Source organism: Rutidosis leptorrhynchoides, chromosome 7, assembly GCF_046630445.1.
Source record: "Rutidosis leptorrhynchoides isolate AG116_Rl617_1_P2 chromosome 7, CSIRO_AGI_Rlap_v1, whole genome shotgun sequence".
NCBI classification, from domain to species: domain Eukaryota; kingdom Viridiplantae; phylum Streptophyta; class Magnoliopsida; order Asterales; family Asteraceae; genus Rutidosis; species Rutidosis leptorrhynchoides.
This window is the reverse complement of record NC_092339.1, coordinates 285,537,029-285,609,117: the sequence shown is the minus strand read 5'-3', so window position 1 is coordinate 285,609,117 and position 72,089 is coordinate 285,537,029.

Sequence of the window (72,089 nt, the reverse complement as noted above, 5' to 3'; positions counted from 1 at the left end):
GCGGTAGTACGATATGGAGCCTATTTAGATTAGTTAGTTTTTAAGAGACCCTTTTGACTAAGACTAGCTTTGTCAAAAGTTACTAGTTTACTATAGTTAGGTTAGATAAAATTAGCTTAATTTAGATTAATTAAAAAGGTTAAAAAGGACTTCCTTATTAGTGAACCTTTAGGATGGTTTAAACTACTTTGACCGCTAAGAATTCTTTCGACACATCCTTTCTTCTATCCGATATCATACATTGTACCCATCCGACGAGATCCACACTTACCTGCCGATAGTTCGATGATGGACGCACGCATCACTCTCACTGACATCACCAAACCCTCGTTAGAAGGACGAGTAGGACCGATATTCTATCCATAGTTTAACGGAGCATCTTTTGTGCTTAAGCATAGCATCATACAACTCATTCAGAACCATTATCTATTCCATGGCTTACAAAATGACGATCCCAACTCTCACTTAGATAGATTCCACTCCTTATCCAACTCATATGAGTAAAATGGTGTTGAACAAGATATAGTTCGTCTGTATCTGTTCCCCTATTCCTTAACTCTTCATGCAAAAACCTGGTTCGAGAGGTTAGAACCCAACTCTATCACCTCATGTGAGGAAATGGCAACAACTTTCTTAATCAAGTACTTTCACCCATCAAAACAAATCAGACTTAGGAATGATATCGTAAACTTTCCACAAGCCTACGATGAATCACTCTACACTGCATGGGAAAGATTCAAACATTTGCTTCGAATATGCCCGAACCACCGTCTTGAGAGCTCTGTTCAAATTTTAACCTTCTACGAAGGTCTGAATCATAACAACAAGTCTACTCTTGATGTTGTTTCTCAAGGTAACTTCATGAACTTCATTGTTGATGAGGCCTGGAGATTGATCGAGGAGATGACTATGCACCATCACGATTGGAACACGGAAGAGCACATTTCATTAGTAACACCCGCTTTTCGGCTTCGATCCTATCGAAAATAAAACCATAAAATTTCTCTCGGGCCAAATATAAACCTCACAAAAGAAGTCTGAGAGCTAAAGAAAATCCCGCAACATGTGTCTCAAGTGCAATTATGCCAGAATTGTACTGACCAACATAAGTTATACGAGGCTGAATGTGAGGACTCTGTTGTCTACTCTAATAAGATGCTAGCTCATCTGCACAACCAACCTACCAAAACCCACTACCCCATCAGAGACCAGTCCAGACGATATCCTATTGTGAATCATCAACATGATCACAGCAAGACAAGACGGCCCAAACTTAGTCATGACTAATCACTTGAGTAGTCTTGAAAATCAAATAAGCTAGCTAGATCAATGTCTCGATTCCCTAGGTTGTCCTAAAAGTGAGTCAAAGGTGGCACATAGCCAACCTTCAGTTTCTTCTAAGGAGAAGAAACTAACCAATACCCGTTCGGTAGTGGTAATTGAGTCTTCACCTAAACCAGATGGGAAAACACCCATTCCTTTCCGGGGCTGCCTCAAGCAAAGACATAATAAGATGAAATCTTTCAAGCATGATGGTAAATTATTAGACACCGTGTCTAAAAATACTCATAGTAAGAAGTATATTAGGAAACTTCTATCAACCACGGATAAGGTACCTGAAGTACCCAGAGTCCAGCTGAACGCGGATTGTTCAGCAATTCTCTTAAATACTCTTCCTGAAAAACTAGGGGAAACCAGATGATTTACCTTTCCTTGTTCTATCTACCAATCTGGTACTATCTATACTCTCGTTGACCTTGGTGCCAGCATCAATCTCATGCCCTACTCACTGTTCCAGAGACTCAAAATTGGTAACCTTAACCCTACTAAAATGAGCATCCAGCAAGGTGACTAATCCACTAGATATCCTAAGGAAATAGCTGAGAACGTCATGGTTAAGGTCGAAAAATTCCTTTTTCTGACCGACTTTGTGGTTATGGATTTTAAAGAAGATGTGAAAATCCCTATCATCTTAGGAAGGCCTTTCATGAATACAGCCAAAGCGGTCGTTGACGTTTATTCACGGACTATTACCTTAGGAGCTCGTGAAGAAGAGGTCACTTTCATGATCGATGAGTTTGTATATCCTTCTGATGCGAACGACGAAATAAATACCATCTCCACTAGGAAAGTCACATTCTATTCCGAATATGAAGAGAAGAAGATAGAAGTAAAAGACAAGAAGAATAACCACTCCACACCAACCGAATCTTCACTCCCACCTTATTTGATCTTTTAATGACTGGAAAGGATTTCTTCTAGAAGAACTATCTGAACCAATTATACTTGAATCTCCAGACCAGAGTGACGAGGAGGTGGATGAAGAAATAGAAATGGAAAGCCCGGATAAGAAGAAAGAAATGGAGGATTCTAGCACCGAAGTAGTTATTAATGTTGTTACCGTATTGGAGATGTCAATGGACATCGTCCCACCTCCATTCTTAGAGTAAAACATTACGACCAACCTGAAGTCACAAAGAATAAAGACGGGTTTTGCGTCAGGTCTGTAGTGACCCGAAGTTTTCCATGTTTATATATATTAATTGAGATTGATATTTACATGATTAAATGTTTCCAACATGTTAAGCAATCAAACTTGTTAAGACTTGATTAATTGAAATATGTTTCATATAGACAATTGACCACCCAAGTTGACCGGTGATTCACGAACGTTAAAACTTGTAAAAACTATATGATGACATATATATGGATATATATATATAGTTAACATGATACTATGATAAGTAAACATATCATTAAGTATATAAACAATGAACTACATATGTAAAAACAAGACTACTAACTTAATGAATTTTAAACGAGACATATATGTAACGATTATCGTTGTAAAGACATTTAATGTATATATATCATATTAAGAGATATTCATACATGATAATATCATGATAATATAATAATTTAAAATCTCATTTGATGTTATAAACATTGGGTTAACAACATTTAACAAGATCGTTAACCTAAAGGTTTCAAAACAACACTTACATGTAATGACTACCGATGACTTAACGACTCAGTTAAAATGTATATACATGTAGTGTTTTAATATGTATTTATACACTTTTGAAAGACTTCAATACACTTATCAAAATACTTCTACTTAACAAAAATGCTTACAATTACATCCTCGTTCAGTTTCATCAACAATTCTACTCGTATGCACCCGTATTCGTACTCGTACAATACACAGCTTTTAGATGTATGTACTATTGGTATATACACTCCAATGATCAGCTCTTAGCAGCCCATGTGAGTCACCTAACACATGTGGGAACCATCATTTGGCAACTAGCATGAAATATCTCATAAAATTACAAAAATATGAGTAATCATTCATGACTTATTTACATGAAAACAAAATTACATATCCTTTATATCTAATCCATACACCAACGACCAAAAACACCTACAAACACTTTCATTCTTCAATTTTCTTCATCTAATTGATCTCTCTCAAGTTCTATCTTCAAGTTCTAAGTGTTCTTCATATATTCTACAAGTTCTAGTTACATAAAATCAAGAATACTTTCAAGTTTGCTAGCTCACTTCCAATCTTGTAAGGTGATCATCCAACCTCAAGAAATCTTTGTTTCTTACAGTAGGTTATCATTCTAATACAAGGTAATAATCATATTCAAACTTTGGTTCAATTTCTATAACTATAACAATCTTATTTCAAGTGATGATCTTACTTGAATTTGTTTTCGTGTCATGATTCTGCTTCAAGAACTTCGAGCCATCCAAGGATCCGTTGAAGCTAGATCCATTTTTCTCTTTTCCAGTAGGTTTATCCAAGGAACTTAAGGTAGTAATGATGTTCATAACATCATTCGATTCATACATATAAAGCTATCTTATTCGAAGGTTTAAATTTGTAATCACTAGAACATAGTTTAGTTAATTCTAAACTTGTTCGCAAACAAAAGTTAATCCTTCTAACTTGAATTTTAAAATCAACTAAACACATGTTCTATATCTATATGATATGCTAACTTAATGATTTAAAACCTGGAAACACGAAAAATACCGTAAAACCGGATTTACGCCGTCGTAGTAACACCGCGGGCTGTTTTGGGTTAGTTAATTAAAAACTATGATAAACTTTGATTTAAAAGTTGTTATTCTGAGAAAATGATTTTTATTATGAACATGAAACTATATCCAAAAATTATGGTTAAACTCAAAGTGGAAGTATGTTTTCTAAAATGGTCATCTAGACGTCGTTCTTTCGACTGAAATGACTACCTTTACAAAAATGACTTGTAACTTATTTTTCTGACTATAAACCTATACTTTTTCTGTTTAGATTCATAAAATAGAGTTCAATATGAAACCATAGCAATTTGATTCACTCAAAACGGATTTAAAATGAAGAAGTTATGGGTAAAACAAGATTGGATAATTTTTCTCATTTTAGCTACGTGAAAATTGGTAACAAATCTATTCCAACCATAACTTAATCAACTTGTATTGTATATTATGTAATCTTGAGATACCATAGACACGTATACAATGTTTCAACCTATCATGTCGACACATCTATATATATTTCGAAACAACCATAGACACTCTATATGTGAATGTTGGAGTTAGCTATACAGGGTTGAGGTTGATTCCAAAATATTTATAGTTTGAGTTGTGATCAATACTGAGATACGTATACACTGGGTCGTGGATTGATTCAAGATAATATTTATCGATTTATTTCTGTACATCTAACTGTGGACAACTAGTTGTAGGTTACTAACGAGGACAGATGACTTAATAAACTTAAAACATCAAAATATATTAAAAGTGTTGTAAATATATTTTGAACATACTTTGATATATATGTATATATTGTTATAGGTTCGTGAATCAACCAGTGGCCAAGTCTTACTTCCCGACGAAGTAAAAATCTGTGAAAGTGAGTTATAGTCCCACTTTTAAAATCTAATATTTTTAGGATGAGAATACATGCAGGTTTTATAAATGATTTACAAAATAGACACAAGTACGTGAAACTACATTCTATGGTTGAATTATCGAAATCGAATATGCCCCTTTTTATTAAGTCTGGTAATCTAAGAATTAGGGAACAGACACCCTAATTGACGCGAATCCTAAAGATAGATCTATTGGGTCTAACAAACCCCATCCAAAGTACCGGATGCTTTAGTACTTCAAAATTTATATCATATCCGAAGGGTGTCCCGGAATGATGGGGATATTCTTATATATGCATCTTGTTAATGTCGGTTACCAGGTGTTCACCATATGAATGATTTTTATCTCTATGTATGGGATGTGTATTGAAATATGAAATCTTGTGGTCTATTATTATGATTTGATATATATAGGTTAAACCTATAACTCACCAACATTTTTGTTGACGTTTTAAGCATGTTTATTCTCAGGTGATTATTAAGAGCTTCCGCTGTCGCATACTTAAATAAGGACGAGATTTGGAGTCCATGCTTGTATGATATTGTGTAAAAACTGCTTTCAAGAAACTTATTTTGTTGTAACATATTTGTATTGTAAACCATTATGTAATGGTCGTGTGTAAACAGGATATTTTAGATTATCATTATTTGATAATCTACGTAAAGCTTTTTAAAACCTTTATCTATGAAATAAAGGTTATGGTTTGTTTTAAAATGAATGCAGTCTTTGAAAAACGTCTCATATAGAGGTAAAAACCTCGCAACGAAATCAATTAATATGGAACGTTTTTAATCAATAAGAACGGGACATTTCAGTTGGTATCAGAGCGTTGGTCTTAGAGAACCAGAATTTTGCATTAGTGTGTCTTATCGAGTTTGTTAGGATGCATTAGTGAGTCTAGACTTCGACCGTGTTTTCTTTAAAAATGATTGCTTAACATTTTTGTTGGAAACTATATATTTTTAACATATGAATATTATGTGATATATTAATCTCTTAACGTGTTTGATATTATGTGATAGATGTCTACCTCTAGAACAAGTCCCATTGACTCACCTAATAATAATGAAGAGTCAAATGTAAATTGGAATGATTCGTGGACTGATTCACAAGTTCCCGAAGAGGAACCGGAAGAAGAGTCGGAACCGGAAGAAGAGTCGGAACCGGAAGAAGAATCGGAACTGGAAGAAGAAATAGAACCGATGGGGGAAATAATAAAACGGTTAAGTAAAAGAGAATCCTCAACCAACCGACCAAAGTTAATTATGGTCAATGGTGTTTCCGCCAAGGAAGCAAAATATTGGGAGGATTACCAATTCTCCGATGAATCGGATTCCGACGAGAATTCCGATGATGTTATAGAAATTACCCCAAATGAATTTAAAAAGGCAAAAGAAAATAATAAGGGAAAGGGCATAAAAATAGAGAAATCTAATTCCAACCCCGATGAACTTTATATGTATCGTCAACCCCCGAAGTCCTTAAGTTGTAACAATGACCCGGGAACCTCTAAACCACCAGGTTTTTCTAAACCAATGTGGACAACGACGGCTCGTATTAGGGGAACATCATATATCCCTAGAAACTTGGCAAAACGAACCAAAACCGAACAAGAAGAAACGAGCGAGTTGGAATAAGATAGTTGTATTCGTGTGGTGTAATATATCTAATATAGTGTGCTTATGCTTTATGATATATGTAAAAATTTCTTGTATTAATAAGTATTTTTGTTATGAATCTAACTCTTGTCTATTTTACAGTATAAAAACACAAAATGGATAGACAACCCAATATTTTAAGAGACCTACCCGGAGACATGATTGATGAAATCTTGTCTAGAGTCGGTCAGAATTCTGCGGCACAACTATTTAAGGCGAGATCAGTTTGTAAGACATTCGAAGAAAGTTCCAAGAATGCCTTGGTTTATAAAAGGCTTTCGTTCGAAAGATGGGGGATATCACATTGGGAAATCCATAAGTTACGATGTGTTTACTTTGACGCATATATTGCGGGGAACCCAAATGCTATTTTACGCAATGGGTTAAGAAATTATTTTGACTCAAAATATCCGAATATTGGACTTCGTGATTTAGAAAAAGCAGCTAACATGCAACATAAAGAAGCATGTTATGCTTACGGATTAGTAATGTTCGCTTCTCACCAAAGTGAGAACAAGAACATTGGGCTACAACTATTAAACAAAACGTTCCCACAAGTGACGGAGTCGGTAATTGGGGTAAGAAATGAGGTTTTTAGATTGTTACGGGACTGTTGGACATTACGTAACCCTCGTCCCTTTGACGACGGTACAACACGCTGTCTTATCAATGGCCATAACGGTTATGTTCCACAAGACCAAGGATGGGAAGTAATCCTAGTAAAACCGGAATGCATGACTTGTTTCTGGATGTATGAATTACGTGTCTTTATTGCTTTTGCTGAACGACTTGTGTACTAGCTAGAATTATCTTAACAACCATCTTGTATCAAATTTATTGTGTGCTATATTTCATGCTATATGTAAAATAAGCGGTATTGTATGTTTGTAAAATATTATGTAAAAGTTTGAACGCGAAATATTATTATAATCAGTTTTTCATATAGAATTGTAGTAGTTGAATTGTATATTAGCTACTAAGTATGAACTTAACGGGTAGGTACTACCCAAATTTAAACTTATAAAACGCTAATATGAAGAAAAAGCTTTTATAAATGAGTTCATATTATGCTACGAAATACTATTAACTACTCTTAATATTATGTATAATTAACTTGTTCCATTTGACTATTTTGAAGGAAATGGCACCGACTACTCGACACACCGTGAATATGAATGAAGAGGAATTCCGTACTTTTCTAGCTTCAAACATAGCCGCAGTACAGGCTGCGCTACATACCAACAATAACCTTGGATCTAGCAGTACAGGAAATCGTGTAGGATGCACCTACAAAGAATTCACTGCCTGCAAACCTTTGGAATTTGATGGAACCGAAGGACCGATCGGATTGAAACGGTGGACCGAGAAGGTCGAATCGGTGTTTGCCATAAGTAAGTGTACTGAAGAGGACAAAGTGAAGTACGCTACGCATACCTTCACAGGTTCTGCGTTAACATGGTGGAATACCTATCTAGAGCAAGTGGGACAAGACGATGCGTACGCACTACCGTGGTCAGCATTCAAGCACTTGATGAACGAGAAGTACCGTCCCAGAACCGAGGTCAATAAGCTCAAGACAGAACTTAGAGGGTTACGAACCTAAGGATTTGATATTACCACGTACGAAAGACGATTCACAGAATTGTGCCTATTGTGTCCGGGAGCATTCGAAGATGAGGAAGAGAAGATTGACGTGTTTGTGAAAGGATTACCGGAAAGAATCCAAGAAGATATAAGTTCACACGAGCCCGCCTCCATACAACAGGCATGTAGAATGGCTCACAAACTCGTGAACCAGATTGAAGAAAGAATTAAAGAACAGACTGCTGAAGAGGCCAATGTGAAGCAAGTCAAAAGAAAGTGGGAGGAAAACGGTGATAAGAATCACCAATACAACAACAACAGCAATTACAACAATAATCGCAACAATTATCCCAACAATCGCAACATCAATCGCAACTACAACAAACGGCCCAACAACAACAACAACAACAACAACAACAACAGCAACTACAACAATCATCCCAACAACAATAATAACCGCAACAACAACAACAACAATCAGAAGCAGCTATGCCAAAGGTGTGAAAAGAATCACTCGGGGTTCTGCACCAAATTTTGCAACAAGTGTAAAAGAAATGGTCATAGCGCGGCGAAGTGTGAGGTCTACGGACCAGGGGTTAATAGAACGAAAGGAACAAATGGTGTCGGAACGAGTAATGGCGGAGCAAGTAGTGTCGGAGCAAGTTATGCCAATGTAGTTTGTTATAAATGTGGAAAACCTGGCCACATTATTAGAAATTGCCCGAACCAGGAGAACACGAATGGACAAGGCCGCGGAAGAGTTTTCAATATTAATGCGGCAGAGGCACACGAAGACCCGGAGCTTGTTACGGGTACGTTTCTTATTGACAATAAATCTGCTTACGTTTTATTTGATTCGGGTGCAGATAGAAGCTATATGAGTAGAGATTTTTGTGCTAAATTAAGTTGTCCATTGACGCCTTTGGATAGTAAATTTTTACTCGAATTAGCAAATGGTAAATTAATTTCAGCAGATAATATATGTCGGAATCGAGAAATTAAACTGGTTAGTGAAACATTTAAGATTGATTTGATACCAGTAGAGTTAGGGAGTTTTGATGTGATAATCGGTATGGACTGGTTGAAAGAAGTGAAAGCAGAGATCGTCTGTTACAAAAATGCAATTTGCATTATACGAGAAAAAGGAAAACCCTTAATGGTGTACGGAGAAAAGGGCAACACGAAGCTACATCTTATTAGTAATTTGAAGGCACAAAAACTAATAAGAAAAGGTTGCTATGCTATTCTAGCACACGTCGAGAAAGTACAAACTGAAGAAAAGAGCATCAATGATGTTCCCATTGCAAAAGAATTTCCCGATGTATTTCCGAAAGAATTACCGTGATTACCCCCACATCGATCCGTTGAATTTCAAATAGATCTTGTACCAGGAGCTGCACCAATAGCTCGTGCTCCTTACAGACTCGCACCCAGCGAGATGAAAGAACTGCAAAGCCAATTACAAGAACTTTTAGAGCGTGGTTTCATTCGACCAAGCACATCACCGTGGGGAGCTCCTGTTTTGTTTGTCAAGAAGAAAGATGGTACATTCAGATTGTGTATCGACTACCGAGAGTTGAACAAACTTACCATCAAGAACCGCTACCCACTACCGAGAATTGACGACTTATTTGATCAACTACAAGGCTCGTCTGTTTATTCAAAGATTGACTTACGTTCCGGGTATCATCAAATGCGGGTGAAAGAAGATGATATTCCAAAGACTGCTTTCAGAACACGTTACGGTCATTACGAGTTTATGGTCATGCCGTTTGGTTTAACTAATGCACCAGCTGTGTTCATGGACCTTATGAACCGAGTGTGTGGACCATACCTTGACAAGTTTGTCATTGTTTTCATTGATGACATACTTATTTACTCAAAGAATGATCAAGAACACGGTGAACATTTGAGAAAGGTGTTAGAAGTATTGAGGAAGGAAGAATTGTACGCTAAGTTTTCAAAGTGTGCATTTTGGTTGGAAGAAGTTCAATTCCTCGGTCACATAGTGAACAAAGAAGGTATTAAGGTGGATCCGGCAAAGATAGAAACTGTTGAAAAGTGGGAAACCCCAAAAACTCCAAAACACATACGCCAGTTTTTAGGACTAGCTGGTTACTACAGAAGGTTCATCCAAGACTTTTCCAGAATAGCAAAACCCTTGACTGCATTAACGCATAAAGGGAAGAAATTTGAATGGAATGATGAACAAGAGAAAGCGTTTCAGTTATTGAAGAAAAAGCTAACTACGGCACCTATATTGTCATTGCCTGAAGGGAATGATGATTTTGTGATTTATTGTGACGCATCAAAGCAAGGTCTCGGTTGTGTATTAATGCAACGAACGAAGGTGATTGCTTATGCGTCTAGACAATTGAAGATTCACGAACAAAATTATACGACGCATGATTTGGAATTAGGCGCGGTTGTTTTTGCATTAAAGACTTGGAGGCACTACTTATATGGGGTCAAAAGTATTATATATACCGACCACAAAAGTCTTCAACACATATTTAATCAGAAACAACTGAATATGAGGCAGCGTAGGTGGATTGAATTATTGAATGATTACGACTTTGAGATTCGTTACCACCCGGGGAAGGCAAATGTGGTAGCCGATGCCTTGAGCAGGAAGGACAGAGAACCCATTCGAGTAAAATCTATGAATATAATGATTCATAATAACCTTACTACTCAAATAAAGGAGGCGCAACAAGGAGTTTTAAAAGAGGGAAATTTAAAGGATGAAATACCCAAAGGATCGGAGAAGCATCTTAATATTCGGGAAGACGGAACCCGGTATAGGGCTGAAAGGATTTGGGTACCAAAATTTGGAGATATGAGAGAAATGGTACTTAGAGAAGCTCATAAAACCAGATACTCAATACATCCTGGAACGGGGAAGATGTACAAGGATCTCAAGAAACATTTTTGGTGGCCGGGTATGAAAGCCGATGTTGCTAAATATGTAAGAGAATGTTTGACGTGTTCTAAGGTCAAAGCTGAGCATCAGAAACCATCAGGTCTACTTCAACAACCCGAAATCCCAGAATGGAAATGGGAAAACATTACCATGGATTTCATCACTAAATTGCCAAGGACTGCAAGTGGTTTTGATACTATTTGGGTAATAGTTGATCGTCTCACCAAATCAGCACACTTCCTGCCAATAAGAGAAGATGACAAGATGGAGAAGTTAGCACGACTGTATTTGAAGGAAGTCGTCTCCAGACATGGAATACCAATCTCTATTATCTCTGATAGGGATGGCAGATTTATTTCAAGATTCTGGCAGACATTACAACAAGCATTAGGAACTCGTCTAGACATGAGTACTGCCTATCATCCACAAACTGATGGGCAAAGCGAAAGGACGATACAAACGCTTGAAGACATGCTACGAGCATGTGTTATTGATTTCGGAAACAGTTGAGATCGACATCTACCATTAGCAGAATTTTCCTACAACAACAGCTACCATTCAAGCATTGAGATGGCGCCGTTTGAAGCACTTTATGGTAGAAAGTGCAGGTCTCCGATTTGTTGGAGTGAAGTGGGGGATAGACAGATTACGGGTCCGGAGATTATACAAGAAACTACCGAGAAGATCATCCAAATTCAACAACGGTTGAAAACCGCCCAAAGTCGGCAAAAGAGCTACGCTGACATTAAAAGAAAAGATATAGAATTTGAAATTGAAGAGATGGTCATGCTTAAAGTTGCACCTTGGAAAGGCGTTGTTCGATTTGGTAAACGAGGGAAATTAAATCCAAGGTATATTGGACCATTCAAGATTATTGATCGTGTCGGACCAGTAGCTTACCGACTTGAGTTACCTCAACAACTCGCGGCTGTACATAACATTTTCCACGTCTCGAATTTGAAGAAATGTTTTGCTAAAGAAGATCTCACTATTCCGTTAGATGAAATCCAAATCAACGAAAAACTTCAATTCATCGAAGAACCCGTCGAAATAATGGATCGTGAGGTTAAAAGACTTAAGCAAAACAAGATACCAATTGTTAAGGTTCGATGGAATGCTCGTAGAGGACTCGAGTTCACCTGGGAGTGTGAAGATCAGATGAAGAAGAAATACCCGCATCTATTTCCAGAAGATTCGTCAACAACTTCAACAGCTTAAAATTTCGGGACGAAATTTATTTAACGGGTAGGTACTGTAGTGACCCGAACTTTTCCATGTTTATATATATTAATTGAGATTGATATTTACATGATTAAATGTTTCCAACATGTTAAGCAATCAAACTTGTTAAGACTTGATTAATTGAAATAAGTTTCATATAGACAATTGACCACCCAAGTTGACCGGTGATTCACGAACGTTAAAACTTGTAAAAACTATATGATGACATATATATGGATATATATATATATATATAGTTAACATGACACTATGATAAGTAAACATATCATTAAGTATATTAACAATGAACTACATATGTAAAAACAAGACTACTAACTTAATGAATTTTAAACGAGACATATATGTAACGATTATCGTTGTAAAGACATTTAATGTATATATATCATATTAAGAGATATTCATACATGATAATATCATGATAATATAATAATTTAAAATCTCATTTGATGTTATAAACATTGGGTTAACAACATTTAACAAGATCGTTAACCTAAAGGTTTCAAAACAACACTTACATGTAACGACTAACGATGACTTAACGACTCAGTTAAAATGTATATACATGTAGTGTTTTAATATGTATTTATACACTTTTTAAAGACTTCAATACACTTATCAAAATACTTCTACTTAACAAAAATGCTTACAATTACATCCTCGTTCAGTTTCATCAACAATTCTACTCGTATGCACCTGTATTCGTACTCGTACAATACACAACTTTTACATGTATGTACTATTGGTATATACACTCCAATGATCAGCTCTTAGCAGCCCATGTGAGTCACCTAACACATGTGGGAACCATCATTTGGAAACTAGCATGAAATATCTCATAAAATTACAAAAATATGAGTAATCATTCATGACTTATTTACATGAAAACAAAATTACATATCCTTTATATCTAATCCATACACCAACGACCAAAAACACCTACAAACACTTTCATTCTTCAATTTTCTTCATCTAATTGATCTCTCTCAAGTTCTATCTTCAAGTTCTAAGTGTTCTTCATATATTCTACAAGTTCTAGTTACATAAAATCAAGAATACTTTCAAGTTTGCTAGCTCACTTCCAATCTTGTAAGGAGATCATCCAACCTCAAGAAATCTTTGTTTCTTACAGTAGGTTATTATTCTAATACAAGGTAATAATCATGTTCAAACTTTGGTTCAATTTCTATAACTATAACAATCTTATTTCAAGTGATGATCTTACTTGAACTTGTTTTCGTGTCATGATTCTGCTTCAAGAACTTCGAGCCATCCAAGGATCCGTTGAAGCTAGATCCATTTTTCTCTTTTCCAGTAGGTTTATCCAAGGAACTTAAGGTAGTAATGATGTTCATAACATCATTCGATTCATACATATAAAGCTATCTTATTCGAAGGTTTAAATTTGTAATCACTAGAACATAGTTTAGTTAATTCTAAACTTGTTCGCAAACAAAAGTTAATCCTTCTAACTTGACTTTTAAAATCAACTAAACACATGTTCTATATCTATATGATATGCTAACTTAATGATTTAAAACCTGGAAACACGAAAAACACCGTAAAACCGGATTTACGCCGTCGTAGTAACACCGCGGGCTGTTTTGGGTTAGTTAATTAAAAACTATGATAAACTTTGATTTAAAAGTTGTTCTTCTGTGAAAATGATTTTTATTATGAACATGAAACTATATCCAAAAATTATGGTTATACTCAAAGTGGAAGTATGTTTTCTAAAATGGTCATCTAGACGTCGTTCTTTCGACTGAAATGACTACCTTTACAAAAACGACTTGTAACTTATTTTTACGACAATAAACCTATACTTTTTATGTTTAGATTCATAAAATAGAGTTCAATATGAAACCATAGCAATTTGATTCACTCAAAACGGATTTAAAATGAAGAAGTTATGGGTAAAACAAGATTGGATAATTTTTCTCATTTTAGCTACGTGAAAATTGGTAACAAATCTATTCCAACCATAACTTAATCAACTTGTATTGTATATTATGTAATCTTGAGATACCATAGACACGTATACAATGTTTCGACCTATCATGTCAACACATCTATATATATTTCAGAACAACCATAGACACTCTATATGTGAATGTTGGAGTTAGCTATACAGGGTTGAGGTTGATTCCAAAATATATATAGTTTGAGTTGTGATCAATACTGAGATACGTATACACTGGGTCGTGGATTGATTCAAGATAATATTTATCGATTTATTTCTGTACATCTAACTGTGGACAACTAGTTGTAGGTTACTAACGAGGACAGCTGACATAATAAACTTAAAACATCAAAATATATTAAAAGTGTTGTAAATATATTTTGAACATACTTTGATATATATGTATATATTGTTATAGGTTCGTGAATCAACCAGTGGCCAAGTCTTACTTCCCGACGAAGTAAAAATCTGTGAAAGTGAGTTATAGTCCCACTTTTAAAATCTAATATTTTTGGGATGAGAATACATGCAGGTTTTATAAATGATTTACAAAATAGACACAAGTACGTGAAACTACATTCTATGGTTGAATTATCGAAATCGAATATGCCCCTTTTTATTAAGTCTGGTAATCTAAGAATTAGGGAACAGACACCCTAATTGACGCGAATCCTAAAGATAGATCTATTGGGTCTAACAAACCCCATCCAAAGTACCGGATGCTTTAGTACTTCGAAATTTATATCATATCCGAAGGGTGTCCCGGAATGATGGGGATATTCTTATATATGCATCTTGTTAATGTCGGTTACCAGGTGTTCACCATATGAATGATTTTTATCTCTATGTATGGGATGTGTATTGAAATATGAAATCTTGTGGTCTATTATTATGATTTGATATATATAGGTTAAACCTATAACTCACCAACATTTTTGTTGACGTTTTAAGCATGTTTATTCTCAGGTGATTATTAAGAGCTTCCGCTGTCGCATACTTAAATAAGGACGAGATTTGGAGTCCATGCTTGTATGATATTGTGTAAAAACTGCATTCAAGAAACTTATTTTGTTGTAACATATTTGTATTGTAAACCATTATGTAATGGTCGTGTGTAAACAGGATATTTTAGATTATCATTATTTGATAATCTACGTAAAGCTTTTTAAAACCTTTATCTATGAAATAAAGGTTATGGTTTGTTTTAAAATGAATGCAGTCTTTGAAAAACGTCTCATATAGAGGTCAAAACCTCGCAACGAAATCAATTAATATGGAACGTTTTTAATCAATAAGAACGGGACATTTCAAGGTCAACCCTATAAACCATCACTCAAATACATAATGACATACACATCATGAAGTGATAAGGACCCCTTTGACCATCCCGTTCCAATAAAGAAGGTAAAAAAAGTTGATAGCTTTGTTATACCTCAAGTTAAACAAAGCATTCACTTCAAACCACCTTATCCTCTCATTGGACATACCTTATTCTATGTCCGCTTCAATCCTTTCGGTATGTTCCAATATTACCTCTTGTGTCTACTAATGAATAGAAGGGAGCCGCCTACATTTCCTGAGAAATAAGGCTAGAGTCGGGCTCGTGACTCGAACAAAAACAAGAGCTTCTCGGGAGGCAACTCATGTGTTTATTTTTCTATAGCTTTAGTAGTTGTTAGACTAGGATAATTAGGTTAATTGAATTAGTGAAAAGTGAAACTTAAAATAAAACTTTCAACGTTTCTTAGGACGAATTCACTTCTCCTACTTGTCTTGGGCTTAAGTGAATTAATTACATTATTTCAAAAGTCTCAAAAATTAAAGGAAGACAACACTTTAAGTGTGAGATTAAGCTTTTTAGTCATACATTGATTTGTTGAATTTTCAAATACCTAACTTTGAAACTCTAAAGTTTTCAAATAACTTTTTCATCAAAATGCAAATCAGTGAGTCTATGGCCTAAAGCATAATCACCTGTCTAGGTTTGATCTTTTCCATTTTTACAAGTTATAGACTGTTATTGATGCCTGAGGTGGAGACTCTTTGAATAATGATGAAATGACAAGGAAAGCTGTGGATTATTTCATTGCAAGTTATTGGTGGATGTTGTATGGAGGATGAGAACGCCCTAATAAGCTCGAGTACACTTCAAGAAGACCGATTCGAATCCAGCAGAAGATGGTTCCGACTCAGTCTACCTTCAAATCTTCAGCTCACAGTCGCACCTAAGGGGAGTAATTCATTTCTTTCTATTCGTTTATTTATTTTGTTTCATTATATCCTTAAACTATACCCTATCCTAAGCTTATCACTAACTGTGGGATTCCAACCCAAAATTGAGCTTAGATATATTTTCCGACATATTCAAACTCTAAGTGTGGGATTTTAGTTCCCTAAAATCTAAGAATGAACATTAGGGACAATGTTCCTCTAAGAGTGGGATAGCGGTGTAGTACACCGTAAATAGCTACGGATGCTCGAAAAATGTTCTTAACTTAAAATTTTACTAAGCTTTTCAAGTATATCTACTATTTAGATTCTTTTTCCTCAACGTAAATTTTTCAAAATTTTTTTGGCTAAAAGATACTTTCTGAAAAAGTACTTTCGAAAATCAAGCGTCTTTGTTCTAAAATTAAGACAAATGAGGACAGAAATTTTCTTAAGGATGAACCAATTCTCTATAAGAGCATTGCATGAATAGGCATTATTGACCCAATATAATTGTTATGAGGCACCCCAAAAATGGCCCAACAAGCATTCATTTTTAATGCTTTACTATCTTTTCCGTTGAGAGTGCCGATGTTAGCATTTAGAGTTAGAACTTGATATTGACATACATTTCGAGGCCAATGGTTAGTAAGCGCCATACGAGGTGTAGGTGCGATAATCCTTCTGAAATCATTCTGAATATAGAAGACAAAAACCATCCCTTTACGTTTCCACTCCACGCATTTAAACCGACCAACTCACGCCAAAGAGTTGATGAATCAGAAAATACTTACCCCAAATTCACTATCAAATACATAACCCTTTCCACCCTCTTTCCTTTCTCATTTCCAAAATCTAGAAATTCAAAGAGATAGATCGACCAAGTTTACTTCAAACACTTGTCGAAAAATTCCGAAATTCCGGACTGTTTTTGATAGGTCAAAAAGACCTATTTCAGGTGAAGTACCTCTCTCTCTGGGGACAAGAAGAAATAGAAAAAAGATGGGATATGCAAAAAAAAAAAAACCAAAAAAAAAAAACAAAACAAAAAAAACAAAAAAAGTTGAGCAAAGTCTTAAAAATAAAGAAGAGAAAGTCTTAAAATAAAAGCATAGATCCCTTAAGAAAATTAAGATTGTGATCCAGGAGGATTGCAGAAAATAAGCAAAGTCTTCGCTGAAAATCAGCACCCTCTAAAAATCTCTTCAACAAAAATAGAGTACAATCTTTCGTAGAAAAAGTATATCCTCATGAAACCGAAATCTATCGATTCTCTATAAATTTCAATGATTCGAAAATCACCCCTTTCGCCATATCAAAACCTTCTCCGCAAACCAACCTTTAAACCCGCTCTTCCTCTTGAAAGAATGATTAGGGAGAAGGTCAGTGTCGTCCTTATCTAATCGGTGGAGATTTGATTCTTGGTCAAGCCTATGATAATACTTGCAACATGAATGGCTATGAGCGAATTTATTTCATAGATTGATAGGGAACCCCAAATACTTGAGTGATTTGAGTGACCCGTGTAAGGAAGCCAATGTCATGTAACCTCCCCTCATGCTTGCAGAGATAGTTTCTACCCCTTTTAGAAGACAATTTGTCTGATTTTGCTCTTATAATAAATAACAAGCCACTTGAATAATAGAACAGAACCCTCAAAAGCACCCTTAAACTCAAAATAAAAGAAAGGTTTACTTGAGGACAAGCAAAGTCTAAGTGTGAGATATTTCATATCGGCTAAAAAGTCACATTTTTACCCCCCATTTATGATAAATTAATTAACTTTATCATCCAAATAAGCATTTAGTTGCTTCATTTGGTAGATTATGTCATTACGAATGCTATATTTCAAGAATCACTAAAAACGGATGAAAAACGGGGAAAATGAGCAAAACCGGCTAAGACGATTAACTCGCGTGTAAATAACTTATGTTATAATTTTTGAAAAAGTTTATTTACTTAATCTCATGTTTTAGGATATTTAAATACGAATGTGTGGGTGCAAGAATCATCAGAAACGGAGCTAAAACGAAGATTCTAGAGCGAAAACGGTGAAAGAAAGGTTACGATCCAGCAAACGGCTTGGCATACGGCCTGCCATAAGGAAAAATGGCCTGCCAGCATACGGGCATAAAAAACGACTTCCCCTGGAAAACGGACTTGAAAAACGTCCTGCCGAAACGGCTTGCCAGTATGAAAAACGGACTGCCAGCCGTTTGCCAACCATTTTTCAGTAAAAAAATCCTACCTGCCGTCCTACCTGCCGTACCACTTGCTAGGGGGTTTTTAACAACTTATTTACAACTTGTCCACCAAGCATTTCCTATAAATGGGGGACTTCATCCTACCATTTCAATACACACCTTCTTCACTTCTCTATCTAAATATCTCTCTAGTGTCGCTCTCTAGTGATTAGTAGGAGATTAGTTTTCAATACTTTCTCTCTCTAGATTTTAGAGAGAGCAACGTACAGAGATTAGGAAAATAATTATCTCTTTATTGTCGCTCTCTAGTGATAACTAGGAGATTATTATGTAGTTAGTAGTAGAAGCTATCAAGCATTGTAACGCTATGGATATTACGAAGAAATACAAGTGTTATTCTGCCGACAGTATTCGGTGATATACTAAGGTGTTAAGAAAGGTCGGATATTATATATCTATGGCTATGCTACTTTACTTTTGCACCCAAGGTATGCATTGCATCCAAGATGGGCTGCTTATATCCTTAAACCTGATAACGCGTCAGGAGTTGAGCATACTCCATCCGATCAGAATTTTGATAGCCTAGTTTCTCGTGACATGCTAATCTAGAAATCAATTAGTAGGGAATCTAGTGTTTACACCAAGGTATATCTATCCAATGAGTGTCTCACAGTCATTCTGACTCTACGTCATCTTAAATCATGGTGAACCACGTCTTCTCTGTCCTTATTTGTTGCATGCTAGCTAGCTTATATTAATTATATTTCTTTAATATTTTAAATACAATTATAAATCAAATCAACCCAAAATATTTCCTTTACATAATTTGATATTCCGGATAAAATGGTGTCTAGAATAAACCGGTTGCACTTGGTTGTTGGATTTTCCAAACAGTCGCCAATTTATTGGGACCAAAAGGATCCTGCCTCTCCACACAAGGTGTACCTGACCACTAGTCTTGGATACTAAATTATGTATGAACCCAATCTTAATTACTAAATTATCTGAATAAGCTCCGTTTCAAATTTGACCGCTCAAGGAACGACCCAAGGTCATATTTGCCCTTGCTAACCCATAGGAAGGAATAATAGATTCAGGCCTAGCATATATAAATTAAACAATCAGCTTCTTCTGTTGATATCATGAATTGCCGTTTTGCGACCTAACGATACCGCATAAATAAATCGTCCGATTCAAGCATATCAGTTTGCTATGTTGTGATTGCAGATTAGGTGGAAGTGTAAAAAACTACTTTCTGATGATTCAGATTTAGTGAATCCATTTTATGAACCTGGGAGGGTTTATCACAGACTCAACAAGGTTAAGGAGGAGCAGTCAATCTTTGAGGGTTATGATGCATTACCCTTTAAAATTGCTGATTCTTAGTTTATTGTTAAGGAAGAAGACATGGTTGATACAAATGATCAACCAATCTGGAACACGTGGCAGACAACACCACTAGCTTTGCTGGCACCTATTTGAAGAATGCCTATCGAGGATCCATCATTTGAGGTTAAATTTTAGTTTGTTCACATGCTGCGGGAGAATTTGTTTGACGGTAAAACTAACAGAAACCCGATTGAACACTTTGACCAGTTTGTAGAATTGTGTAATCTTTACAAGAATTATGGTGTTAGTCTAGATATCTTCAAGATGAGAACTATTACGTATTCACTGATAGGGGATGCAAGGGCTTGGTTGAAATCTCTTCAACCTGATTCCATCACAACCCTTAATCAGTTCCAGGATAAATTCATCACAAGATTCTTCATACCCGATAAAGTTGAGAGACTTAAATCTAAGATTAGTTTCTTTGTGTAGAGCATAATGAGTCGGTATTAGAATCATTGAAAAGGTTAAAGAGAATGTTGCAAAATTGACCACAACATGGGTTCATGTATAAGACTCCTCAGTAGGGGGAGTGTTCATGTATAAGACTCCAAATCAAGCTTATCAACTCTTGTAGGATATGTCCATTCATACTTTCAAATAGATGCCACCGAGGAATACTCTAGTGAGAAAAACCAGGGCTAGTGCTTATGAAAAGGATAATGGTAGTGGTGTGACTTTGGCTTCTTTTTCAAATTAGATGAAGAATTTTGGTAGGGAGTTCGAAACCTAAGCAAGATAGTGGTAGCGATTCAAGTGGGTTGCAAGAAGTGTGAGGGCCCGCATCTTACGAAAGATTGCAAAATAAATGATTGGCCCATGAGTTCGGTTGTACAGGAAAATTACATGGGAAATCAATATCAAGGGGGTAGTTCGGGTTATCAAAGAAATGGACCCCCGGGGTTCTACAAACATAATCAACCGCAACAAAATTACCAACAACCCTTGAATCAAAACCAATACCCACACCCAACCCAACACCAGGTCAAGAAGAAGTCGAATTTAGAGGAGTTAGTGAGGGGGTAAAAGATTAAGACTTTAGAGAATGAGGAGCTCATGAGGAAATAACTGCGGAACCAACAAGCCTCCATCCTTAATTTAGAGAGGGATTTGGGTCGAATGTCCCAACTTTTATCGGAGAGATCACCCGGGACTCTCCAATCAAATACCCAAGTCAATCCCAATAATGATATGACCCGAACTTAAAGTGTTAATGCTAGTACTTCTTAGAGTTCCATCTAGGTCACGATTTGGTTATTTCCATGCTTAATTAAACATTTATTAATGATATTTGTTGAAGATTGATGTGTTTGTATCGAGAGTGCTTTTTTAAGAGTTTATGGTGATTTTGTTGAGGTTTTAAGCTTGAATACTAGAAAAGTTGGTTCTGGTTTGAGTCGGGGATTGATATACACATTTGAGATTTTTTCCAGGCCAATTTGATTTTTGAAGCCTCGCTAACGTGAGTTTTACCTCGCTATCGCGAGGTACTATTCGAGCTTTTCTCGTGTCTTGAATAGAAGTGAATTCAATTTCGAACCACTAGTAATGCAATCGTGAGCTAGGTATGCATATAATTCTCTTGTTTGTAGGATGGTCAGCGAATTTTGGCGAATTTAGGCTTTCAAAGGCCAGTCTTCATCAATTTGAAAAGATATAAACATCAAGATTAAAGATTGAATTTATCCTTATGATTATTAACCATGGTACCATTTATTCTAGTGATATTATCATATTTTTCATCGTTTATGAATGTTTGATTGATTCATCCTTGAAGATGTTAGGGTAAAACTCTATAATGTTTGCTTAGACGTGATACTTTTATCGTTGGATTGTTTTATTATTTGGATTACAATCTTTAAATGATTACAAGTGTTGAATTAATTGTTTTGAGTAATCATTGTAATTAGGATACTACGTGAGTTTAATTCGGATGTAATCTGAATAGTTTAATTAAAACATAGTTTGATCTTTTAAAAATGGTTAATGTGAGTTAATGAAATTTTACAAATTAATTAAAGGTTTTCAAAATGCACAATTACCTTGTTTGGAAACGATCTCATAAAAGTAAACGTGGAAAAAAGCACTTTCTCTCTTTCCTAATGCGATTTACGCGGGAAAAAGGTTACGACCATTTTTGGCTAAATTGAGCTTCTCAGGTGAGATTCCGATCAATTAATCATCGATTAAGACTCTCAGCAACAACAATTTATCATTCATCATCTAGTTTAGTTGATTGAAGGCGTTAAGGATGGCTGATAATCGTAGGGCTACGACTCGTAAAATCAAAATACCTGAAAAGCTAAAAGATACAGTTCATGACCTATATAAAAGGAAATTTACTCACGGATCTAATGTTAAGGTTGTGATAGGAAATGATCTAAAGGATAAAGAGGTTTCCATAGCGAATAAGGCAGATGAGGTGATTAAAAACGATTTTTTCCCATTTTCTGTAAGTACGAATAATACTGTATCTAGTTTGAACACTAATATTGTGAATGTTGTTAATACGAATACTGTAATGAATACTACTCCTTTGCTGAAAAGGTTAATGAGAATCATGTCTCTTATACCGCGACTGTTGGAAATAACAGTAAAAGTGGTGATAGAAACTTGAATTTTATCCCTATTAATGTTGATACTGATGGTAATGAATATGTTATATTTGAAGAAGAATTGGTAATGGAAGGTAGTCAGAATTGGAATCTTACTGCTTGTGGTTACTTTGTGGGTTGTAATATGACCTACGGGGTCATGAGCTATAATCTGAGAAGAATGTGGAGCAAACTAGGGTAGAAAGACATTATTATGGATATAGTGAGATTTGTTACTTCAAATTTGATTCTGAAGAAGGTATGAATAAGGTTATTGATCAACGCCCATGGATGGTTAATGGGAACCATTAATTATGAATAAATGGAGCCCCGATGTTAAAGTTGAGAAGGTGAATCCTTGTAACCTCCCATTGTGGATCAAAATGTCAAGCTTACCTTTAGAAGCCTGGTGTACTAAAGGGATTAGCTCACTTGCTAGCAGGCTAGGGAAACCATTGGTGATGGATAATACAACTGCTACAATGTGTCATGAAGGTACTGGTAGAGCAGGGTATGCAAGGGTCCTAGTGGAAATTGAAGCTGCAAAAGGTTTTTTGGATACTATTGATGTACAATATATGGATAAATTGAACAATGTGAAGTTTGTTAAGCAAGTTAAGGTGGAATACACATGGAAACTCGAGCTTTACTCACACTGTGCATCTTTTGGACATGGTCCTAAGGAATGTAAAATAATGCCAAGAACATCTCAAGATTTAGAAAATAAAAAGGTGGAAGAATATGTTGACAAGGAAGGATTTGTGGAGATTAGAAATAAGAATTACAACAAAAATAAGAAGAAGGCTGTTGCAAGAAAGGAATTCATAGGAAAAGAGGTAGTGAAGATTCCAATCAAACAATGGAAACTCAATGAGCAGAATGATAAAGATTTTCAGTCAAGTGTTAATAAATATGCTATACTCTCAGATCAAGATGAGGAAATGAATGAGTTTGGGATGGATCTGAGACTGATAATTGAAAAAATCATTAAGAGTAAAAGAGTACCATCTAAAACAGAAGTTAAAAAGTGGAGTTATGATTTGAAGAAGTATTACCAGTTGCATGTCGAGAACTTAAAAGGGAAAGGTAGCACTTCAAATGATGGGTATGATGATGATGATGTTGAGGATGTATTTGTAGAGAATAATGCAGATCATATTGTGGATAATGAATTGGGGAGAGGTAACCCTAGTGTATTAATATGATGTTTGGTTTCTTTTGCATTACATGTGTTATAATGGAGTGAAAAATGGCTGGATGGAATATTAGAGGAATGTGTACAGAGGATAAACAAAAGGAAGTTAAAAAGCTGATTCAAGATGAAAAGCTGAGTATATGTGCTGTGTTAGAAACACATTTGAAGGCTGGCAATATTGAACATGCTAGCAATAATGCGTTTAGTGATTGGGAATGGATCTCTAATGTGAAGCATAGCCCTAATAGTTGTAGAATTATTCTGGGCTGGAATAACATGGTGGTTAAAGTGACCAAAACGCATGTTGATAAACAAAATATGTTTTATTTGTTTGAATTAAGAGATGAGCCTATTAGCTGGTATGGAACTATTGTTTATGCATGTAATAGTGGTAGAGAAAGGAAGAAACTATGGAAAGATCTTGGGGTACAGAGTATGGTTACAAAAAATAAACCATATGTGATAATAAGTGACTTCAATGTGACAAGAAAGCTTGATGAGCATTCAGCTGGGGGGTCATATCTTACTGAAGAAATGCAGGATTTTAATGATTTTCTAGCCGAGGTGGAAATTGATGACATTGGTAGCGCTAGTTTTCACTTCACATGATCAAAGTCTGTAAGGAATCCAAAGTGTGGTGTACTTAAAAAGCTAGACAGAATTCTTATTAATGATACATTTACCAGCAACTTTCCACAGGCCTATGGAGTTTTCTTGCCATACTTAATCTCAAATCACAGTCCTGCATTTTTGGGAATTAATAACGGTATTATGAGGGTCAAGAAGTCCTTTAGATGCATGAACTACATTGCTTATAAAGATAGTTATTTGGAGAATGTAAAAGAGGAATGCTCAAAAGATGTACATGGGTATGCTATGTATAAAGTGGTTAGAAAATTTAAGAATTTGAAAAGTGGTCTGAAAAACTTGATTTGGAGTGATGGAAGTTTACATGATAAAGTTGATTCATTGAAAAGAGAGTTGAAAGAGGCTCAAAAAGGTGTTGATGTAAATCCTTTTGACTTACACCTACAAGAAAAGGCTAAGAAAGCACTTGAGAATTATGAAAGTGCCAAAGTAGATGAGTTAAAGATTGCTGCAACAGAAAGCAAAGCTTGATTGACTTAAAGATGGAAATAAGAATACAAAATTTTTTCATAGTATTCTGAAGAGCAGAAAACCAAAGAGTTAGGTGGAGAGTATTTGTGATGAAAAGTGGAGTTAGATATTATGATGAGCAAGTTGCTGAGCAATGTGTGAAACAATTTAAGAAATTTAGGGGGAAAACAGATAAAGTGATGCCTTTAGATGATTTGGGTGATATGTTTACTAACAAGATTCCTGTAGCTATTGCTGAGAAAATGATCAAAGAGGTCTGATGATGATGAGATAACAGCTGCTATTTTTGATATTGATATGAACTAGGCATCAGGACCAGATGGGTATACATCTTGTTTTTTCATTAAAGCTTGGCCAATTATTGGATAGGATGTATGTGCAGCAGCAAAAGAATTCTTTTCAACAGGGAAATTACTTAGGGAATTGAACTCTACCCTAATTGCTCTTATTCCTAAAATTGCTACACCTAATAAGGTCTATGACCTTAGACCCGTTGCATGTTGCAATGTATTATATAAGTGTATTAGCAAATTTTTGACTGAGAGAATCAAAGAAGGGCTGGATCTGGTGGTTAATCATAATCAAACTGCTTTTATTTTAAGAAGAATTATTCAAGGCAACATAATGATCACTCGGGAGGTTTTAAAAGGTTGTAGTAGGGTTAATGGCCCCAAGAGATGTTCCATGAAAATTGATATTCAAAAAGCATATGACACTGTAAATTGAAAGTTTTTGGAGCGGATCTTGATTAAGTTTGGTTTCCATGAAGAAATGGTCAAGTGGATTATGGTATTTGTTACCTCAACCAATTTTTCAATATGTATAAAGGGTGGTATTCATGGATTTTTCAAGGGTGGAAGGGGTTGAAGACAAGGTGATCCAATATCACCTTATCTATTCACATTGGTCATGGAAGTTTTTAGTCCTATTATGGCAAAGAAAATAACCAATACTCCAAAATTTAGGTATCACCATGGTTGTAAAATGATGAAACTCTCTCATATAAGCTTTGTTGATGATTTACTTGTGCTATGTCATGGTGATGCAAAGTCTGTATCTATCTTGAAAGATGCTCTTGATTTTTTAGCAAAGTATCAGGTTTATACCCTAATTTGTGGAAGAGCACTATATTTTTTGGAAGTATAGACATGGTGATTAGACAAAGCATCCTGTAAGTTATGCCTTTTACCGTTGGAAGGTTGCTAGTGAGGTATCTTGGTATACCTTTAATTGCTAAAAAGTTAAGTGTGAATGATTGTAAGAGTTTAATTGATAAATTGAAGGAAAAAGTGAATAACTGGAGGAACAGGAAGCTATCCTATGGTGGAAGATTGTTATTGATCAATTCTGTGCTTAGTGCTATACATATCTATTGGGCTTTAGTGTTTATGTTACCTTCTACAGTGATTAAGGATATAGAAAAGGTCCTTAAAAGTTTTCTATGGTGTCAAGGGAATAATGTTAAGGGGAAAGCTAAAATTTCATGGAAGACTATTTGTTCACCAAAGGATCAAGTAGGTTTAGGTATATAGCCTATTAAGGAATGGAACCAGATTATATTATTGAACCAATTGTGGAAAATTATATAAAGGAAAGACTCTTTGTGGTACAAATGGGTGAACACTGTAAAGTTAAAGAACATGAATATATGGGATATATAAGTTGATAGCAAAGATAGCAGGATTTGGGCTTAATAATTAGGCCTAAGAGAAATCAAAGTTCATGTACATTTTGTTGTTGGCAATGGTGTAGATACTTCATTTTGGTATGATAAATGGGATGAGAAGGGACCTTTACACTCAATTATTCCTACAAGGGACAGATACAGTGTCAGAATTGGGGATGATATCTCTGTCCATACCTTCAAATAGTAGCATGGAGGTAGCTGGCCCGCGAAATTGAGTGCAAGATATCCTATTTTGAATCATGTTAAGATTCCTGAGCTGATAGACAAAAAAGATGAGGTAATGTGGGTCATGAATGATTCCGACAAAGTTGAGTGCTCCACTAGTCAGGTATGGAAGGATTTGAAGATAAACAACTATCTTAGGACCTTTGGCCTGATAGGACCCTCAAACCGCGCGTCACTACAAGAGCGGTCGTAATAGATAAAAAGTGTCCTAAGAGCCATATAGGCTTATATGGCCTCTTTTTTTAGTCTTATAAACTACATCGAAAGGGTCTTATCAGGTGACATATTAGGACACTTTATAATATTTTGAGACGCTCAAAAGGGTCCTTAAAACACTATATGACGCCTAAATTTGTATTGTTACAGCATATTAGGACCCCATAAAAGTGTTCTAATATTAAGATAAACTATGTTAGTACCAATAAAAGCATTCTAAAATAATTATAAACTATTTAAGTATCCAAAAAGGGTCTTATTATAAAAATATAGTAGGTTAGTGCCAAGGAAAAAGAAACCTAATATGAAGATAACTTACATTAGTACCAATATAAGGGTCTTAAGTTAATTTAGTACCACAAAAAGGGGTCCTAATATAACTAGATGTTAATTTAGTATCACAAAAAAGGGGTCCTAATATAACTAGATGTTAATTTAGTATCACAAAAAAGGATCCTAAGTATCACAAAAAGGGGTCCTAATATAAGTAGATGTTTGTTTAGTACCACAAAAAAGCATCCTAACAAGTCATAGGAGTTTCGAATATCCGGTTTGGATATTCGGGTCCATTTCGGGTTTTGGGCCGGGTTATGGTAATTGGGCCTTTCGAGCCCACTTTAGACAACTGGGCCTTTTAGGTCCGATTTAGCTAATTGGGCATGTCACCACGTTTAAGCTTACTGGGCCTTTTGTGCCTGGTAATGATATTTGTGCCTTACGGGCCCGATTTAGCCATTTGGACATTTCGGGCCTGCTTCAGCTATTTGGGCCTTTTAGGCCCGGTTCGGATCCAGTTTTCTTTTGATGCATCAATGTATTATTCATTACAATTACAATAATTTTAAAATTATAAAATTACAAAATAAATATCAAATTTCAAATATAAAACATAATATTGATCACCACATTACAATTACAATAATATTGTTTCAATCAATATAACATCACTAAAGGAAGATGTTTAACATCAACAGATCATTGTCTCAAACACACCAACACATACATTAACAGATTGTCTCAAACCCACAAACTCATAAAACAATAATGATATGCCCGAATCAGACGGTTTATTTATGCGGCGTCGTTACGTCGCAAAAACATCAATTCAGGATATCAACAGAAGAAGTTGATTGTTTAATTTATATAAACTGGGCCTAAATCTATTATTCCTTCCTATGGGTTAGCAAGGGCAAATATGACCTAGGGTCGTTCCTTGAGCGGTCGAATTTGAAACGGAGCTTATTTAGATAATTTAGTAATTAAGATTAGGTTTGTTCACAATTTAGTATCCAAGACTAGTGGCCGGGTACAACTTATGTGGAGCGGCAGGATCCTTTTGGTCCCAATAAATTGGCGACTGTTCAAAAAATACAACAACGAAGTCCAACCGGTTTATTCTAGATACCACTTTATCCGAAATATCAAATTGTGTAAAGGCTATAGTTGGGTTGATTTATAATTGTATTTAAAATATTAAAGCAATAGAATTAAAATAAGCTAGCTAGCATGCAACAACTAAGGACATAGAATACGTGGTTCACCATGATTTAAGATAACGTATTGTCGGGATGATTGTGAGACACTCATTGGATAGATATACCGTGGTGTAAACACTAGATTCCCTACTACTTGATTTCTCGATTAGCATATCACGAGGAACTAAGCCATCGTGATTCTTATCGGATGGACTATGCTCAACTCCCGACGCTTTATCCGGTTTAAGGATATAAGCGGCCCATCTTGGATGCAATGCATACCTTGGGTGCACGAATAAAGTAGCATAACCATATATATAATATCCAACCTTTCTTAACACCTTAGTGTATCACCCAAGTGAGTGGTTATGACTGTGTTTCGAATTCCTTTCTGACAATCGCTTGGTAAAATCTAAGGGTTTGTAGACAAATTAGAACCTCTGATAGTTCTCAGTCATCCTTAAAGATTTATAAGCTTGGTTTGTATTGTAGTGCATTAAATTCCCATTTATGATTTAACCAGCCCTTAGTTAAATCGACCCAATAAATCCCTTAGTTATCCACCATGTACTATACTTATAGTGGTTCCATAGCTTCTAACCTTGACCATGCTCAAGTGTTCCTATAGTACATCAACACTGTACTCTACTATTGGACAGTATTTTCTCGAGTCTTATACTCTTGACCAATGTCTTGATCTGGTCCTACGATAATTCCCCATGTGTATTTCCAATGGGTTCATACCTTGACCAAATTAGTAAAAATAGATAATTAATTACGTTATAATTGTCAACTTTATTAAAGGTTTTAATCACATTAATTGGTGGAAGGACGATAATAACGAGGTTTAATATCATAGACAGAAAGCGAGTACGAAACTATAATCATCCCTAACTAACATTATCAAATCATGGCAAACAATCAAGCAATTTGTGACGACCCGGGAATTTCTGACTAAATTTAAACTTGATCTTAACATGAAATTGACATGATGAGCAAAGTGTGTAATGCTGAAGTCTCAAAAACTTTGAACTGTGTTCATATTTACATTTGACCTCTGACTATTTTCGACGATTCACGACCAACTGTTTGTAACTAGATATGTTTATATATATATATATATATATATATATATATATATATATATATATATATATATATATATATATATATATATATATATATATATATATATATATATATATATATTGTGTGTATATTATAACTTGAAAACGTTAATAAAGTATTAAATGTATAATGTTATACTTTAAACTTATTTGGTTCAATATATATTTAAGATATTTATTTATGTAATAAAATATATTATTAAAACATATTTATCATATTTAAAGTCTATTGAAAATAAATAGTTCGAATATATATATATTTTTTAAAACGATTGTAACAACAGTTTGAACGTTACAAATATTCAATGTATGTAACCTAACCCCTTTGTGCGTAATATTAAAAGTTAAATTGTAGATGGGAAAACGATTGAAAGATACTGAGTAATTCACGGAACATGTGTGGTGGGCAAGTAAAAACACATCAATTCTATATCTTTACGTTTATAGTTATAATGTATGTTTATTTTTATTTATTTTTATTTTTTTCCTTCAATCAAGACAAAACAATATACCCTACTTCAACTTTTCTCCATTCATTTAACCACTTTACATCGACAACTACTACTATTTTTTTCTTACTTTTCCCAATCATATTAAGCATCCAAATACACCACAGTGATTAAATAATAATATCACTTCTATTAATCAAACCTACCATACTTGACTTCCACTTATATCCTCCCTTTAGTATTGCTTTTAACTTTCTTTCATTTCTTGTTGCTAATCGACAGAAGAAAGATCCAAGGGTGGGATCCATCAATTTGATTGCACAACAAAAATCAAATTCACCACCTTAGATTTCAGCATATGCGCAAGATTTTTATTGTTGTTTATCTTCTTTCAATTTCCCTTACACATTATTTTATTATTACTACTACCTTTCTATTTAGTGTCTCGATCAGAACCATTCCAATCAAAACCCACTTACTACTAAAAATTCATGATTTATTACTATTCGTCTGCTATTCAAATATTGAATTCATGAAATTTACTGTTTTAGTATTTTGTTTTCATCACACTAATTCTATATTATATACAAATGCATACACACATTAACCACAACTAAACGTTGATTGCTACTTGTTGCTAACTGCTCTGGTTCGATGCAAGAACCACCATACACAACCATCACCATGAGCCACCACCATTCACAACCGTCCACCACTACTTACACTTTCACGGTGAACAAAGGCTCCACCATGGATAACCACCAAACCACCATTACATGCTACTGTCTCTGCTGCCTTGTTATTTTTTTCTTTTAATCAAACAAGATAATGATGAAAGGTGACTGCACTCTACTACCTCTGTTTAATTTTTTTTTCCTTGATCGAACAATATCACTAAACAACCCAACCCATTTACTCATTTAACTACTACTGCATGAAAACTTGATACCTTGAACTCCATCATCACCTTCGGCCTTTATCACTAACCCAAACCAAACCCATACCGCCACCTTTATCATGCAAACAACCACCATACAATCACCAACATCAATCACCACCCAATATCATCATCGTAAGCCACTACAATGGCCACTTATTGTTTCTGTTTCAAACAGGTTATAAACCAAAACACCATACAACCCATCGAATACACTACAACTATCCTCCGTTTACAACTCAACTCAAAAACCACAAACACCACATTAAAAATCGTTGCTGTTTATATCTTCTAGTGCTATTATTTTTTTTTACAACTCAAGAACCACCTAAACCCGCTGTGTCTTTCTTAGTTGATCGAGTAAAACAAACCCAATTAACCATCCATCTGCAACTATTCCTGTTTCTATTCGATTGCAATCTAAAACCGAAAGTCACCCTTGATAACCATTTAACATCTACTGATACTTTTTATTGTTGTTTCTGTTTCTTCGACACCTGCTACTGCTGTCGTATACTTCTGCTACCGCTATTATACTGCAGCTACAGTTGCTACTTCTATTTTTTTCTGTTTTAAAACCACCGTGAACATCTATATGATCGAACCGTTGATGTTCCGGTCACCTGGTGCTGCTACTGTTGTCATAGGTATCTGGTTATGTTGAAGGAAGAAGAAGACGATGATGAATCTATGATTTCATGTGATGAGGTCATTAATAAAGAAGATGATGATAATTTTGTGATATTGATACATAAAATAAACGTAGTATGTGATGATGAATATTGAACACAATGATTATGTTATAATGATGATGACTGGTAGGGGATGCCACGAATGAAAGGGAAAAAGGTGAAGGAGACTGTAAATTTCCTGTACAACCTCTTGATTTTTTTTTTACGGATCCTAGATTGGACCGAAACACTTTTCTGTTGGGCCATGTTCCTTCCTCTGTTAGACTGCTTTGTTTTTTTTTTTTCATTCGGTCGAGCATTTCTGGAAACCCAACAGCCCACGAAATATTAGATTGACTTGTTTTATTTGTTGGGCCGAGAACTTGTTTTGTGTATTGGGCCGTGATCCATTTATTTACGGGTTAAAAGGAATTAAGGTGATAAACATTTCAGAAAGTAAGCAACAGAATGATGGTTAAGAATGTTGTGGGTTAAGCGAGAGGTTGAGGGTTCGAGCCCGGGCATGGGCAATTCTTTTTAAAACTTGTTTTAAAGGTAGTTTCCTTTTCTTATTCTTATTCTTATTATTATTATTATTATTATTATTATTATTATTATTATTATTATTATTATTATTATTATTATTATTATTATTATTATTATTATTATTATTATAATTATTATTATTATTATTATTATTATTATTATTATTATCATTAACATTAAAATTAACATTTTAATTAAAATTATTACTATCATTAGAATTATTATTATTTCTATCAATATTAATATTATGATAAGTATTAACATTTTTATTATCATTATAATTATTATTATTATTATTATTAGAATTATTATTATTATTATCTTTATTATTAAAACTAACGTTTTTATTATCATTAGTACTATTATTATTATTATTATTTTCATTAACATGATTTTTATATATAATTTTATTTACCTTATTTTTATTATCATTATTATTATCATTAATATTATTAGTATTACAGTATTATTATTACTACAAACATATAACATTATTTACATAAATATTTACATATAACAAATTTTTGATTTAACAATATAATACTAATTATATGGAGATATATATGTATTAGTATAACTAGATGTATAAATATTAATATACAAAATAAATATATATATATATATATATATATAACCTTTGAAATAACAAATATATTACTAAATTAAATAAGTAATATGTATAAACTAGTTTGATTATTATTACATGTTAATTATATGTGTTAATATATATACTTGATATAGGTTCGTGAATCCGAGGCCAATCTTGCATTGTTCAGTTCCGTCGTATGCATATTTTTACTACAAAATATCGTATTGTGAGTTCATTTGCTCCCTTTTACTCTTTACATTTTTTGGGTTGAGAATACATGTAAATGCTTTAGTAACTGTTTTACAATAATTATATGCATGAGTTTCATTATTCCCTTTTTAAATGCTTTTGCAATATATATTTTTGGGACTGAGAATACATGCGCTGTTTTTATAACTGTTTTACGAAATAGACACATGTAATTGAAACTACATTATATGGTTGAATGATCGAAATCGAATATGCCCCTTTTTATTAAGTCTGGTAATCTAAGAATTAGGGAACAGACATCCTAATTGACGCGAATTCTAAAGATAGATCTATCGGGCCCAACAAGCCCCATCCAAAGTACCGGATGCTTTAGTACTTCGAAATTTATATCATGTCCGAAGGAGGATCCCGGAATGATGGGGATATTCTTATATGTATATTGTGAATGTCGGTTACCAGGTGTTCAATCCATATGAATGATATTTTTGTCTCTATGTATGGGACGTATGTTTATGAGAAATGGAAATATGAAATCTTGTGGTCTATTAAAATTATGAAATGATTATTTGTGTTAAACTAATGAACTCACCAACCTTTTGGTTGACACTTGAAAGCATGTTTATTCTCAAGTACGAAAGAAATCTTCCGCTGTGCTCTTGCTCATCTTAGAGATATTAATTGGTGTCATTCATAACATATTTCAAAAGACGTTGCATTCGAGTCGTTGAGTTCATCAAGCTTATTATTAAATCAATTATAGTAAGATATGTTACAAAATGGTATACATGTCGTCAACTTTAGATGAAATGAAAGTTTGTCTTTTCAAAACGAATGCAATGTTGGTAAAATGTATCATACAGAGGTCAAGTACCTCGCGATGAAATCAATTGTTGTGAATCGTTTATAATCGATATGGACTTCGTCCGGATTGATTAGGACGGGTCGTTTCAGTTGGCATCAGAGTGGTGGTCTTAGCGAACCATGTCTGCATTAGTGTGTCTAACTGATATGTCGTTAGGATGCATTAGTGAGTCTGGACTTCGACCGTGTCTGCATGTCAAAAGTGTTGCTTATCATTTTGTGTCAAAAATTACCTGCTTATCATTCTTAGAGAATCACTTGCTTAACATTCTTAGTCTAGACACGTTTTACTGCATTGACTGCATGAATAGTGTATAGAGAAAATTCATATCTTAGCGTATCTGCTATTTCATATCTTAGCGTAATCGTTACTGTAACTTTGCCTGACAACTTCCGTAGATTCCCCCGTAACTTATGGGATTTTAGTATTACATATGCATATGTAAATTATGTATTGCAAGGTACTAATCTACGTCCTATAATTTATTTCTTATTGGAAAATCCTTTATCTGATCATACGAGATGAATCCTGCAACCAGTTCGAGTCCCTCAGATTCCAATAGCTATTCTGATAGTTATTCCGACAGCTATTCCGACATAGATGTTCACCTAAGCTCCGAAAACAGCGTCATCGGCATGAATCAACCAATCAGCCATTATCAATTCATCTGATGGGTTCGTAGTCGACTTAATTAATGGAAACAAGCAGAAGGTAATCCCTTTCACCAACCGAAATCACCTCTTGACAATGAACCTGAAGCGTTTACCGGCGAACCTGTTCGAGACACCATTTTCAGTCTCATTTCTAGGGTAACTCGACAAGATTATATTCTATCCATAATTCTGAACCTTATTCATTCGCTTGTTCCTACCGACAATCATCCCGGAATAATATAATAAGTCAACGAGCTTTGCGCCCGAGTTGTAGTTTTGGAAAATATGGTGCAAAATGTACCAGCTTCAACAACATCACCGGCACCAATAGTACCATCAGTAACAGCACCTGTACCATCAACAATCCATGCCTCAACATCTCATTCTGTACCTCGAGTATAATTATCGTTCCAAGAATCATTCTACATTATTTATCTTCGTTCGACATGGCAATTATGTAATCTTTAATATTTTAGAGATTATATACTCTTGTTCTAACGGTAAATCAAATGAGAATAATAGTATATTAACTCATTAAATCCATGATTACATCTGAAGAAAATATATATGTATATATATATTTTCATAAGGGTTGTAATTAAAAATTCTTTTGTACAAACTGTTAATGGTGAAAATATTTTAACGGATAGGTAATACCCGAGGAATATTTAGATTTCACATTAATAAGTTACATTGTACATTATTCGAATCTGATTCAACAGTCATTTACTATCCTACTTACAACCACCAACATACATATCCGTTCACTGCAGAATAATCATTTTCATTCAATTTCATATTTGGATTTTGATTTATCATAATCCAACAAGTGGCATAATGAAGAAAACATTTGACAAAATAAAATTTGTTAGAAACAAACAAATTAACTATGAGGAATTTTGTTAAGAATCCACACTAACTGATCCTAGCTAACTGTTCCTAGCTAACTATTAATTCCATAGTACATTTTAATTATCGCAATTTAATTATCGCAATTTATTTTATCGTAATTTTAATTCTCGCAATTTTATTTAACGTCATTTAATTTCTTTTATTTACTTTACACACTTTATTTGTCGTCATTTATTTTCTGTTATTTATTTTACGCACTTTAAATATCGGGACACGTATACAAGGTTTTGACATATCATATCGACGCATCTATATATATTATTTGGAATCACCATAGACACTCTATATGCAGTAATGATCAAGTTCTCTATACAGGGTTGAGGTTGCTTCTACAATAATATATATAATTTGAGTTGTGATCGAGTCTGAGACGTATACGAGTCACGACACGTATTAATTAATTCGAATATTATATATTAAACTATATATGAAGTATTGGACTGTCAACTGTGGACTATCGACTGTGGACTAATAACATTGGAAAATTAAAATGAATTAAAATATTAATTATAACATATGAAACTAAACAAATCTTCAAGTTTGCCACTTGATTTCGTCTTAAACCTCAATTGTATCTTCACGATTACATTCTGCGTTCAAACCTTTCATGATACTGAAGACACATCAATCGAGAGGATGAACCAACCACACTTCATCTACAGAAAGAAAGATTGATGCGTATAGTTATGCACCTGAAAACTCTCGGAAACTGAGTAAACGTTTAACACGTAGCTGTGCTAATTCCTTTAGCATTATTATTACCGAAAATAAATTTGCATCTGCTGTTCGAGATAGCCAGTTTTGTCACAGCTCCAGCAAGACAACTTCGACTTTTCGTACGAAACAACCTTATTATAACGTTGATATATACGCGTGCTCTTTTATTGTTATCAGGGAACCTTTCATATTCCACCATATTACCATCAGCGTTTAATCATCTAAAAACACAATTTTCCTGAAACCACCTCGGATTAATAACCGATGATTCAGATATCATAGCATTAAATGCAGAGGAAACAGAAAAATGGTAGATGGTCTAAACGACCAAAAGTTTGATGATAAAGAAAGGAGTGTTGGGAACGCTCGATAGAAAATTGGGTATTGAAAAATAGATTGAGCTATCTATGAAGGAGACCAAGGACAAATACAAGGACCAAATCCTATATGCAAAGGAATTCGGTAACTCTGGATCCGTTGAAATCTTTAGAGAATATGTTGCTCCGAAGTCATGTTAAAATCTTGCGGAAAATCTTTCTTCATCAATCATCGAACTTAGAAATTCCAAAATATCATCATCAATATCTTCGATATTTCAGAGGATATTTTCATAAATATTCTCATCTGAAATTATATACCTCCTCGTGCTTCCTGTGTATCATTTTATTGAAAACATTCAATAGAAAATTTAGTACCGAAAAGCAGATTATGCGAAACTAGGAAGAAAGCCTTGGACAAATCACAAAGAATAAGTTTGACTTCAAAGAATCCAAATGATTCAATGTCTATTAAAGTCTTTAGTGAATATCTTGCTCCTTACTCTAAACCCTTGCAGATAATAGTTTCTATCATCCTCTGATCTTAGATATCCCGAGATATTATGGAATTTTTCATTATAAATATCCTCCATATTTCTAGAGATATTTTTATAACTATTCTTACTATCAGTATTACTCTTCGCACTATCGGTATTACATCATATACAAACTGTTAGTTTCTGTATTCTGTAAACTTTCGAGTTTAAAATATGAATGTTATTGAAGTAATGTGGGGAACTGATGCATGAATTAGTATAATATAATGACACTTGATCAACGTGATTATATTACAGTAAGTCATACTGAGTTTCTAAATGGAACGTGATGATTCACATATCATAACTTCATCATGTGCCATGTTACTGATAATGCTAAAAACGAACATATATTTCATAGCATTATTCCCCAAGAAAGACAAGCTTTTAGTTGCAATTGTTCTATTTACAAGTGATATTCGTTTAAATATTAAAAGGTGAAGACAAAAGACAGATTCGACGAATTGAAGACGCAAACGACCAAAAAGCTCAAAAGTACAAAATACAATCAAAGAGGTTCCAATTATTGATAAGAAACATCTCGAAATTACAAGAGTACAAGATTCAAAACGCAAAGTACAAGATATAAAATAGTACACAAGGACGTTCGAAAATCCAGAACCGGGACCAGAGTCAACTCTCAACGCTCGACGCAACGGACTAAAAATTACAAGTTAACTATGTATATAAATATAATATAATATATAATTAATTATATTAATTATATATATATATATATTATATTTATAAAATAAATCGTCGGCAAACAAAGAGCCAAATGTGGGTGAGCTGTAAAAACGATCTCCGCGACTCGCGGAGTTTGAAGAAGAAAAGGGCCGCGAGTCGCGGAGCCCCAAATTTAGAAACTGCCTATAAAGCTCGCGCATTCTGATCGTAAAAATATAACATATATATCCATCCATCTATAAAAACGTAATATTTATATTTATAATTTATATTTTAATTTTAATTTTAATTTTAATCCTAATAATAAGGGTATGTTAGCGAATGTTGTAAGGGTGTAAGTCGAAATTCTGTCTGTGTAACGCTACGCTATTCTTAATCATTGTAAGTTATGTTCAACCTTTTTAATTTAATGTCTCGTAGCTAAGTTATTATTATGCTTATTTAATCCGAAGTAATCATGATGTTGGGCTAATTACTAAAATTGGGTAATTGGGCTTTGTACCATAATTGGGGTTTGGATAAAAGAACGACACTTGTGGAAATTAGACTATGGGCTATTAATGGGTTTTATATTAACTAAACAATACCTTGTTAATTTAATATACAAACTTATAATTCGACGTATTTATATATAACCACATACGCTTGACTGGGTACGGTGGGCGGGATATCTATAAATACCAATAATTATTCATTTTACCGGACACGGAACTGGATTAATAGTTAATAGACTTGTTGAAACAGGGGTGAATTACATTCAAGGGTAATTGGTGTAATTGTTAACAAAGTAGTAAAACCTTGGTTTACACGCAGTCGATAACCTGGTGTATTCATTAAACAAAGTATTAAAACCTTGTTACAATTCGAATCCCCAATTAGTTGGAATATTTGACTTCGAGAATAAGAAAAATTTGACGAAGGCTTTCGCTCTTTATATTTATGACTGATGGACTATTATGGACAAATCCGTATGGACATATTAAATAATCCAGGACAAAGGACAATTAACCCATGGGCATAAAACTAAAATCAACACGTCAAACATCATGATTACGGAAGTTTAAATAAGCATAATTCTTTTATTTCATATTTAATTTCCTTTATTTTATATTTAATTGCACTTCTAATTATCGCATTTTATTTTATTATTATTGTATTTAATTGCACTTTTAATTATCGTACTTTTTATTATCGCAAGTTTATTTTATCGCACTTTCATTTATCGCAATTTCATTATCGTTATTTACTTTACGCTTTAAATTAAGTCTTGTATTTATTTATTATTTTACATTTGGTTTTAACTGCGACTAAAGTTTTAAAATCGACAAACCGGTCATTAAACGGTAAAAACCCCCCTTTATAATAATAATATTACTTATATATATATTTGTATTTTTATAAAATAAAACTAATATAGCGTTAAGCTTTGTTTAAAAGATTCCCTGTGGACCGAACCGGACTTACTAAAAACTACACTACTGTACGATTAGGTACACTGCCTATAAGTGTTGTAGCAAGGTTTAAGTATATCCATTCAATAAATAAATAAATAACTTGTGGTAATTTGTAACGTATTTCGTATCAAAAATATATAGTATTTCATGTACACCTCGCATAACATCAAGTATTTTTGGCGCCGCTGCCGGGGAACTCTTAAACGCCGGAAGCGCAACGCTAATAATTATAAAAAAAAAAAATTTATTTTTAGTTTACTTTTATTAAAATTCACTTTTGTAAAAATACGTTTTTTATTATTCGAAAATATAAAAAGAAAACAAAAATTTATATATTTTTTTTATGATTTTGTCAAATATTTAAGTTTTATAAAGTTTCTTTATTTTTATTTTATAAAAATATAAGTTTTATTTAAATATTTTTATTTAAAAAAAAATTAATATATATATATAAAACTATTTTTAAGATATTTTTAAAATTATAAAGTAGTTCTATTTTTATTTTAGTTTTTAAATATAAGTTTTTATTATATAAATATTTTAGATTTTAAAACAGAAAACAGAAAAAAAAATAAAAAATAAAAACGCGTCGAATTTTAAACTGTACCTGAGTTGAAAATAGGAACCCCGCGACTCGCGGAGTTTGCAGCCTCGAATACCGCGACTCGCGGAGCAGCCCTGACACCCGTGACTGAAACCCTAATCTCGCATTTAATACGGAGTAATTAATTAATTATTATTATTTATACCCTAATTAGGGTATTATTAGTATAATATTTAGTTTTAATTTTCTTATTTTATTTAGTTTTAATTAGTTTAATATATTTAAAATTAATAGTTTTATAAAATAAATAATATAAAAATAATATATTTATAAAAATTGTACTTTTTACAACTTTTTGTATATTTTTATATTTTGTCCCTTTTTAATAGTTTTAGCGTAACTTTTTCGCTCGTATTTAGTTTTAATTCATAGTTTTTGCCATAGTTATTTTTTTATTTATAGATTTTTAGGCTTTGCCGTAAAATCCCTTAAGTGCTTTTCTTTAGACTAAGATTTAGGTACTTTAGAATTTTGCGACGCCTTTTTAAGTTTTAGTTTCTTTTTAAGTTATTGCCATTTGGGATATAGTTTTTCTTGTAAGCTTTAATATTTTTAGACACCTTTTACTATGTATCAATTATCATTCCAATTAGTAATCTCAATTTGCGATTATAATTTTAAGTTAGTGATAGTAATAAGGTTGGGTTAGTCGAGTGTTTTTAAGTTCTCTAAGTCACTCTTTTTCTTTTTTATTTTTATTTTTCGATCTTTTTCCGACACGCTCTTTTTCTTTCTTATTTCTCGCTATTCTAGTTTTTAGGACATAGATTTTTATTCTACTTCTTATCTAAATTTCTTAAAATTACGAAAATTTATTTTAAGTGGTTAAATTGATAGACATCAAAATTTTCTGGTTCGTAGTAATAGTTGGATTTGTACGTGGAATAGGTTATTGGAGCCAAACAGTCCTCAATTATATTGAGAACAAACGAATCCTGCCCCTCTGCTGCATCTTTTGGCTATTCGAAACGTGGGCAAAATCAAAAAAGTCTATTGATTGGATAACTTATATAATTTTTCTTTCCTTTTAAAAACTAATAGGATATTCAGTGAATGCACCGAGCAAGACGTTCACCACCTTTTGTACGTTCACCACCTGTAACTAGATCAAGACATTTAGCAAATATTACCGCCGTTGATTTTTCTTTAGAATCGTCATCCAGTCGACCAAGTACTCCAGTTCAAATTTCCGATAATCCATTTTTTGAACCCGACCTCACAATTGAGAATCCGGAGAATATTCAGGGACGATTCATAGATCCTGAACCACTAAATTTTCCTCCGGAACCACCAATCATTCAAATAGAGATTGTTGAGGAATGAACCATTAAATCAGAATCCTCTAGTGATTCCGATTCAACAAATTCAATTATGGAGAATCTGGAACCTTTAAGTATGGAAGACAGAAATGAGAGCTAAACGCACTGGCCAAGGTCACGCAATTACTCATCCAGACATTAATGCGCCAGATTATGAAATCAAAGGACAAATTCTACACATGGTGACTAATCAATGCCAATTTAGTGGTGCGCCGAAGGAAGATCCAAATGAACATCTACGTACCTTTAATAGGATCCGCACACTATTTAAAATCCGAGAAGTAGAGGATGAACAGATATATCTCATGTTATTTCCCTGGACTTTAAAGGGAGAAGCCAAAGATTGGTTGGAATCGTTACCTGAAGGGGCGATTGATACATGGGACGTTTTAGTTGAAAAATTTCTTAAACAATTCTTTCCTGCATCTAAAGCCGTAAGACTTCAAGGAGAAATTGTTACGTTCACACAGAAGCCAAATGAAACTCTATATGAGGCGTGGACAAGATTTGGAAAGTTATTAAGAGGATGTCCGCAACATGGTTTAGATACCTGTCAAATAGTACAAATATTCTACCAAGGATGCGACATCACTACAAGGAAGGACATAGATATAGCAGCTGGTGGTTCTATTATGAAGAAAACCGAAACTGATGCTTACAAAATTATTGATAACACTGCTTCCCACTCACATGAGTGGCACCAAGAAAAAGATATCGTTAGATCATCTAAAGCAGCTAGAGCCGATTCTAGCCATGACTTAGATTCCATTTCCGCAAAGATAGATGCTGTCGAGAGACGAATGGAAAAGATGACTAAAGATATTCACTCAATATGAATTAGTTATGAGCAGTGTGGAGGACCACATTTGACAAAAGATTGTCTCAGTATTGAACTAACAATGGAACAAAGAGAGAATATTTCATACATAAACCAAAGGCCTGGAAATAATTATCAGAATAATTATCAACCGCCAAGACCTATTTACAATCAAAACCAGAACTATAACCGAAATATTCCATACAACAACCAACAAGGTCCTAGCAATCAACAAGTGTCCAACAATAATTACAATCAGCAAAGACCTAATTTTCAAAACAAACCACCACAACAAACCGATGATAAAAAGCCGAATTTAGAAGATATGATGACGAAGCTAGTTGAAACTCAAACGCAGTTTTTCACATCTCTAAAACAAACTAATGAACAAAATGCTCAAGCATTTAGAAATCAACAAGCTTCTATTCAAAACTTGGAACAAGAAGTAAGTAACCTAGCAAGGTTAATAGGTGAAAGAAAACCGGGAAGTTTACCTAGTGATACAAATGCTAACCCCCGGAATGAAACAGCTAAAGCCATTACCACAAGAAGTGGTACAACACTTAAACCACCTGAAATACCTGTAACTTCTGATGAAGCTATTCCTACTCCACAAGAACCACAACCTGATCAAGATAAGGAAAAAGAACCGTTAGTTGAAAAGGTTAATGAAGATAACACAGTTAAGGCTAAACCTTATGTTAAACCATACCAACCACCACTTCCTTACCCGAGTAAAATGAAGAAAGAGAAACTTGAAGCCGAGCAATCTAAATTCTTGGATATGTTTAAACAGATAAATGTAAATCTTCCTTTTATTGATGTGATTTCAGGAATGCCTAGATATGCTAAATTTCTGAAAGATCTAATCTCAAATAGAAAGAAAATGGAAGAACTCTCGACTGTTACCATGAATGCTAATTGTTCAGCAGTGCTGTTGAATAAGATACCAGAAAAATTATCTGATCCAGAAAGTTTCACAATTCCATGTTTTCTGGGTAGTCTTAGTTCAATAGAAGTATTGGCAGACTTAGGTGCTAGTATAAATTTAATGCCGTATTCACTATACGCTAAACTAGACCTTGGAGAATTGAAACCAACTAGAATAAGTATACAACTAGCCGATCGATCAATAAAATATCCTAGAGGGATAATGAAGAACATGCTAGTTAAAGTTGGTACTTTAGTATTTCCAGTAGATTTTGTTGTTCTGGACATGGAAGAAGATTCTCAAGTTCCTCTCATATTAGGAAGACCACTCTTAAACACGGCTAAAGTAATGATAGACGTGTTTGGTAAGAAATTGACCCTAAGTATAGAGGACGAGAGTGTTACCTTTTCAGTTGATAGAGCAATGCAACAACCACAATCTGCAGATGATACATGTTATTATATTCAAACTATAGATGCACATGCAGAATTATTAGAAGAATTTCCAGAATTACAAGGAACAGGATAATGTTCTTTAGGAGAAGGAACTGAACAAATTGATGAAGCTGAAATGTTAGCTACACTTATAGCTAATGGATATAAACCAACAACAGAAGAAATTCAAATGCTAAAAGAAGAAGACAGATATCGATATAAATCATCGATAGAAGAACCACCGAAATTAGAGTTAAAGCCACTTCCAAACCATTTGGAATAAGCTTATTTACATGGTGAATCTGAATTACCTGTAATAATATCGTCTTCTCTTACTGAAAATGAGAAATCACAACTCATTTCTGTGTTGAAAGCTCATAAACCAGCCATTGCATGGAAGATTCATGATATTAAAGGAATAAGTCCTTCGTTTTGCACACATAAAATCCTTATGGAAGAAGGTCATAAAATGTATGTGCAACGCCAACGAAGACTAAATCCTAATATGCAAGATGTAGTTAAGAAAGAGATTATTAAACTGCTAGATGCAGGTTTAATTTATCCAATCTCTGATAGTCCATGGGTAAGCCCAGTTCAATGCGTGCCTAAGAAGGGTGGCATGACTGTCATTACAAATGAGAAAAATGAGCTTATTCCTACTAGGACTGTAACAGGATGGCGTGTATGTATTGATTATAGAAAATTAAATGACGCCACCAGAAAAGATCACTTTCCCTTACCTTTCATTGATCAAATGTTGGAAAGATTAGCCGGAAATAGTTACTATTATTTTCTAGATGGATTTTCCGGATATTTTCAAATTCCAATAGCACCCGAAGATCAAGAGAAAACCACATTCACGTGCCCTTATGGTACTTTTGCTTACAAACGCATGCCATTTGGACTTTGCAACGCCATTGCAACCTTTCAAAGGTGAATGATGGCGATTTTTCACGACATGATAGAAGAATGCATGGAAGTTTTCATGGATGACTTTTCAGTCTTCGGTGATACATTTGAATCATGTCTAGTTAATCTTGAACGAATGCTCCTTAGATGCGAACAATCAAACCTAGTTCTTAATTGGGAGAAATGCCATTTCATGGTTAAAGAAGGCATCGTTCTTGGTCATAAAATTTCGAAGGAAGGAATTGAAGTGGATAGAGCTAAAGTAGATGTAATTGCTCAACTTCCACATCCAACCAATGTTAGAGGAGTTAGGAGTTTTCTAGGGCATGCCGGTTTTTACCGACGTTTCATAAAAGATTTTTCTAAAATTGCCACTCCTATGAATAAACTCCTAGAAAAGGATGCTCCATTCATCTTTTCAGATGAATGTATCAAATCTTTTAATATTCTTAAAGAGAAACTCACTAATGCGCCGATCATGATAACACCAAATTGGAATCTACCGTTTGAATTAATGTGCGATGCAAGTGATTTTGCAATGGGAGCCGTTTTAGGACAAAGGATTGAAAAACGATTTCAACCTATATATTATGCCAGTAAGACGTTACAAGGAGTACAAACGAATTACACAACTACTGAAAAAGAACTCCTTGCTATTGTCTTTGCTTTTGACAAATTTCGATCATATCTCGTTCTAGCTAAAACGGTGGTCTATACCGACCATTCTGCTCTTAGATACCTATTTTCGAAACAAGATGCTAAACCAAGATTAATCCGTTGGATCTTACTCTTACAAGAGTTTGATATTGAAATCCGAGATAAAAGAGGAGCAGAAAATCTCGCCGCTGATCATCTTTCTCGTCTTGAAAATCCCGAATTAGAAGTTCTAAATGAATCGGCCATACAAGACAACTTTCCTGATGAATATCTATTGAAGATAGATTATAATGAAATTCCATGGTTTGCAGACTATGCAAACTACTTAGTTTGTGGATTCCTTGAAAAAGGATTATCGTACCAAAAATGAAAGAAATTCTTCAGTGATATAAAACACTATTTTTGGGAAGATTCACATCTGTTTAAAAGTTGTCCCGATGGAATAATACGCCGATGTGTATTTGGAGATGAAGCTAGTAAAATTTTAAACCATTGTCACACAGGACCAACAGGAGGGCATTATGGGCCTCAACTAACAGCAAGAAAAGTTTATGATGCTGGATTCTATTGGCCTACAATTTACAAAGACGCACACCTTCTTTGCAAATCCTGTGATGCTTGTCAAAGGGCCAGAAAAATAAGTCAACGTGATGAAATGCCACAAAATGTCATCCAAGTATGTGAAGTATTTGACATTTGGGGTATTGACTTTATGGGTCCATTTCCAAAATCTCATAATAATCTATATATTCTCGTAGCCATTGATTATGTATCTAAATGGGCGGAAGCACAAGCTCTCCCAACTAACGATGCAAGAGTTGTAGTCAACTTTTTAAAACGTCTTTTTGCAAGGTTTGGAACACCGAAAGCTTTAATAAGTGATCGGGGTACTCATTTATGTAATAATCAACTTGATAAAGTTCTCAAAAGATATGGAGTAACTCATAAAATCTCCACCGCATATCATCCACAAACAAGTGGACAAGTTGAAAATACCAACCGAGCTTTAAAACGTATTCTAGAAAAAACCGTAGGATCAAATCCGAAGGAATGGTCCATTAATTTGGAGGATGCACTCTGGGCTTTTAGTACAGCCTATAAAACTCCAATTGGAACCACACCTTTTAGACTTGTTTATGGAAAAGCATGTCATCTTCCAGTAGAAATTGAACACAAAGCATTTTGGGCTTTGAAGACATGTAATCTTGATATACATGAAGCTGGACGTCTACGATTAAGTCAACTAAATGAATTAGAAGAATTAAGACATGAAACATACGAAAATTCGTTAATCTATAAAGAAAGAACGAAGAAATGGCATGATAAAAGAATCAGAAGTTTAAAAGAATTTAAAGAAGGAGACAGAGTTCTTCTTTTCAATTCACGATTCAAGCTATTTCCTGGAAAATTGAAATCAAGATGGTCTGGACCATTCATAGTCAAAAGAGTTTTCCCATACGGAACGATAGAATTAATAAATTCAAATGGGATTGAATTTAAAGTTAATGGTCACAGAGTTAAACACTACATAGATAGTCCGATGGAATTCGACAATGAAATTAATCACAATTTCAATGCCACAGCTAACTAAGTGTGTGGAGAATCAAGTCTTTTAAGGATAATATGTATTTCTGTTAGAGTTAGATTGTCTGTTTTCGTGTAGTTCTCGAAAATGGAACTCGAATGGTCTTTCCCTAGCAGACCCTAAAGAACTAGTCTTCTCTCCCCATTCTGAATTTTTATTTTTTTAGGTTTTTACGATATGAAGACTGCCTGTGAACTAAACCATGGTCTAATGCTACACGCTTTGATCACTAAACGTAATAATGACACACTACCAAGTGAAATAGTATCAGTAATCAGAGAAAGATTGGACGGAGTAAGAAAAGAATCCAGATGCGAAGATAATAAGTTACAATTTGGTAAAGGAAAATCAAAATCCGCAGCGAAAAGAAGAGCACGACACCTAGAAAGATGTCACAAATGCGGAAAATGGTCACATGGAGGTAAATGTTCAAATAATCAAACCTATTCAAACACCGAATTTGTTACTTTATGCAGAGATGGACCGTTCATATGTTTAGAAGAAAAAACACTGAATGCTCGAGGTTACGCCTATGTAGCCATGTAAAACCAATTAAACCGACTATCTTATGAATGGGATAGATCATATAACTAAGAATACTATCTCACGGGTAAGTCTGTACAGTTTTTATTTTTATTTTTATTTTTAACCTTTTGATAATAAACGCTAATTTGTTCGCTATAAAGTATTAAATTGGTATTAAATAAAATTAGGTTTGGCGACCGAAATTATTGATATCATACAAAAATTTATTACATCACTGCGAAAATTTAACGTTTATTCTTAAGGTATAAATATCTTTAATCAATCAACCTAAAATATTTCAAAAATTTGTCATGAGTTAAATTAGGTCTTGGAACCGAAATTACTTTACCAAAAAGAGGGGCGCATATTTTTGATAATATTTGATTAATTAAAGTGGGATAAAAGCCAAAAAGATTTTTAATTTTATTTTTACCATGTTTTTAAAATTAATATATAAATCTTAAATTAATATTGTAAACTTTGTAAAATCAATATATTTAAAATTGTAAATATTTGAAAAATTAATATAAGTTTGATGTGAATTTATAATATGAATTTTTAAATTAAGTTTGGTGTGAATTTTTAATTTTTAAAATATGAATTTTTAATTTTATGCATTTCAAATTTTAAGTTTAGTATGAATTTTTAATATTAATTTTGAATTTTATGTATTTTTAATTTAAGTTAGTGTGAATTTAAAAACAAAAATTTACTTTATCTCATTAAGTTAAAAATATGATTTTTAAAATTCGTCGTAAGTTGAAGACTAGGTCGTTGAACCGAAATTGCTTTACCCGAGGGAGGGACGAGAACTTTTATTATCATTATTTTTAATCTTATTGAATTAAAGCATGCCAAAAACATTAAAAAACCCAAAAATCTTAGCTTTTAAAAACAATCGCTACAAAAAGACAAATTTTAAAATTTTGTCGAAGGACGGACTAGGACATCGATCCGAAACGACCTCGTCCTAAAACAAAGGAAAACAAAATTTTAAATTTATTTTATATATGTTTTATAAGTTAAGGCTTAAAAAAAATTAAAAAAATACAAACCCCGCGACTCGCGGAGTTTGTAAGCATCAAACACCACGACTCGCGGAGTTCCAAAAATACCGAAAAAAATAAAAGGGGCAGAACTGATCAGTCCACACACCACAAAAACAAAAACTGCGAAAATAACCCGAAATAACACCCGAAAATACACGAAAAAGACCTCCCAAATTCACAATTTTTCACCGTTAATCATCAAATCTTTTACTAAAATCATGTTGAGAAGGATGCTATCAAGGAATTACTCAAGAAAAACGGTAAATTTCTACACCTAAACACCATTTAATCCGAAAATTAGTGTTCTTGAGCAATTTTTTCCCCAATTTGATTTTGATGTTTTTAGTGTAATTATGCTTAAATTGTTAATGTATTATGCTTGTATAACCTAGATTGATGCTATTTAACATGATTAGAAGCCTTAAACTTCAAATTTTGAGTAATCTAGGGTTTGTGTTCTTGAGCAAATTTGGGGCTTTTTGATATAAACAGGTTATGGCCGATTTTTGTCATGAATTGTTGCTAAATTAAGTAGTGTAACATGTTTAGGTAGTTAAATGATCCAAACTTTGAGCCTAAACATGATTTTGAGAATTAAAGTGGACTTTTTCAAGTCTAAAATTCATGAACTTGATTTTTGAAAGATAATGCCATTTGAAACTTGTTTAATTGCTAGTGATGATTATTTTGACATGTTATTTGAGTTGAATGCTTATGAACTTGGCGAACATTTTCGTATATGCTTATTTGAAAAAGTGTAGATTTGATGAAAATATGAAAATGAGCTTAAGTTTGATATAAATTGATCATGTCATTGTAATTATTTTGATTGATGATTTTGCTGACACTAATGCATATTTGGATGCACAAAAATTGTGTTTGATGTGTTTTGCAGACTGAAAGGGGTGAATCTTCATCCCAAGCTCGCAATGCTCCTGCTGAGAATGCGAAACAACAAGAGGTGGATAACTACTACAAACAAGATATACCTCATCCAGTCATGACATTTTCTGATATGCACTTGGAAGATTTGCACCCGAACCTGAGATTTGACAGACTTTGGATAGATTATCCAAAATATCAAAGGGGTTTGCATACTCTTCATTCTAAAGCTGTTGAGGTACCTAGGGTCATAGAATGGGGACCATTAGAAGCTGTAGAATTGGCCGGGCCAATTAGGGAATTACTTGCACAGAGGTATGGTAATTCTACTTTTAACGATTGGGTACGGTTATTCAACATGCGTAGACCTGTATATAAAGTATGGTGTGAAGAATTGTTGTGTAGTATAGAATTAAATGATCGGGTAGCTAGTTTAACCGATCGATCTTTTATTAGATTTTTCTTAGGAGGTTTGATGTGCCACATGTCTTTACTAGACATGGCTCAGGCTTTACGTATATATACGCCTGAGGAGTTAGCATCTGCCGATTGTAGAGGGTTGATATTGAACGGTAGGAAGATAGATGAAAATTTTGATACGCATGGTGTATGGAGTCAAATGACTAGCCATCACCAATTTAAAGGGGGAAATTACTCTTATTTGGATATAGATAGAGCAGAGTTAAGAGTAATTCATAGGTTTTTAGCTAATTCGATTACACAAAGAGGTAAGAATAAGGAAAAGGTAAATGAACAGGATTTGTTTTACCATATGTGTATTCGAGACCCACAAAGTGCTGTAAGTATACCTTATTGTGTGGGTTATTATTTATCAGCTATGGTTAGGGGGATGAGACCGCATAGCATAATAGGAGGTGGTATATTTATTACTTTGATTGCTGAATATCTCGGTGTGGATATAAGTCGGGGGGGATTATTAGTTGAAGAACTAGAACCCCGCGATACAATAGGTTTAAATGTATACCATGGTGCGAAGGTTTTGAAGAGGCGAAATAACGCCGCAGTACAATACCATGGTAGACATCCACAGGTTGAGAGAAACTAACAGCAAGGTAATGTAGGAGGGGGAAATGAAATGGCAGAAATGCAAAGGTTTATAGCTTCACAAGAGTATGAAAATGCTAGACATAGAGCATTTGAAGATTGGCAAGTACATCAAAACCAAATCATAGCTTATTGCCAACATATAGGTAGAAACTATATTCCTACTCCATCGCCCATATTCCCTCCCTGGTCTATAGAGATTCAACCACCGTATCCTACGTATAACCCAGCCGAAGCATTTTATAGCACCTATGGTTATGCATGGAACCCCTACTGGTATCAGTATCATCCCTAGTCTACTTAGTTTTATTTATTTTGTAATTTGTAATGTTGATACGTTTAATACTTATTTAATATTGTAATAGTTTTTATAATTTTCTAACTTTTATTCTTAGATTTTAATAATTTTTGAATGTGGGGTAATATACCAAACTTCAAAAATATGTATATATGTATGCAATTTATCTTATGTACACAACAGGGTAAAACAACGCATTTTCAAAGACTGGCATTAAGTTCAGCAAAAGCAACTAATTTTGACGACAAGATGCAAAATATATGTGAAATAACAACAAGACGGAATGAACAAATGATATGCACCATTTATCATTCAGCAAACAAACGCCAATATATTTGGAAACTTTGGTAAAATTTAATCATTTTCACACAAATCACCCTCAATAATTTAAATTGCTACTGATTTCTTGCAAATGAGGGCATTGCAAGATCTTAAGTGTGGGAAGGGGTTAAATTCTTTCGGATTTTTAAAATTTTTATCTTAAACACTTGGTTACCATTAAAAAAAATACTAGTAAAGTAGTAGTTGTATTAGAATCTAGTGCTATCTGATAATAAAGAACAGCCCTAGTCTTATATACTGACTACCCAATTATAGTAAAAATTTTCAAAATTTTCAATTAAATGAACTTAAAATCATGTTTATACATATTTATGAATGATAAAACTAGGTTTTAACACCGAAATTATTGTTACCTCGGAAAGGACATAAATTGAGAAACAAACCAAAATGTTAAAATTCATTTAAAATGGAATAGAGGACAATAAAAAGGAAAATAAAAGCCAAGTGTGGGAAAATTCTCCAAGTTATTCAAAACATATGTCACATATTTTTGTACAAATAACTGAAAATACTTTTGCTTTGGACTAAACTAAACTATTTTACCCGATGAAAGAAAAGAAGAGATGGATCTACACGATGAATCAATTCCATCATTAAAAGGAAGTAAAGTCTTCCGAAAAAGAAACGCGCTTCTTGATTTAGGTCAGGAAGTTGTCGTCCAGACCAGCTGTAGGTTGACGAAAAACCTAGAAAAGTCATCACTAAAATCAGCAGGAAATCCACGGACCTCAGCATTAAACAGGGTCGCCAAGTGGTCAGATTTATCCTAACCATGAGGAGGATTTATCTCGTACAATGGGGGGCACCATGCAAATTAGCTGAATAAGACTAATGAATCAGATCCCCAGAAAGGATAATCTCCTTAAAAGATCAAAAATCAGCTTTTAAGCCTGATATTACTCAATCCTTGAGATTGACCTTAAAGATTGAGAATTACAAACTCATGAAATTCAATGATATCTAAACTCGAGCCTGAACGAGAAAATATTTTGATCAAAATTACAAACCAATTTGTTTTCTAAAAACCCATTTTCAATGCGTTCATTACCATTGAACGTAAAATCCTAGGAATTCATCTGGAATTCATTAGGTCACCTGAACTAAATCGAGTGTCAACCGTAAGAACGGTGGTTGCATAGTGGTCAAAGACAGGACCTTGTGCCAAACCTACAAATTATAAGGTTGAGCTTTACTATTGCTCCTACCAAGGATAGTAATTGCGTCCGACACGTTTATAGACCATAATCAAAAGCATGTCAGGGGACATTGCCTTAACAGTTGCTTGTTCAACGCTTTCCTTTACAACCGGACGGTAGTTTACCGAAAGGTAATATACGGGACAAGTAAACTGGACGTGTTACTTTCCAAATACAAGGTTAGCAAGTGGGTGACACAAAACCGCAAGTTTTGAGCTAAAATTTTCAAATTTGAAACCCACCAAACCCACAAAAATATTTTGCAAACACCGGTGAAGGGTTATTCCGGAAAACTTATCTAGGGTAAAAGCTAGATTTAATTTTAAAAAAATCAAATGTTTTCATAAAGATCCAATTTCCTTAATGGATCTAAATTTTTATAGTCATGTGGAACTGTAAACCATATCGTTACTACCATTGTTTATACCGCCGTATAGAAATCACTGATGTACAAAGTGTGAAGAATAAAGAAGTGATTCTAGTATTTCAAGACTATATTGCTTGAGGACAAGCAACGCTCAAGTGTGGGAATATTTGATAATGCTAAAAACCAACATATATTTCATAGCATTATTCCCCAAGAAAGACAAGCTTTTAGTTGCAATTGTTCTATTTACAAGTGATATTCGTTTAAATATTAAAAGGTGAAGACAAAAGACAGATTTGACGAATTGAAGACGCAAACGACCAAAAAGCTCAAAAGTACAAAATACAATCAAAGAGGTTCCAATTATTGATAAGAAACATCTCGAAATTACAAGAGTACAAGATTCAAAACGCAAAGTACAAGATATAAAATAGTACGCAAGGACGTTCGAAAATCCGAAACCGGGACCAGAGTCAACTCTCAACGCTCGACGCAACGGACTAAAAATTACAAGTTAACTATGTATATAAATATAATATAATATATAATTAATTATATTAATTATATATATATATATATTATATTTATAAAATAAATCGTCGGAAAACAAAGAGCCAAATGTGGGTGAGCTGTAAAAACGATCTCCGCGACTCGCGGAGTTTGAAGAAGAAAAGGGCCGCGAGTCGCGGAGCCCTAAATTTAGAAACTGCCTATAAAGCTCGCGCATTCTGATCGTAAAAATATAACATATATATCCATCCATCTATAAAAACGTAATATTTATATTTCTAATTTATATTTTAATTTTAATTTTAATTTTAATCCTAATAATAATGGTATGTTAGCGAATATTGTAAGGGTGTAAGTCGAAATTTTGTCTGTGTAACGCTACGCTATTCTTAATCATTGTAAGTTATGTTCAACCTTTTTAATTTAATGTCTCGTAGCTAAGTTATTATTATGCTTATTTAATCCGAAGTAATCATGATGTTGGGCTAATTACTAAAATTGGGTAATTGGGCTTTGTACCATAATTGGGGTTTGGATAAAAGAACGACACTTGTGGAAATTAGACTATGGGCTATTAATGGGTTTTATATTAACTAAACAATACCTTGTTAATTTAATATACAAACTTATAATTCGACGTATTTATATATAACCACATACGCTTGACTGGGTACGGTGGGCGGGATATCTATAAATACCAATAATTATTCATTTTACCGAACACGGAACTGGATTAATAGTTAATAGACTTGTTGAAACAGGGGTGAATTACATTCAAGGGTAATTGGTGTAATTGTTAACAAAGTAGTAAAACCTTGGTTTACACGCAGTCGATAACCTGGTGTATTCATTAAACAAAGTATTAAAACCTTGTTACAATTCGAATCCCCAATTAGTTAGAATATTTGACTTCGGGAATAAGAATAATTTGACGAAGGTTTTCGCTCTTTATATTTATGACTGATGGACTATTATGGACAAATCCGTATGGACATATTAAATAATCCAGGACAAAGGACAATTAATCCATGGGCATAAAACTAAAATCAACACGTCAAACATCATGATTACGGAAGTTTAAATAAGCATAATTCTTTTATTTCATATTTAATTTCCTTTATTTTATATTTAATTGCACTTCTAATTATCGCATTTTATTTTATTATTATTGTATTTAATTGCACTTTTAATTATCGTACTTTTTATTATCGCAAGTTTATTTTATCGCACTTTCATTTATCGCAATTTCATTATCGTTATTTACTTTACGCTTTAAATTAAGTCTTGTATTTTATTATTATTTTACATTTGGTTTTAACTGCGACTAAAGTTTTAAAATCGACAAACCGGTCATTAAACGGTAAAAACCCCCCTTTATAATAATAATATTACTTATATATATATTTGTATTTTTATAAAATAAAACTAATATAGCGTTAAGCTTTGTTTAAAAGATTCCCTGTGGACCGAACCGGACTTACCAAAAACTACACTACTGTACGATTAGGTACACTGCCTATAAGTGTTGTAGCAAGGTTTAAGTATATCCATTCAATAAATAAATAAATAACTTGTGTAATTTGTAACGTATTTCGTATCAAAAATATATAGTATTTCACGTACACCTCGCTTAACATCAGTTACATAACTCTTTCATCCTACTTAACTCCGGAACAAATCAAGAAAATGTATTCTTGATGGTTCTATCTTCCGTGATGCTGATAAATTTGAAAATCAAATCGTGCTATCACGTTCTTTCCTGCTTAGAACATTATAATCATTCGAGACTCTATATCTACAAATTCTGGACCATTAATCGCTTGACTTGAAGTCGGGAAGAGAAAATAAAAGCATAGAGCTTTGAAATATAAGGGAGAATATAAAGCCCGATAACAACACATAAATTACAAACCGTGTATATCAATGTTTATCGCAACATAAAGATACGGGAGAATTAAAAACATTATAATCCCGAGGGCGAAGTAGAAGAAAACAGATTCCTCTGGTGGAAGTTGGAAAAGGAGAATGATTCTTGAGATAATAAGGATGAGGACAAGGATCAGAACTGGATTAAGCATTTTCAGAATCTTTTGGATGTATGAAACAAGAAGGAAAATATAGGAATGGTGAGAATAATGGAACAGAAGAGTTTAATTTATAATGGAAATATCAGATAGAGTAATCAAAGCAGATCACCGCATTTAATTCGAGAGATCTTAATTTCCTTATTCGCCAAAGAATAAAATATTTTTGATTTCGAAGATTTTCTGTAAATCCCTTGAATTCCGGAATTCAACCAAGACAACATCAAAAACTAAGACGCACCTTATTTTCTAAATTCCACCGTGACTACGTCAAAAGTTAAATCTCTATCTAAATCTATTGTGACAGCTTCATTCGTACGTTTCACCTAATCGAATCATTTTATCTATTTTAGTCCATTCATCAACTCATAATTGTCATGAAAACATTTTTATTGTTAGCCATGACCACCTCACTCAAATTTCGGGACGAAATTTCTTTAACGGGTAGGTACTGTGACGACCCGGGAATTTTCGACTAAATTTAAACTTGATCTTAACATGAAATTGACATGATGAGCAAAGTGTGTAATGCTGAAGTCTCAAAAACTTTGAACTGTGTTCATATATACATTTGACCTCTGACTATTTTCGACGATTCACGAACAACTGTTTGTAACTAGATATGTTTATATATATATATATATATATATATATATATATATATATATATATATATATATATATTGTGTGTATATTATAACTTGAAAACGTTAATAAAGTATTAAATGTATAATGTTATACTTTAAACTTATTTGGTTCAATATATATTTAAGATATTTATTTATGTAATAAAATATATTATTAAAACATATTTATCATATTTAAAGTCTATTGAAAATAAATAGTTCGAATATATATATTTTTTAAAACGATTGTAACAACAGTTTGAACGTTACAAATGTTCAATGTATGTAACCTAACCCCTTTGTGCGTAATATTAAAAGTTAAATTGTAGATGGGAAAACGATTGAAAGATACTGAGTAATTCACGGAACATGTGTGGTGGGCAAGGAAAAACACATCAATTCTATATCTTTACGTTTATAGTTATAATGTATGTTTATTTATTTATTTTTTTTTCCTTCAATCAAGACAAAACAATATACCCTACTTCAACTTTTCTCCATTCATTTAACCACTTTACATCGACAACTACTACTATTTTTTTTCTTACTTATTCCCAATCATATTAAGCATCCAAATACACCACAATGATTAAATAATAATCTCACTTCTATTAATCAAACCTACCATACTTGACTTCCACTTATATCCTCCCTTTAGTATTGCTTTTAACTTTCTTTCATTTCTTGTTGCTAATCGACAGAAGAAAGATCTAAGGGTGGGATCCATCAATTTGATTCCAATTTGATTGCACAACAAAAATCAAATTCACCACCTTAGATTTCAGCATATGCGCAAGATTTTTATTGTTGTTTATATTCTTTCAATTTCCCTTACACATTATTTTATTATTACTACTACCTTTCTATTTAGTGTCTCGATCAGAACCATTCCAATCAAAACCCACTTACTACTAAAAATTCATGATTTATTACTATTCATCTGCTATTCAAATATTGAATTCATGAAATTTACTGTTTTAGTATTTTGTTTTCATCACACTAATTCTATATTATATACAAATGCATACACACATTAACCACAACTCAACGTTGATTGCTACTTGTTTCTAACTGCCCTGGTTCGATTCAAGAACCATCATACACAACCATCACCATGAGCCACCACCATTCACAACTGTCCACCACTACTTACACTTTCACGGTGAACAAAGGCTCCACCATGGATAACCACCAAACCACCATTACATGCTACTATCTCTGCTGCCTTGTTATTTTTTTCTTTTAATCAAACAAGATAATGATGAAAGGTGACTGCACTCTACTACCTCTGTTTAATTTTTTTTTCTTGATCGAACAATATCACTAAACAACCCAACCCATTTACTCATTTAACTACTAATGCGTGAAAACTTGATACCTTGAACTCCATCATCACCTTCGGCCTTTATCACTAACCCAAACCAAACCCATACCGCCACCTTTATCATGCAAACAACCACCATACAATCACCAACATCAATCACCACCCAATATCATCATCGTAAGCCACTACAATGGCCACTTATTGTTTCTGTTTCAAACAGGTTATAAACCAAAACACCATACAACCCATCGAATACACTACAACTATCCTCTGTTTACAACTCAACTCGAAAAACACAAACACCACATTAAAAATCGTTGTTGTTTATATCTTCTAGTGCTATTATTTTTTTTTTACAACTCAAGAACCACCTAAACCCGCGGTGTCTTTCTTAGTTGATCGAGTAAAACAAACCCAATTAACCATCCATCTGCAACTATTCCTGTTTCTATTCAATTGCAATCTAAAACCGAAAGTCACCCTTGATAACCATTTAACATCTACTGATACTTTTTATTGTTGTTTCTGTTTCTTCGACACCTGCTACTACTGTCGTATACTTCTGCTACCGCTATTATACTGCAGCTACAGTTGCTACTTCTATTTTTTTTCTGTTTTAAAACCACCGTGAACCTCTGTATGATCGAACCGTTGATGTTCCGGTCACCTGGTGCTGCTACTGTTGTCGTAGGTATCTGGTTATGTTGAAGGAAGAAGAAGACGATGATGAATCTATGATTTCATGTGATGAGGTCATTAATAATGAAGATGATGATAATTTTGTGATATTGATACATAAAATAAACGTAGTATGTGATGATGAATATTGAACACAATGATTATGTTATAATGATGATGACTGGTAGTGGATGCCACGAATGAAAGGGAAAATGGTGAAGGAGACTGTAAAATTCGATTTTCTGTACAGCCTCTTGATTTTTTTTTTTACGGATCCTAGATTGGACCGAAACCCTTTTCTGTTGGGCCATGTTCCTTCCTCTGTTGGACTGCAGTGTTTTTTTTTTTTTGTTTCATTCGGTCGAACATTTCTGGAAACCCAACAGCCCACGAAATATTAGATGGACTTGTTTTATTTGTTGGGCCGAGAACTTGTTTTTTGTATTGGGCCATGATCCATTTATTTACGGGTTAAAAGGAATTAAGGTGATAAACATTTTAGAAAGTAAGCAACAGAATGATGGTTAAGAATGTTGTGGGTTAAGCGAGAGGTTGAGGGTTCGAGCCCGGGCATGGGCAATTCTTTTTAAAACTTGTTTTAAAGGTAGTTTCCTTTTCTTATTATTATTATTATTATTGAAAGGACCCGTTCATATACATTATAAATGATTCACAATAGTTGATTACATCGCGAGGTATTTTGACCTCTATATGATACATTTTACAAACATTTCATTCGTTTTTAAAAGACAAACTTTCTTTACAACGAAAGTTGACGGAATGCACACCATTTCATAATACATCCAACTATAATTGACATAATAATAATCTTGATAACTCAATGACTCGAATGCAACGTCTTTCAAAATATGCCATGAATGACTCCAAGTAATATCCTTAAAATGAGCTAATGCACAGCGGAAGATTTCTTTAATACCTGAGAATAAACATGCTTTAAAGTGGCAACCAAAAGGTTGGTGAGTTCATAGGTTTATCATAATAATCATTTCAATATATTAATAGACCACAAGATTTCCGTTTATAAATATATGTACACTCGCAAGTGTATAAAAGTATTCTATAAGTTGTAGGCACCCGGTAACAAGCCTTAACGTTCATGTTTTACCCTCTGAAGTACACTAGATCAGGTGTGTTTAAAATAACCTCGAAGTACTAAAGCATCCCATAGTCAGGATGGGGTTTGTCAGGCCCAATAGATCTATCTTTAGGATTCGCGCCTACCGTACATAGACAAGTAGTTTAATGTTACCAAGCTAAGGGTATATTTCTGGTTTAAACCCACGTAGAATTAGTTTTAGTACTTGTGCCTATTTCGTAAAACATTTATAAAAACAGCGCATGTATTCTCAGTCCCAAAAATATATATAAAAGGGAGCAAATGAAACTCACCATACTGTATTTCGTAGTAAAAATACATATAACGTCATTTAACAAGTGCAAGGTTGGCCTCGGATTCACGAACCTATATTAATTATATATATTTATATGTTGGTCAATATTTGTCTAACAATTTTTGGTCAAGTCATAGTGTACCACAATCCTAATGCTCGAGACTAATATGCAAAAGTCAACTTGACCCAAAATGACTTCTAAAATTTATACGTGTTTATTATATAACTTAGCTATAGTCGTTTTATATATTTAAATATATTTATTAGATTTTATAATAATAAAAGTCATTTATTAATAAAAATTTATATTAACGTTTATATATGATAAAATATACTTTTATATATCTTAAGTAGTAAAATTTATAAAGTTCACTTAATATCGTAAAACTATAGTGGTAAGTATTATTAATGTAATTATATTACGCGTGGTGAAAAATATCTTTGTATCCCCTATTTATTTGATAAAATAATATTGATCATAATAATAATAAGTAAAAGTTGTATTATTTTGTAATAATAATTATTATTATTCTATAAAAAAATAACAATATTTATATTTACTAAAAATGTTATTAATAAAATGATAATACTAACATAATAGTAATAATGATATTTTATAATAACAATGATATTTCTATTAAAATAATAACGACGATAGTAATAATAATCATTTTAACAATAATACTAAAATTCAGTTGACTATAACTTCAAATCCGTTCATCGAAACCATTCGATATCTAAATGAAAAGTTCTTAATTTTTCGCTAGCTTTCCAATGACATGCATATCATATACCCTATCTCAGTAGCATATGTATCTAATTCAGGATTCAACAAACCTATCTAAGGACAATATCGAATGTACAAGCATGCATAATCCTATATACTCGAGCACTAGTCAGGGATACACTATTGATATATAAAAGTTAAGTTATGAGTGCTCACGTATCAATATTGAGATTCAATATTACAGGAAAGTACGTAGACGCAACGGAGATGATAAAAACTATATTGACCTCACGAGCATACCCATGAACCATACCCATCACCTCCATAGCTATAACCCATAATTTCCTTAGCTTCGACTCATTCAAAAAAACTATTTTGAAATCACTCGGACATCACTCCGTCGTAATATTTTATGTATACTAATAATATCTTAAAATAATATAGAGCAAATATATATATATATATATATATATATATATATATATATATATATATATATATATATATATATATATATATATATATATATATATATATATATATGTAAATCGATTGAGAGAGTTTAGAGAAATATATTTTCAAGTTTCTATGAAATAATGAAACCTATTGAATTCTATTTATAATAGATTTTTGAATTATTAAAGTGAATTATTAAAGTATGAATTATTAAAGTGAATTATTAAAGTATGAATTATTAAAGTGAATTATTAAAGTATGAATTATTAAAGTGAATTATTAAAGTATGAATTATTAAAGTGAATTATTAAAGTTAAAGTAAAGGTAAAGTAAAGTAAAGGTAAAGTTAAAGTATAGTAAAAATATAAAAACTATATATGTATAATACGTGTATAAATATATATGATATTAATTTAAATCGTTATATATATTTAATGAAATAAAATATAAATATCGTTATATTTATTATACTGGTTAAGTAATGAGTTGTCAAAAGTGATTCTAGATATTTATAAAAGTTATATACGTTTTAATAATAAAGTTCTTTTTAAACTGAAAACGTTTTTGTACGTTTGAAAATAGATTAATAGAATATTATGGAAACCAATTCTCCAATAGCCTTTGTCTAACTTTCGTAAATGACACTTTTTATTTTTATTTATAAATAGCTTTACAAATTATTCCGAATATCGTTAAGAGGAATAGATTTCTCAAATCATAGTGGACCTCTCAACAGAGACTTGTAATCATAATTCAATGTTTCTGATAATTCAATCATTTAATATATTTTTTTTAATTTCGTCGATAATCATATTGAAACAAATACATTCATATAAAGCATTATACTTTTAAATACTTTGTTGACATTTTCAATTTATAACATATACACATATACATACATATTCATATATGTTCATTTAATGGTTCGTGAATCATTGGAATTTGGTCGAGGTTTAAATGAATGTATAAACATAGTTTAAAATCCTTGAGATTTAACTTAACAAACATTGCTTATCGTGTCAGAATAATATAAAGATAAAGTTTAAATTTAGTCGAAAATTTCCGGGTCGTCACAGTACCTACCCGTTAAAGAAATTTCGTCCCCGAAATTTGATAGAGGTCGTTATGGCTAACAATGAGAATGTTATTATGACGATTATGAAGTTTTATCATGTCTAAGAAGTATGGATAAAATAATTCGATTACTCAAAGCGTATGAGGGAAGTTATCGTAAATGATGGAAATAAGATTATAGTGATTCGTCATATCTTTTGACGTCATCACAATTGATCTCCGAATTTAAAGAAAATCTTTGTAATCTATGTTGGATTTGATGCTTCGGTGATTAAGGAGATTATGATTCTCTTTGAATTAATACGATAATCCATCTTGATTTCTCTGTCGGGTATTTCACTATAAATCCACCTCCTTCGTTTCCTTACAACTCACACCTTCTATTCTTTCTCCCTCAACTCATATTTTAAAGTATTTGTCAATATGCTTCATCCAGTACTGATTCTCGATATACTCCTCACTTTCATATATGTCATTCTTCTTTTTTATCTGCCTCCGGAAGAATCTATTTACTTCTACTATATTCTCGGTTTTATAGTGTTTTTAGTTCTTCCGTGTCTTTATATTGCTATATGCATCGATATATACGGTTTATAATTTTTGGGTGGTTGTTGGGTTTTATATCTTCCCTTATATTTCAAAGCCCCTGCTTTTGTCTTCTATAATCATTGACATCCAAGTTAATGCTCCCTTCTATTTGCTGCGATTTATACTCCAATTTCTATTTTGGAGTTTTGTCCTTTCGTTTCTTTTTCTTGCGATTAAGCAACGTTTGTAACGGTCCAGTATTCGCAGATATGAATTTCAGAATGAACATAGTTAATGTTCTAAGAAGGAAATAGTAATGGCACGATCTTGATTTGTTAATTTACCAGAATACCCTGAAAAGACCGAATCATCAAGAAAATATATTCTTGATATTTTTAGAGATTAAATAGAATACAAGAGTCGTGTAACATGGAACATGATGACGGCATGGTCTGTGAATCGTCATGTCCCATTAGAAACTCAGCATGACTTACTGTAATATAATCACGTTGATCAAGTGTCATTATATTATACTAACTCATGCTTCAGTTCCCAACACTACTTCAAAACATTCATAATTTAAACTCGAAAGTTTATAGAATATAGAAACTAATAGTTTCTTATATGATGTAACACTGATAGCGCAAAGAGATAAATGACTTCAAATAAGATTAGTTGTGAAAATATCTTCAGAAATATCGCAGATATTTATAATGAAAGATATGATAATATCTTAGAATTTCTAATATTGATGGATGATGATGAAGATTTGTCTGTAAAGGTTTAGAATAAAGAGTAAGGTATTCGTTAATGACTTTAGCAGGCACTGAATCATTTGGATTCTTTGAAGGCAGATTTAGTCTTTGTGATTTGTCCACAGCCTCCTTCATAGTCTGTTCAATCCGTTTTCCAGTTCCAAACCTTCTCTTTTTCTCAGCTTTACCACCTTACTATTCTTTGTCATCAAACTTTTTACTGTTAAGATCGTTTACAGTTTTTGATGCTTCGTCAGTATTTCAAGAACTAGTTTGCAGTTCAGAATATTTTTCAGAACTTCACATTCAAAGTATGTAAGTCCAGGAGATAGACGTTTTACGTACACATATAACTGTTGGCGTAGACATGCTGCGAGATTTCAAAATACTGGTTACTGTTTTTCGATGATTCATATGAAAATTCTCGTTACAAGATGCGAATGAGTAAATGATGTGATTTCAATAAATATAATGATTTTTTGAAAAGTCAAAGATAATTGAAGTTGTTGGTAAGTTTATTACTAAGGTGGCGAGATATGAAAGGTCCCCAGTAACGATGACGAAAGGGCAACGTATCTATCGAGGTTATAATAAGACTAGTCCGACTGAAAAGTCGAAGTTGACTTGCTGGAGCTGTTACAAAACTGTCTACTTTGAAAAGGAATTGAAAAGTCATTTTAGCTAATAAATGCCAAAGGGTCTGACATGGATACGCGTCGAACTATGACTTTGGCTTCGAGAGCTTTTTAGGTACATAAATGTGGGTAATATGTGATTGGATCATCATCTCGATTGTTCATTGTTTGAAGTGTCTTATAAACTTCGGAGAGTTTGAACACAGTTTGTAATCGTTAATATACATATGATGTTCTAACACAGTTTTGAAGTCAAAGTATAGCTTGGAAAGATGCAGGAATCTAAGAGTGATGTCTTCTGTTAAATCATGACTTGGATTTTGATTTGTCAAAATCAGAATGCGTAATCAAATTTGGGTGAGAATGGTTGTTTTGATTTCTATACAAGAATGTATATTGTTGTGAGATTTTGAGAGTATAGTTGATGATTTGCTTAATCAGATTCGAAAAATATAATATATTAATTGTGAATTTATATATCTCTCGGGTATTACCTACCCGTTAAAAAAAAATTTCACAATTAATATTTTGTACAACAGAATTTTATTACAGTCTTTATGAAAATATATATGTGCATATTTTCTTAAGATGTAACATAGATTTAATGAGTTAATATTAAATTAAACTCATTTGATTTACGGTTGAAACTAGAACTGAATAATCCCTAAAGACTTTAGAAATTACATAACTTTTACGGAGTATTTATTCAATAAAATTGAAATTATGAATTAATACTTCGTAATTTGTTGGTGTTTGTAACCCTTGCACCATATTCTCTAAAGCCACTACTCGAGCGCGAAGCTCGTTGACTTCTTCTATTACATCGGGGTGATTGTCGGTTCGGACGAGCGGATAAATAAAATCTAGAATTTGATGTAGTATATAATCGTGACGAGATACTCTGAAAATGAGAGAGAAAATGGTGTTTCAGACCGGTTCGCTGGTAAGTGCTTCAGGTTCATCGCCAAGAGGGCAATGTGGTGGATGGAAGGGATCACCTTCTTCTTGTCTCCAATTATTGAGGAGGCTACAAACCTATCCCCAATTCATTCATAATAGATGATGGCTAATTGGTTGATCCATTCCGGTCACACTGCTTTCGGAGCTTGAGTGGGATTCCATATCGGAATTCGAGGGACTTGAACTAATGACGAATTCCATTTTGTTTGATTGAATAAAGAATTTTTCGATATGAAATGATTTTTCGGCTATCGGGTGGTATTCTAATTACATAGAATATCTATATATATATATATCGCAAAAGATTTCGTAGATTACGGAGGAAATTACGGGATATGTCAGGCAAAGTTTACAGTAACAGATACGCTAAGATATGGATTAGCAGATAAGCTAAGATATGAATTTTGTCTATACACTATTCATGCAATCAATGCAGTAAGACGTGTCTAGACTAAGAATGATAAGCAGGCAATTTCCGACAAAAATGATAAGCAAAACTTTTGACATGCAGACACGGTCGAAGTCCAGGCTCATTAATGCATCCTAACGACTATCAGTCAGACACACTAATGCAGACCTGGTTCGCTAAGACCACCGCTCTGATACCATCTGAAAAGGACCCGTTCATATACATTATAAACGATTCACAATAGTTGATTACATCGCGAGGTATTTTGACCTCTATATGATACATTTTACAAACATTTCATTCGTTTTTAAAAGACAAACTTTCTTTACAACGAAAGTTGACGGAATGCACACCATTTCATAATACATCCAACTATAATTGACATAATAATAATCTTGATGAACTCAATGACTCGAATGCAACGTCTTTCAAAATATGCCATGAATGACTCCAAGTAATATCCTTAAAATGAGCTAATGCACAGCGGAAGATTTCTTTAATACCTGAGAATAAACATGCTTTAAAGTGGCAACCAAAAGGTTGGTGAGTTCATAGGTTTATCATAATAATCATTTCAATATATTAATAGACCACAAGATTTCCGTTTATAAATATATGTACACTCGAAAGTGTATAAAAGTATTCTATAAGTTGTAGGCACCCGGTAACAAGCCTTAACGTTCATGTTTTACCCTCTGAAGTACACTAGATCAGGTGTGTTTAAAATAACCTCGAAGTACTAAAGCATCCCATAGTCAGGATGGGGTTTGTCAGGCCCAATAGATCTATCTTTAGGATTCGCGCCTACCGTACATAGACAAGTAGTTTAATGTTACCAAGCTAAGGGTATATTTCTGGTTTAAACCCACGTAGAATTAGTTTTAGTACTTGTGCCTATTTCGTAAAACATTTATAAAAACAGCGCATGTATTCTCAGTCCCAAAAATATATATAAAAGGGAGCAAATGAAACTCACCATACTGTATTTCGTAGTAAAAATACATATAACGTCATTTAACAAGTGCAAGGTTGGCCTCGGATTCATGAACCTATATTAATTATATATATTTATATGTTGGTCAATATTTGTCTAACAATTTTTGGTCAAGTCATAGTGTACCACAATCCTAATGCTCGAGACTAATATGCAAAAGTCAACTTGACCCAAAATGACTTCTAAAATTTATACGTGTTTATTATATAACTTAGCTATAGTCGTTTTATATATTTAAATATATTTATTAGATTTTATAATAATAAAAGTCATTTATTAATAAAAATTTATATTAACGTTTATATATGATAAAATATACTTTTATATATCTTAAGTAGTAAAATTTATAAAGTTCACTTAATATCGTAAAACTATAGTGGTAAGTATTATTAATGTAATTATATTACGCGTGGTGAAAAATATCTTTGTATCCCCTATTTATTTGATAAAATAATATTGATCATAATAATAATAAGTAAAAGTTGTATTATTTTGTAATAATAATTATTATTATTCTATAAAAAAATAACAATATTTATATTTACTAAAAATGTTATTAATAAAATGATAATACTAACATAATAGTAATAATGATATTTTATAATAACAATGATATTTCTATTAAAATAATAACGACGATAGTAATAATAATCATTTTAACAATAATACTAAAATTCAGTTGACTATAACTTCAAATCCGTTCATCGAAACCATTCGATATCTAAATGAAAAGTTCTTAATTTTTCGCTAGCTTTCCAATGACATGCATATCATATACCCTATCTCAGTAGCATATGTATCTAATTCAGGATTCAACAAACCTATCTAAGGATAATATCGAATGTACAAGCATGCATAATCCTATATACTCGAGCACTAGTCAGGGATACACTATTGATATATAAAAGTTAAGTTATGAGTGCTCACGTATCAATATTGAGATTCAATATTGCAGGAAAGTACGTAGACGCAACAGAGATGATAAAAACTAGATTGACCTCACGAGCATACCCATGAACCATACCCATCACCTCCATAGCTATAACCCATAATTTCCTTAGCTTCGACTCATTCAAAAAAACTATTTTGAAATCACTCGGACATCACTCCGTCGTAATATTTTATGTATACTAATAATATCTTAAAATAATATAGAGCAAATATATATATATATATATATATATATATATATATATATATATATATATATATATATATATATATATATATGTAAATCGATTAAGAGAGTTTAGAGAAATATATTTTCAAGTTTCTATGAAATAATGAAACCTATTGAATTCTATTTATAATAGATTTTTGAATTATTAAAGTGAATTATTAAAGTATGAATTATTAAAGTGAATTATTAAAGTATGAATTATTAAAGTGAATTATTAAAGTATGAATTATTAAAGTGAATTATTAAAGTTAAAGTAAAGGTAAAGTAAAGTAAAGGTAAAGTTAAAGTATAGTAAAAATATAAAAACTATATATGTATAATACGTGTATAAATATATATGATATTAATTTAAATCGTTATATATATTTAATGAAATAAAATATAAATATCGTTATATTTATTATACTGGTTAAGTAATGAGTTGTCAAAAGTGATTCTAGATATTTATAAAAGTTATATACGTTTTAATAATAAAGTTCTTTTTAAACTGAAAACGTTTTTGTACGTTTGAAAATAGATTAATAGAATATTATGGAAACCAATTCTCCAATAGCTTTTGTCTAACTTTCGTAAATGACACTTTTTATTTTTATTTATAAATAGCTTTACAAATTATTCCGAATATCGTTAAGAGGAATAGATTTCTCAAATCATAGTGGACCTCTCAACAGAGACTTGTAATCATAATTCAATGTTTCTGATAATTCAATCATTTAATATATTTTTTTTAATTTCGTCGATAATCATATTGAAACAAATACATTCATATAAAGCATTATACTTTTAAATACTTTGTTGACATTTTCAATTTATAACATATACACATATACATACATATTCATATATGTTCATTTAATGGTTCGTGAATCATTGGAATTTGGTCGAGGTTTAAATGAATGTATAAACATAGTTTAAAATCCTTGAGATTTAACTTAACAAACATTGCTTATCGTGTCAGAATAATATAAAGATAAAGTTTAAATTTAGTCGAAAATTTCCGGGTCGTCACAATTATTATTATTATTATTATTATTATTATTATTATTATTATTATTATTATTATTATTATTATTATTATTATTATTATTATTATTATTATTATCATTAACATTAAAATTAACATTTTAATTAAAATTATTACTATCATTAGAATTATTATTATTTCTATCAATATTAATATTATGATAAGTATTAACATTTTTATTATCATTATAATTATTATTATTATTATTAGAATTATTATTATTATTATCTTTATTATTAAAACTAACGTTTTTATTAACATTAGTACTATTATTATTATTATTTTCATTAACATGATTTTTATATATAATTTTATTTACCTTATTTTTATTATCATTATTATTATCATTAATATTATTAGTATTACAGTATTATTATTACTACAAACATAATAACATTATTTACATAAATATTTACATATAACAAATTTTGATTTAACAATATAATACTAATTATATAGAGATATATATGTATTAGTATAACTAGATGTATAAATATTAATATACAAAATATATATATATATATATATATATATATATATATATATATATATATATATATATATATATATATATATATATATATATAACCTTTGAAATAACAAATATATTACTAAATTAAATAAGTAATATGTATAAACTAGTTTGATTATTATTACATGTTAATTATATGTGTTAATATATATACTTGATATAGGTTCGTGAATCCGAGGCCAATCTTGCATTGTTCAGTTCCGTCGTATGCATATTTTTACTACAAAATATCGTATTGTGAGTTCATTTGCTCCCTTTTACTCTTTACATTTTTGGGGCTGAGAATACATGCAAATGCTTTAGTAACTGTTTTACAATAATTATATGCGTGAGTTTCATTATTCCCTTTTTAAATGCTTTTGCAATATATATTTTTGGGACTGAGAATACATGCGCTATTTTTATAACTGTTTTACGAAATAGACACAAGTAATTGAAAGTACATTATATGGTTGAATGATCGAAATCGAATATGCCCCTTTTTATTAAGTCTGGTAATCTAAGAATTAGGGAACAGACACCCTAATTGACGCGAATTCTAAAGATAGATCTATCGGGCCTAACAAGCCCCATCTAAAGTACCGGATGCTTTAGTACTTCGAAATTTATATCATGTCCGAAGGAGGATCCTGGAATGATGGGGATATTCTTATATGTATATTGTGAATGTCGGTTACCAGGTGTTCAATCCATATGAATGATATTTTTGTCTCTATGTATGGGACGTATGTTTATGAGAAATGGAAATATGAAATCTTGTGGTCTATTAAAATTATTAAATGATTATTTATGTTAAACTAATGAACTCACCAACCTTTTGGTTGACACTTGAAAGCATGTTTATTCTCAGGTATGAAAGAAATCTTCCGCTGTGCTCTTGCTCATCTTAGAGATATTAATTGGAGTCATTCATAACATATTTCAAAAGACGTTGCATTCGAGTCGTTGAGTTCATCAAGCTTATTATTAAATCAATTATAGTAAGATATGTTACGAAATGGTATACATGTCGTCAACTGTAAGACCCTAATCAGTTTGTACAGCGGTGTAATTATGTTACATAGAATGTGGGTGATGTTGTGCAATTAAATAGAAGTCACTGAGTGAGCTGAGCCTAGTGCGCGCCGCGCACACTAAAGGGAGAGCGCCGCGCACCCCTTACTCTAGCCGGGTTCCAGCTTTTTAAATCAGATATTTTGATGGGCATTTTGGTAAATTCACTTATGGACGGGTTAAAGACAGATAGGTCAGTTTGGGGAGCACCATTACTCCATTATCAACAACCTTATCACTTTAACTTTAATTCTAGAGAGAGATTGTGATTTTTGAGAGAGAAGGCTTAAATCCAAGAGGAAGGAGCTTGTTTTGGGTTAAAGTTCAAGCATTAAAGTCGTTCATCTTATCTCTAGCTTCGTTGTGGTAGTTGTGGTATGTTCTAATTTTATTTTCCTTACTTTGATTTAGTGTAAGGGTTATGGTTTGAGTAAATGATGAACACAAAACCCATTATTGGTGATTTTGGGTGTTCTTGGGTAAAATTGAGTCTTGAATACTAATTGGTGACTAGTCTAGGGTTTCAAAGTATTAAATGATGTTTATGAACCCTAATTGGTGAGTTAATTGCTAACACACCTAGTTATTTAGTAAATGGGTGTTGGTTAGTTAGTAGATGACCCGAAATGGGTGTGTTGTCTTAAAATGGTTATTTGGGTAATAAATTGACCTAGTTTGGAAAGATGGGTATTAATTACCCTAATTATGTGTTAGTTGGTGTTGTTGGACCTTAATCACTAGCTTTTAAGTGATTAGTGGTGGTCTTGACTTTAATTGGGCGGTTTTGGTATAAATGGGCAATTTAATACATTAAGTCATTAAATGCTCATGTGTAAGTGTTAGTATTGAGTCCACTTGGCTTGTGTGTTGATCAAGTACTTATTATATTAGGTACTTTGCTTTGAAGCTTGTGGAGGTTGAAATCGTCATCTAATTGTTAAGGTGAGTGGAATAATTATATGAGTATGTATATAATGTATCTATTTGTTGTAGCGTGAAAGGTGTAGTGTCGAGGTGTTAAGACACCACGTTTCACGTGAAGGGTGTAGCATCGAGGTGTTAAGATGCCACTCGGGTGTAGCATCGAGGTGTTAAGATGCCACCTAGGAGTGTAGTGTTGAGGTGTTAAGACACCACTCCGTAAAATAATGAGTGTTGCATCGAGGTGTTAAGATGCCACTCGGGGTGATGTGCCGAGGTGTTAAGGTGCCACCCTAGGGGTTAGTGGTGTGAGGTGTTAAGTGCCCTAATGGATGTTATGAACACCGATGGCGTTTTCGCGAGCGCCGTTCCCTTGTACTATTGGTCGACCATGGTTACTTGTGTTGTAAGCATATTATATCATTTCGAGTTATATTATTATGCGGTTGTTGCTAGCTTGTGGTATTGGAGATTATAGCTTATTAATGTGACGATAAGCTAATTGTGTTGCTAGCATGTTCGCGGTTTGTGTAAGTGTATGCAAGTAGGTATAATTATATATGTATTCGTATAATTATTGCATTCACTAAGCTTTGCTTACCCTCTTGTTGTTTACCATTTTATAGGTTCAGTTTTGGACAAGGGTAAGGGCATCGTATTGGACTAGAGATCCCGCTTGATACTAGGGGACGCTTTTGGCTTTAGTAGCTCTTGGAGTTTGACCGGTAGTTGGGTAGTTTAATCCCAAACGCCATGCTCATTGTGTAGTTTGGAACTTAAACTTTTTGGTGGTCGAAACTCTAAACTTGTATTAAACTTGTATTTTGGGTCGTGTGGGCCCCGCTTGTAAAACATCATTTTTATGTTTGATTCGTGTTAGTTTTACATATATAAGTTTGTTGTGAAAATCGTTCGGTCTAAAAGTGTCGGGAAGTCGAAGATCTTTTCGCGAAAAATGGACATTTTGATCAGAACTATCTCAGGCCTTGTGCGCACCGCGCACAGGCAGTGGTGTGCGCCGCGCACCCTCCAGATCAGTTTTAAATTTTTTTTTATTCCGCGTTTTTGGTTGGTTAACGGGTTAGGTTGTTACAAGTGGTATCAGAGCATGGTCTAAGGGATTTAGGTGACTTGAGATAGGCGCCTAGACTTAGACTTTTGTGTGCGCGTGTATGCAGGACTTGTAGGACTTTGGGTCGGATCGGGATGGTTAGTGCATAGGTTTATGTGAACTAATCATGCGCTATTTGTTTGTGTTGTGTTTAGCAATCATCAAGCGAGATAGGTGTTGTACTAGCGAGTTAATGTGACGTGCTCGCGTAGTAATGACTAGCTACCATTGTTACGGGCGCAAATCGTGTTAAACAAGCAATGTACGACGATTGTTGAGTGAGATGGAGTAGTGTGGCATATATGTATATACACATGTAATTGTCCTTTCGTTTTTGTGGTTTAACCTATTTCATTTTATAGAATGAAGACGAGAAACGGTCCCGATCATGATAACGGAAGTACAAGCTAGGACGCCGAGTTTTCGGCCAAGGTTGAGGCCGTCTTTAAAAAGTTAAAAGCGGATTTTCTTACGGACGTCCGAAAAGTCTTCCAAGATTCGGTCGATGGGCAAGTGACCGATTTGATAAATGAACGAATGAAGGCCACTATCGAAGAGGCCCTTGATGCTAGGAATATCTATCCTCGTGGTGAAGGGGGTGAAGGAAGGCGGGACTTCCACTACAAGAACTTCAAGGATGCTCAACCCCTGATGTTTAATGGGGTGCGGGATCCTTTAAAAAGTACATGTTGGATCTCCGATATTGAGGGAGCTTTCCGTACCGCGGAATGTCCTCCCGAAAAGAAGACGAGGTATGGTTCTAGCATGTTACGCGAAGAAGCTAAGTTGTGGTGGGACGATAAAATCAACTTGTATGGTGAAGAAC